Here is a 72,089-nt window from a genome sequence, read left to right on the forward strand (position 1 = left end):
GGAATGTAACACACCTGAATGGCTTGCACGGCCAAAACAAACGGCTCAAACTTGTTGTATTATCATTTGACATTTCTCTCGACCAAGTTATATTTTTTGTGAACCTTAACTCCTATGTTAGATGTTAGATCGTACCAATGACATTTAAAAAAATTGTGCTTTTAATTGGGTAACCAAGGTACTCGACTTCTAAACTTTCCTCTACGTTACTGTAATAACCAGGCTACTAACACAAAATCTAATATTGATGAAAGGTCTAGTATGCTCAAGAGTCATATTAAATTGATATTGCTAATTAACATATGATACTAATGGTTCACATTAACAGCAACTTGATACACTTGATTATTTATTAGAAATTGATTTTAATAAATATTCAATAAACTCTTATAATTAAAATGGAAATTATTTATTTCTAGGAAATAATAATTTTCATTAGCAAGTAACATTATATAAAATTCATATGTTTTGAATTAATAAATTAGGCAAAACATTTTGGAATAGAAAATTCTTTTGTCTTTTAACAAAAAGTTAAAGTTTATATTTTATAAAATATAAAGCTATTTCCTTCTTCATTTTATTATTTATAAAAATATGAGTTAAAAAGGAAGATTAGGGTTTTTTGATTATTCAAATGAGAGAATGGCTCTTTGAATATTTAAATATGAGTATGGCTTTTTGATTATTTAAATAAGAGAATGACTCTTTGATTATTTAAATAAGAGTATGGTTTTTTGAATAGTTTATTCAGAAGGTAGGGTATTGTTACTACCATAAATAAAAGGTTTGAGGCTTGCATTTTTGCTAGTCATTCTTTTGAAGAATGTCGGAAACTATGACCCTCTCTCTCACTCTCTCTAGTCTTTCTTGTAACATGAAGAGAATACTTGCATTTTTCAAGCCCTCTTTAAGTTCATATTGGTTATGAACTTAAAGCTTAAGGGTTTAAGAGTTTATTAACTAGCATCTACATCAAGTTGATTCATTGTTGGTGTCTCAAAAGTTCCACATTCTTCATCTACTTCCAAGCCTCCCAAGAGGACCCAAAGAACTACAAATGTTGTCATTTCTTCACATCTTCTTTGGTTGGTGTTTAAATCTTTCTAAAACTTGCAACAAGATCCTTAGCGGGTATAAAATGTTATGTTATGTTAAAAAATTTAAGTCTTCCATCGCTATATTTTCTAGTTTATGAAACTATTTTTGAACTAAAACCCAACAATTGGTATCAGAGACAACTTCCAATTTTGGTTAGATTTTTTGATTTTTTGAAATCTTCGTTTTTATAGAATATGGTTAACTTTTTTTGGTATATAAATAAGTTCATACCTATTTTCAATGACAACCTTATATTTTTTATTTTATGTGACAAAAGTTCCATCCATCTTTTGTCATTTAAAAGTTGTCTTAGAAAAACAAAGGTTGTTTTATGTGTATGTTGATATATATTATGTGCATAAACTAGCAAGGACCATTATGATTGTTGTGTTTTTGTGTTTGTTGTTTTCATTATAAAAATGGTTTTAATAATTTATTTATTCACATGCTATGTAATAATTAAATAGATTAGTTTTTCTTGCTTATTTTTGTAAAGTAATAGATCAGTTTTTAGAAATAATTTATTTGTACAAAAATGTAACAAGATATGTAACAAGAAATGAAGTTGGAGCCTTTTTTTGAAGACCAAAGAGAATTTTCATGATTAAGAAACATGTTGAAAGTTAGAAACAGTTTCTAAGAAGTTTCACTATTGTTGTTTCTTAAGGGCTATCGGACTTTTAGCGACAGTCGACTACTTTTAGCTTTCAAGAAGTTCTTCAAATATTTTGCAAGCAAATGTTTTTACTCAAATGGAAGCTTATAAAAAGACATTAGAAGAAGATTTTTGGTCCTTTAAAATGTCCCTTTAGCAATGGACTTGACATTTTTGTGTTAGCTCACAAAATGTCATTAGTTGGCTATGTTAATCAATCACGATAGATTGAGCAAAAGTAGAAGAATGATTATCTTGTGAAATTCTAACAATAACACAAGAATTAGATCATAGGACAAAAATGCGATTGTCGAATTTAGAACGGAAATCAAATCAATGAACAAACATGAAATCGATTTTGACTCAAACTCAAACCAGATGACGTGAATCTATATGTAGTAGGAAAAGAGACTATTAAAAAGTCATGAATGAAATCTTCTAATCAACTTCGACTAAAGAGATCATTGAACGTTGTAGATTCATAATTTTAGGTTGGAATGAACAGTAAAATCGTGATTTGGATTTGACTCAAACAAAGTTGAATTTTGATCTCGACATTTGGATCAAAAGATTTCAATAAAGTTTGGGCTAATTCAATTTCAATTGGATTGAATCAAAGAAAGGATGAATTGGATCAACAACAAATGTATTTGAAAAAAATTAGATCCAAACGACTCGAAATTATGAAAACTTGGTAACAAAAATATGATTCCGGGAGATTTTGATGGATTTTGAATTACATAGATAATTGGATCAACAAATACTGAAATAAAAGCAAATAGATCCAATGGAATGAAACCGAGAGAATGTGAGAGTTTATCGAGAGACTCAAGATAGATCGTTCAAATTGTGTTGATTGTTGCCAAATCAAGAATCGTTTCTTCAAAAATCACTTCAATATTCGACGAACCGCTTTGATACCAATTGTAGTGTTATGAGCATTTGATTTGACATGAGGAATTGTAAAGAACACAATGAACATGGTGATTTGGGTGTCTAAGAGATGTATTTGATTATGAAAGGTGTTAGAAAAATATATAAGCTAGATCTACACAAATAAATAGCTCACACTAACACTCTCAATGTTACATCTCTCGAGCACACTCTACTAGTGGTATGAAACCCACTACTTATAGAGGTGCTATCAAGTCTCTCCCTCTCTCTCTCTCTCTCTCTCTCTCTCTCTCTCTCTTTCTTTCACTCTCTTAAATATCACAAGGCTCCAATCCACATATGCATGTGGGTCTTCTCAATTCAAGTCATCACAAAGTCAATCCATGAATAACTTTCCACCCTAACACAAAACGTAACCAATATCTTAGTACTATTTTGATGTTGTAAAATACATGTACGCGGTTGATTTTACTTGTTACAAAAATCATAACTCTCCCAATCGATGTCGGATTTTTATGAAGTTTATATCCTTGTAATCACATTACAACATACATTCCTAATATGTTACCCTTTATACTAGTTAACTCAACTTTTTTTGAACTTAATTATGTGATTTACGTATATTTTGGGCTATCTTCTCTCATATAACAGGGTTCTAAGCTTTGTGTTTAGATAATTTTCCTATTCTGAGTCTTTTACAATTGCTGACTGGTGACAATTATTTTTACTGTCACATTCACCCCCTGTTCAAAGAATTTCTTCCCAAAATGTAGAATATTGATTTTTTCTTATTAGGGGAGATTGATTTCTTAATCCCTAGTTTGATTCCTCCTTTTTGTTGGGATACCTTATTTCCCTTTATCACAACTCCTTGGGTTTACGTTGTTTCTACTTCTAATTCTTTAACTTCATCATTTTGGTGCTTATTTATTTCCATTTTAAACCAAGGGGAAACCTAGGATTAGGTTTTATTCCTTCATTGTTTTGTCATTGATTTTTGGATGGGTATCTATGTTCTAATTGTTGGAAATAGTGTCTAAGTCGATAAGTTTATTTGGTATGTACTTGACCCGACCCGGCATGGTCCATTTGGGTTGCATGGCATTGCAATACACGGATAGACTAAATGAGAGAATAAGGCACTTATGATTATTAATATATTATAAGTTCTAATATATTAATAATAGTATTATTTAATTAGTATTGATCAAGTATTAATCTAGTATTAATTTGGTGATCAAAGTGAGACTAATTAAATATATAGGGTTCATTATGACAATCATCAATTCTTTTATGGTGGATTAATGATCCATGGTTTATGGGTTATGGATGTAACCATTTGGAGCTCAATGGATAGTCCATGGGACCCTTTGGCTATCAAAATCAGGACCTAGTGTTACTAGAGAGGGCATAACCGATTTTTGAGTGTAAGAAGTATTCTCTCAAGTTATTCGAAGTATTGTGGTGTTGTGTGAAGCATTTGAGGCACAACACTTAGGGTGCTAGGCTCACAAAGTCTTGAAGGAATCCAAGCAACAACAAGGTATGTATTTCTACTAGTTTTATGTTTTATGTAATCCCCATGCCATGCTAGTTAGGAAATAACCTTGGAAAAGAAATTTGCATGTATATAGAGAAAACATAGATTCAAGGTTATTAAGGTTGCATGTACACTTAGGAAGTGTTAGAATGCTCAAAACCCATCAGTGGTATCAGAACCTAGGATTGTTTTCTGTATACTTGATGCAAACTGCTTGAAAATCGAAAAAACTGCTCACTGACGACTGGACTCGCTGAGTTCATGGGGAGGACTCGCCGAGTCCATGAACAAATTCATCCTACTCATCGAGTAGGATCATGCACTCGATGATTAGGAGCGTGTTGGGCAGCCTTTTCATGTTTTGTTGCTAGAAATGGATTAAAATCATTATCCCAATCTATTTTGGACTTGTAAAATCTGTTTTTCAAAATGATAATGATTATGTTAACCCATTTTTTCATGACTTTTATCAATTTTCAAGTATTGTATATGTTAATATGATTCTTGAAATTGCTTGACATGAATTTGTGTTCTTATGAGTTTTTAGAAGATCATGGGAATTATGTGTAACCTCCATGTATGTTTAATTCATGATCTTAATGGCAATGATGGTATCCATAACTTGTCCTCAAGAGGTTTCATAAAATGAAGAGTCTTCATTTGTATGAACCATTAAAACTTATAATTTACAAATTAAAGAGACTTGGAATAGTTTCAACTCTTGCCCTCAAGTTTTGGAATTTGAAAAGTCTTACACTCTAATACTTTAATTCCAAATTAAACCTTAGATTTTTAAAAAGTTTAAAAATCAACACTTATACTATTATTATAATTTTATTATATAGACATGTATAAGAATATGTCATTCTTACCGTTAGTAGGCCTCATTCACAAAGCCGGTCTATAAGGGGGGTATAAGGTTGTTGCCTATAAAATGGTGACTTAATGGGTGTCCACTCTCACCCACCGCTTCCTTGATCGGTGGAGGGTCGTTAGCCAAACGGGTAGGATACGACTAAATTCTCATTAAAAGTATAATGAATTATAAAGTAACTATACATTATAAATTCCCAATCTTAGTTACTTTAGGAAAATGTGAATTTGGTGCTAGCCCATAAAATTACACTTTGTACCTTACCAAGTCGTTAGTGGAGCGTGTGTGGTTAACCGGCACACTAACATGGACTAGTAAGAGTGGCAAAGGGTAACTTTACTTTATTATAGACCGGTGGAGCGTGTGTGGTTAACCGGCACATCAATTAGGTAATATTGTTAAGGGTACCAAGTCAATTTGTATGGTTATTCACACCTTGTTTGTGATCCTCGGCATCCCAATCACAAACTTGAGAGGGCACATTCGAGATTCAAACATGCCATTGAAAAGTTCAATGTATCTCAAAAGATCTAGGAGTTTCTAAACCAATAAAACCTAATAATAAAATATTTCGTTCTTATGGTGGAAATTGGTAAATCGTCATTTACCTACCTTCAAATATTTTATAGTGTGGATCACGACATCGCTCTTCCACCTATAAATAGTTTGTTGGATCCTAGCCTTAATATTTCATTTGGGTGACATATTAAAGACTCTTAATCTAATGAAACTTATCTTCCTTTTATTCCCGAGGTCTTCCAATAAGGCTGCTGGCTCAAACCCTACAGGCTCTTTTTCCCTAATGAACTTGTGTGGTAAGGTCATCTTTGATGGATCCAACTTTAATGAGTGGATCAGAAACATCAGGATGATTACCCGCTATGAGGACAAAGAATATGTCCTTGACAGGGAGCTTAAGGTTGTTAATGAAGCCACTGCTACTCCAGAAGAGCTTGCGGAGTTCATTGCACATGAGAAGGATGCCACCAAGGTCACCTGCATCATGATGGCCACAATGACTCCGGAACTCCAAAAATCTTTTAAAGATTTCTACCCCTATGAGACGCACCTAGAGCGCTCGTCAAGAGAGGTTTGAAATCATTTCCTTCATGATAACCGCAAGGATGAAGGATGGTGAACCCATGACCGGTCACTTGCAGAAGATGCAAAGGTTCATTGACCGGTTGCTAAAGCTCAATGTTGACTTCCCTGAGGAATTGGCGATTGACATCATTCTCCATTCCTTATCACCAAGTTATGATCAGTTTCATATGACTTATCATATGAAAAAGGATGAAGTCACACTTAGCAAACTTCAAGGACTCTTAAGGACAATTGAAAATGTCCTTAAGGGTAAAGCGATTGCTACTTCTACTCCTTTAACAGCCCCTGTTCTGGCTATTGGGCTGGGAAAGGGTAAGAAGAGGAAAAGCCCTTCGAAGGGTTCCAAAGGTAAGACTCTTGATGGTTCCTCTTCAAGTGGGACAAAGAAAGGTCCCATTACTCCTTCTTCAAACCCAAAGGAAGCACAGTGCTTCTATTGCCAGGATAAGGGACACTTCAAGCGAAGCTGCGCCAAATATCTGCAAGATGTAAAGGATGGGAAGGTTAAACCCACCCATGCAGGTATTTACACAATATTGTCTAACAACTCATCTAATGTTAATTCTTGGATGCTTGATACAAGGTGTGGTATTCACATTTGTATTAATTTTCAGGCACTAAGAAGAAGTGAGCAAGTTGAGCACGGGAAGATTAACTTAGTCATGGGCAACAAGAAAGCATCACCTGTTACCAAGATAGGAGTTTATTCTTTATTGCTTAATAATGGGTTAATGTTAGATTTCAATAAGTGTTGTTACTCGCCCGAAATGGCGAGAAATATTATTTCTTTTCATGGCTTGTACAAACAAGGTTTTACATTTTCATTTGATAATAAAAATGATGTTATTAATGTTTATTACAATAATGTATTTTACTTTAAAGCAATACCTTGTGATGGTGTATATGAAGTTGTGAATGTTGTAGACAATTTAGGAAATAATGTGTTGTATATTGATTCTTCTGATAGCTTGGACAAACCATCCTTGTGGCATTGTTGTCTTGGACATGTTAACAAGAAATGCATAGGCCAACTCTAAAAGGCTGGAGTCTTGGAATCATTTGACCTCAAGTCAGATGATAGTTGCGAGTCTTGTTTACTTGGAAAAATGACAAACTCACCCTTCACATGTACTTGTGATAAGGGTGAAGGTTTGTTGGACCTTATACACACGGATGTGTGTGGGCCCTTCAGAGTTGCTACAAGGGATGCTAATCGTTATTATGTGACTTTTACTAATGATTACAGTAGATATGGATATGTTTACTTAATCAAGCATAAGTAAGAAACCTTTGAAAACTTCAAAGAATTTAAACAGGAAGTTGATAATCAATTAGGCAGGAACATCAAGATGCTCTGATCCGATCGGGGAGGAGAGTATCTTAGCATTGATTTCCTTGACTATATTAAGGAATGTGGGATTTTCTCACAATTGACACCTCCCAGGACACAACAGTTGAATGGTGTAGCTGAGAGGCATAATCGAACCCTGTTAGATATGGTTCGTTCCATGATGAGTCGAGCTTCGTTACCAATATCTTTCTGAGGGTATGCCTTAGAGATTGCCACCCATATCCTTAATCTGGTCCCTACTAAAAAGGTTGCCAAAACACCTCACGAGATGTGGACTGGGAAAGTGCCCAATTTGGACCACATCAAGATTTCAGGTTGTGAAGCTTTTGTGAGGCGTGAGACTCATGACAAGCTTGAACCCCAAAGCGAGAGGTGTATTTTCATCGGCTACCCACAAAGATCCTTTGGTTACCTAGTCACACCCCAAAACCAAGAACGGCGGAAACGTTCTGGGGCGGACGACGTCATGTACAGTATCACAACAATGAAAAGTAGTAAACAAGCAACAACATCATCCATTGCATTAATAATATAATTATTATACAAGTGTTCTGTCAAATTTTGATAAACACTAAAGCATAAATCAAAATGAAATATGAGTCTTGAACAAGCTCCATCTTCCTTTCTCCTTGCATCGGTACCTGTCTATGATGACCTGAGGATACAAGTAATTTTGAAAGCGAGTATCAACTTTGAAGCTGGTGAGCTCATAAGTATTTAGTGTCTTAATTTGTATGTAAGAATTTGTAAGTAGATGAATTGTAAGTGTTGAAAATGTATATGAACTGTAAGTATGAAAATGTTTGTAAAACAACTGTATACGTTTGAAAAAAACCCTAGAAATCCCTATGATTCCTACTATTATAACAGGGAGTCTTCTACCAAGACTTAACTGATCTCTATGTAGTCTTCTACCAAGACTTAACTGTTCTATATGTTTGTCTCTTGTAAAAGTGTGTAATTTTTCCCAAGTGTAACTATCATTATCAAAATATAGTTTTTACATTTATAGTTTTAGTGAAAAGATCACTAAATATATGTACAGGGAAAATTAATGTAGTACTAAAACGTAGCGCTATAAGAACTACTGCTGTACTAACTACCTTAAACCGGATTTATATTAAGGCATCATGTGATAAATTGCACCATAGTATCGAGTGGTAACAACGACATAATGAATGGTCGTAATAACGGAATGACGTTTGGCACCCGCAGACCTGCAGGTCCGGCTGTAGCTAGCAGCAAGGGGTAGGATAGTCAATCCAGTATAGATCTATACGCAAACTCACACTCTCCCTCCAAGAGACTCTGGCTACAACTCGGGCCATGACATTTAAGGCATGCTCTGATACAGTGGATCACAATTTTGTTAACTTATTCATGTATATGTACTTATGTAAGCGTAATCATGTAAAAGTATATGAACGTATGCCTTTGCTACCCAAAGGCACTGAACTGAGTGAAAGAAACTATTATGTCCGTATATGTATACATGATATATAACTAATGTTTAAGCGACCTTCGGACGGTACCCGATATCCCACCGGACCACATCCAAATCGAGGAAAAGGAAATAGGGTGGATAGCCTTCCTAATTCTTTTAAACATTACTTATATAACTATAGATATATAGGCATGCTTATAACAGAATCTCTATCTAGTAAGTATTGACTCATGAATGAACTGACTCATCGTATGATATCGTGTTCTAGTAATAGTTCTAGTATCTTCCTAAACTACCCATATGATAGCTTACTAGTAATATAACTAGTACGTATGACCATGGATCTATACCCTTGCTACCCAAGGGCATGAGATGAACTAGAAGGACTTTTATGACTATATATGTACACATGATATATAACTAATATTTAAACGACATTCGGACGGATACCCGATATCCCACCAAACCACATCCAAATCGAGGAAAAGGAAATAGGGTGGATAGCCTTCCTAAGTCCTTTCAACATTCTTATATAACTATACATATATAGGCATGCAATTTATAATATAAAAGCATAAATAAGTTTTGTAAAACCTTTGAACAGAAATATTTTCTAAGAAAAGATCGACTTGACGTCAATCTATAAAACGGTTTTGAAGCCATGGGTTTGATAAAACAGTTTCAGTATAAATAAACATTTGTTTGAAACACAGTTGTAAATAAGTTTGAAATGAAACATACAGAGTAAAATGTACAGTTAATAAGGAGTTTTAAACATATAAAGCGTTTATGAAAATCATTTGAAGGAAATTGTTTGGTAAAACGGCTAATGAGTAGTAAATCATTTGAATGTTGCTTATTAATCACATGTGATTGATATAATAAGTAGCATGATTCTACTTGTATCCCCCCCCATAAAACATTTAAAAATAGTTTAAAACATTAATTAAGGGGTATGAACTCACCTGCAGTAAGCGACTGGAATTGAACGGACTGTTATCGTAAGGAAGGATCGGGCAAGTGCTCGGTGTCAAGTGAAGACTTTAGACACACACAATGATCCTAATTACATATGAAGACATATGTATATAAATAATTAGTCATTAAAACACTAATTATACAACTATAAACATTTAAACGCGAGGAAAACACTTTTGGTCAAGTGCTAGGAGGCTAATGGGTTGCAACAAAGGAGTGCAATGCCTCTAATGGAAGTTTATGGTCAAATGACCATATGTCTTGGAGTTTACGGCCCAGGGGAGTAAACTCCTGGCCGTAAACTCTCAACAAAGCCCCTAAATGAAGTCTAACAATTATACAACTCATGTGGTGAATTGTTTCAAGGCTAAATCAAGTGTTTGGGTGTCATATTAACTCCTTTAAGGAGTTTACGGCCCAGGGACCATATACCCTTGGATTTTACGGCCGTAAACTCCCTTGGGAGGGTGATTATGGTGTTTTCAAGTCTCTTAATTAACTAGAAACTAAACTAGGCTCTTGTACTTGGTTTTAGAAGAGTTTATGGCACCATTTGGCACCATTTTATGGAGTTCACGGCCCTAGAACCTTTTGGGCCGTAAACTCCCTTACTCTTGGTGTTCTAAGTGTGTTAGCTAGTCCAAAACTCATTTAGGTACATGCCCAAATTGGTCTCTTGGCTTAAGGAAGGAGTTAGGGTGTCATTTGACCCCTTTCTAGGTGTTTACGGCCCAAGAACTTGTCTTGACCGTAAACTCCTCAATACTAGTGATTCCTTATGTTTTCTAGGCTATAAACACTTTAGAGTACTTGTCCTAATTTAAGCCTAAGCCTGAGGTAGTGTTTGTGGCATCAAAACATCCCTATTTAGAGTTTTCGGCCCATGAATCAAATGGCCATGTGTTTGCGGCCGTGAACACCCCTAGGTGTTGGAATTTTGATTGTTTTGGGTATTAGACACATCAAGGTAATGTGCTAGGCTAGTCTCTTGGCTAAATGAAGGCATTTAGGGCATTTTGGGCACTTAAGATGGAGTTTACGGCCCAAGAACTTCCTTGGCTGTGAACTCACTTTCCTCATTGTTTTGAAATGATTTTGGTGTCCTAAACATGAAATGAAGGCTTCTAGTTCGAGTTCTAAAGCTTTGAGGGTCATTGGGCGGTAAACTCCCAAATCTTGGGTTATTAATCTGATTTCGATGTTTTCTAGTCGTATACACACTAGCATACAAGTCTAAGGTAGTTACAAGTCACGGGGAAAGGACTAGGTAGCATTTAAGCCACTTTTTGGAGTTTACTCCCCAAGAACGTTCTTGGGTGGTAAACTCCCAAATCTTGCAGATTTGATATGTAATTGGCGTTTTTAAATACAATCTAAGCTATATAATATAACTAGATCGAAGTACTCACAATTTGGGATAAAAACCCGAAGATCCGTGAGAGAGAATTTGGCTTTTCTCTAATTGGAATTCAACAAACGAACCAATTTGGTTCAGAATTCTATTTATAGTCATGAGATATTTTTGGCAGAAAATATTTTTATTCCTGGAACGAACTCTAATGTCCTAGAGTATTGGAATAACAGTGTTGCACCAAACTCTAGTGCATCCACTCTCCTAATATCTCCTTAAGTGTAATATCCTGAAAACTGCCAAACTTATACTCGAATTCTGAGTTTTCACTATAACTGTTCTACTTCTATTGGCTTCAAATGGTTTGTTCAGAATGGAAATTTCGGGTTGTCACATACCTCTTCTACAAACCCAGTGATAATGTGGTCTTTGTAGCAAGAAGAGGAGTCTTATCGTGAGAGAGAATTCATAAGCCAAGGGGACAGTAGGAGGAAAATTGACCTTGAAGAGCTTCAAGAGTCAAGTGGTGAAGGAACCTCAAATGCTTTCAGCCAACCTGAGGAGGAAACTCATGTTGAGCCGATAGATAAGTCTGTACCTCCAAGATGTTCCACTAGGGTGAGGAACACACCTGATTTTTATTATGGCTATCACATCACCACTGAAGGTGATACATTTATCAGTGATAGTACACTGATAGATTTTGATGAACCTAATAATTTTAAGGAAGCCATGACTGGCCCTGAGTCTACGAAATGGAAGGAGGCTATGGACAGCGAGATTCAGTCCGTGTATGACAATCAAGTTTGGAACTTGGTTGACAACGTACCAGGTCGTAAGATAGTTGGGTGCAAATGGATCTTCAAGAAGAGGACCAACATGGATGGGAAAGTACACACTTATAAAGCGCGATTGGTTGCGAAGGGCTTTACTCAAACTCCGGGAGTTGACTATGATGAGACCTTCTCACCAGTAGCTAAGATTAAGTCTATTAGAGTGTTGTTAGCCATAGCTGCATTTCATGATTATGAAATATGGCAAATGGATGTCAAAACCGCTTTCCTTAATGGGAAGTTGGCTGAGGATGTTTACATGGCTCAGCTAGAGGGTTTTGTCGATCCAAAATACCCTAATAGAGTGTGTAAGCTTGAAAAATCCATTTATGGATTAAAAAAAGCATCTCGCAGGTGGAATCTTTGCTTTGATGAGAAAGTCAAAGAGTTTGGCTTTTCTAGGAGTGTTGTATGTGGATGACATACTTCTCATAGGAAACGACATCCAACTTTTTAGGAGGTTAAGGTCTGGCTTGGGAAGTGTTTTGCTATGAAGGACCTTGGGGAAGCTGCCTATATCCTAGGGATAAGGATATTGAGAGATAGGAGTAAGAGACTAATTAGTCAAAGTACTTATGTGGATAAGATACTGAAGAGGTTCAGTATGCAAGATTCCAAGAAAGGAGAATTACCAATCCAGAGTAATGCCAAGCTAAGTAAGACTCAGAGTCTGAGCACAGAGGCTGAGATAGCTGAGATGAGTCAGATACCATATGCTTCCGTTGTGGGCTCGCTCATGTATGTTATGACTTGTACTCGCCTTGATGTGGCCTTTGCTTTGGGTATGGTCAGTAGATATCAAGGGAACCCTGACAAGGCACACTGGACAGCGGTAAAGAACATTCTCAAGTATTTGAGGAGGACTAAGGACTGGGTCCTTAGCCTCGGAGGCAGTGATGACTTGAGAGTGGAAGGATATAGTGATGCTAGCTTTCAAACTGATAGGGATAATTTCCGCTCTCAGTCAGGCTGGGTGTTTATCCTAAATGGAGGAGCAATTACTTGGAAAAGTTCCAAGCAGGAGACAGTAGTTGATTCAATTGGGAATCAGAGTACATAGCAGCAAGCGAGGCAGCAAAAGAGGCGATATGGCTAAAGAACTTCATCGGAGACCTTGGAGTTGTACCAGCTATAAAGGAGCCAATGGAAATTTCCTGTGACAGTGAAAGTGTTGTTGCTTTGGCTAAGGAACCAAGAGATCACGGGAGATCTAGGCACATTGACAGAAAATACCATTTCATCATACATAGAATAGAAGAAGGACTCCTCGTGGCAAAGAGAGTATCATCAGATGAGAACCCGGCAGATCCCCTCACGAAGGGACTGAGCAGGGTTAAGCATTTACAACATGCGAGGCGCACTAGGCAGAAGGATGATATTAGTTTCAATAATTAGATTCCTGAAACTTGTAAAATGTAATTGACATTTGATGATAAATAAAAGTTGTTGTTTATTTATGAGTAAGTTGTTACTATCTTGTGTTGATTGTTTACTATGTTTCAATTTTGCATGTTTTTACTTCCAGAATAATCATGTTATTATTCAAACCATCCACAGTCAGTCAAACTTTGGAAGTAAGTATTGATTCAAGACTGTCATGAATTAGGCTTGTATGATTTGTCTAAAGTCCTTTAGACAATGCAATGGTTGCTACAACATTCATGAGTACTCATAAGGGCTGAGTACTGGATTCAACCCACGCTCACTTGCATCACTTCATGGAATTTATCTCCAGTGATAGTGAGACGGTAATATCATATAAATCTTCAAACCTAGAGATATGAGTTGCTGACTATGAGTTGGTTATTCATTGATTGTACGAAAACGCATTGGTAACTCGATGTTATAAAACGTGCCTTTGTGAATAATTCAACAAGTAGTTAGTACAAGCATATCAGTCGAAGTTTATTTGTTCCTTCTGGAAATAGAAGCGATATCTGGGCCCCTCGATGATTTGGTTTTGACCTATGTACCGGGCCCGGTCAGAACCTAATTGATGTGTTCAATTTAGTTCTAAGTCGAAACAAATCGAAGATCGAGAAACAAATGTTGGACAATAAGTAAGACCATGTTCCATGTGTTTGTCCGGCTGATATCATGAAAACAGAGGATTATATGATCACTTATCTTAAATGGCATATCATCATCATCTCAGTTCCGAGAGACTTTGAAAGAGCTACGATTGCTAGTCGGATTTTGAAGTCATATTTGGAAATATAGTTACTAGACTTATCCAAGTAGGAGACTGTTGGATATAGTTTCTAAGTCCATAACTTTATTTGGTATGTACTAGACCCGACCCGGCATGGTCCATTTAGGTTGCATGGCGTTGCAATACTTGGATAGACTAAATGAGAGAATAAGGCACTTATGATTATTAATATATTATAAGTTCTAATATATTAATAATAGTATTATTTAATTAGTATTGATCAAGTATTAATCTAGTATTAATTTGGTGATCAAAGTGAGACTAATTAAATATATAGGGTTGATTATGACAATCATCAATTCTTTTATGGTGGATTAATGATCCATGGTTTATGGGTTATGGATGTAACCATTTGGAGCTCCATGGATAGTCCATGGGAGTTACAAACCCATGGGTCATGAGAAATGAAGAGTCATGACAATTATGGGTCTTCTTAATGAAACCCTAATTGTGACACCACTATAAAAGGGACCCTTTGGCTAGCAAAATCAGGACCTAGTGTTACTAGAGAGGGCATAACCGATTTTTGATTGTAAGAAGTATTCTCTAAAGTATTCCAAGTTTTGTGGTGTTGTGTGAAGCATTTGAGGCACAACATTTGGGGTGCTAGGCTCACAATGTCTTGAAGGAATCCAAGCAACAACAAGGTATGTATTTTTACTAGTTTTTATGTTTCATATATTCCCCATGCCATGCTTGTTAGGAAATAACCTTGAAAAAGAAATTTACATCTATATAGAGAAAACATAGATTCAAGGTTATTAGGGTTGCATGTACACTTAGGTAGTGTTAGAATGCTCAAAACCCATCACTAATCTCCATGTGTAATTATTTATTATTACTATTCTTAAAAATATCTTACATGTAATTATAAATAGTTGTGTTTATATTATAATCCTTTCACTTAATATCTTAAGCAATTCATAGGTGTTTTCATAGAGTAGTCCCAGAATTATTACATTTCCTCTAGATACTTTGCTTCATGCTTCTTTTTACTGGTTTTGGTAGTTTCTTCAAGACTTGGTGGTGTGTCCTTTTCTACCGCAGTTGTCACAAACTAGCTCCCTACAATCACCCTGATGGTGATAACTACAATTGTCACACTTTGGAAGACTACCCAAGTACTTTCTTGGTAGAATCGGCGATCCTTGTTGAGACTTCTTGGTTTCTCCTTTCCTCCCTGAGGATCAACTGGATTCTCCTTTGAGACCTTCTTCCCACTTCTTTTTGAAATCCTTGACTCCTTTCTTACTCTTCCTTGAGTTGAATGGTTTCTTCCTGATTATAGGTTCGGTTAGACTAAAGTTTAATTGTCTAGCATCTTTATAGGTATTTGGTTGGGTTGTATATATCATTCTTTGAATCATTGGAGCTAACCCATTGTTGTATGCTTCAATCTTCTTGCTTTCTTAGCCGATAAATTCAGGACATACTGTGTCTACATCCTCAAAGTGTATGGTATAGGTTGCCAGTATTATGTTTCTTGTAGTAGGTGTTGGAATTCTTGTTTCGCTAGGGTCATATCTTCCCTAAAACAAAATTCTCTTAACATCAACTTCTTTAGTTCTTCCATGGAGATTTATAGGTTGTCTCTACACCTAAGGTTTTAACTTGAGCATTCCACTAGAGAAAAGCCTTACTTATAAATGTGTGAGTTGTAAACTTTACCTTATAATTGTTGACACACTTGCTTTCCATCTCTTTTATCCAGCAGACTAAACTATTTTCCCCTTCGTCTCTGTAGAAAGGTCTTGGTTTGATGTTGATAAACTCCTCATATGAGTTTGTTATCTACCTACCTTGATTATCTCCTTGGTTGATAATTTCTTCCTTCTTAGCAACTCAAAAATTTTGTAGAATGTTTAAAAGTTGTCGCTCAATCATTGATTTGATGGTGGTTAGGTCTACTAACACTAGCGTTGACGTGTTGCCGTCCTGTTAATTATGATTTCTTATGCATATATTTGACTTGTATAACTGAGAATTTTTAAATCTTTATGTGCTTTCAACACATATTATAGTTTCTAAATAGTTAATTCCTTAGTAACCTATCTTCTTATCGGCCTATGCTTTTCCTATACATATTGTTTGTCTTTAATTAAAGTCCCTTGTCATTTAAGAGAATTTCTATGATGGTAAGTTATTCCCTTCGTGCTTTGTGACTTTGGATACAAAATGCTTCTACTTTTAAATGGCTTCTTAGTTCTTAAGGTGTACAAGTGGTAGGTGAAATGAATTTGGGCTAAAAAGTCTCAAGTTTTGAAAATTGGGTTATGTGCACTGTGCATGGCATATGCACCGTGCACACTTTCATCCATTTAATGTTAAATGATGGACTTTGGCTTTATTCGACACATACTCTCCTTTCCATATGGTCCCCACTTCACAATTGGTCCCACATGTGACGAGCACGTCATGCGTTTTCATTTTTACGCTTCCATTCTCTTCTTTATAAGCTTCCTTACATCTAACGTACTTATTATACTGAACCTTAACATCCATCTTGAGCATATTGATCCTTAGGTTCTCATTTTTTCAGGTTTTGAACCTTTAGGATTTTTTCTTGAAATATTTGAAATTGATTGGTCATATATCTAGTTTAGCTACCGATTACTAAACGTTAAACCTTAATTCTAGTTTAGTAAGTCAATCTAACCTCAATTTAGGGTTTTTGGTTTTGGGGAAAAACCTAGGGTTTTGTTAAAACTGTTGATTTGTAGTGGTTATGATGAATTTAGTGGTGTATTCTTCTTGTAAGCTTTTGGAACCTACTATTCGTCGTGTTCTTGTAGCACGTCGTGCATCTTCATTGCATGAGGTACATCTTCAAAGTGCATGTGGCGTAGTCTTGAGCGCGTGTGAACTTCTTTTACTGCCATTTTTTAACCCTTTTACCTTTCTAATCTTAATTCTAATTGTTTTGTTCTATTTTTCTCAGGTATGTCTTGAACGGTCGCCAACAGACTAGTCAGTTAACGCTTAACTATCTATCACATCCTTTTTTACAGTTTCCAACTGATCTTCCTTCTGGTTACTGGAACATCTTTGTCTCCCCATTGATTTCTCTATTGTCCAAGCAATTCAACATTCCTTAGGCTCTTGTATGGAGGATTGATGACGATCTTAGGATGAAAGCGTGTTTAGATTCATATCTTACTCGAGTCCTTCATGATGATAACAATATTAGGCATTTTACCTGCCAGGGGTGGCGTCAGATCTTTAGGATCCACGAGGTCATTTATTAGGAACTCTGTTAGGAATTCTTTTCTACTGTTTTTTCTTACATGCAGTCGACGATCTTGAGGGATCCATCTATTATTTTCCTTTTGTCAGGAAGGGGTATCCCGGTCTAACAGCATAGCAATGTTAGGATGGCGATTGGGGATTTACATTGATGAGGAGGTGACTAATATTCATTTCTTTTCCTATCTAGATAGATGTATTCGTTGCTACCAGAGGAGTATGACCATCAGCATGTCTAGGCTCTCGTTAGGGGCATCAATGTCTTTAGAGTTTCCAAGGAGAGTTCCTTTAGATCTCCCATCTTCAGGTTGATTCATCACCTGACTACTTTCACTATGTATGACCTCGAGAAGTGGAACAAGGTTCCTTTGGGTGACCTTTTATACATGTGGTGCCTAATCCACACTAAGATTCACCTCAACCTCCCTTATTCTCCTGCTTTGTATATATCAACTCTGGTTGTAGGCTCTCTAGCGAAGAGTTGGGTATGTGGGGTCAGTGGGTTAATTACTTCCCTCGTTCCTATGGTAATTGACACTAATGGGATTGTTCAATTTCCCATCAGAGAGTTAGGTGCGACTGCTCTGAGGATGATACGGTCAGTGGTGATTGGTTTGAGCCAAAAGAACATCCTATGTGCTCATGTAAACCCTAAAGCTTGGATATAGGTTTCTCTAACTATACATGCATTCAACCAGGACTTTCAAACCCTAGATCTAATTAGAAGAATTCAAAATTAGAGATACAAATCAGATCTAGATCATTACCACTTGTTGCTTGCTTGAATCTTCTTGTCTTTGAAGCTTACAGTCACAAGTGTGACTCCTCTAATAGCTTACAAACACCAATCGCAAAAGAATGATCTTGGATAGAGGTTGAAGGCTTCTTGAAATTGGCTCTATCACTCTTAGGGTTAGGGTAGCCAATTTTTGTAGCCTAGGGGTCCTATTTATATTGAAGCTGCTAGGGTTTTAGTCAAAAACCCTAATGGACAACTTAGGCCTGAAGCTATCCAAAGAAGCTTCTGAAATAAGGCCTTAGGGCCTAAATTATGGACGAACACATCCTAATTTCGTCCATGCCTAGTCAAAGAGGCTCCTCAGCCCAATACTCAACTATCACACTTTTGACAGTTTGAGTCCCTGATATTAAATTAATGTCTTTTAGCCACAAAATTAATTTCTTAATTAATTCTTGTCTAATATTAATTTAATCATATGATTTCTCCATTAGTATATTATTCATATAACATATTAATAAATCATAATAACCTCTTTCTTAATAAATCATCCTATCATGTTGCTTCGGTGAAGGCAACCCAAAAGGACCATGCACAACCGGATCAAGTACTTACCAAATATAGTTACAGGCTTAGAAACTAATCCACACAAGTGGTACTTAGAGCTGATTAGATATTAGGGATCCCTGATGTTGATATCATTTTGCCTCTAAGATGGGTAGAGCCATATCTTGTTCATGAGCCTGAATTTGAGAGGCAAAAAAGAGCTAGGCACGCATCAAAGGCTGCTCAACAGGAGCCTGATCCCAAAGTCGACCTACACTACTTGTCTATACGTACAGATGTATTAAGCAGGGAACACCAAATCATTTTGTGAGGCCAGTAGTGGCTCATGGCATCTCTTAGTAGGGTTATGGCGTTTCACGGGATGGATTATCCACCCTTTCCACGATTAGACCATGATGCTGACCCTTCAGACATATAGCAGAGGGATGCAAGGGATGATGACATCAATGAGGATATAGATGAGGAGGATGAGTTCGAAAGTGATGATGCTGGTAGCGACGATGGGAGTGGCGTTGAGGTTTTATTTGGTGTTTTTGTTGTATTTTGATACTTATTACATGGATTTGTATTGATACACTTTTATATACATTATATTCTTATTTTGTGTTGGTATATATATATATATATATGTATGTGTATATATATATATATATATATATGTGTGTGTGTGTGTGTGTGTATGTGTGTGTGTGTTATTCTTTTTTACCAATCACCAAATCTAAACTTAGTTAGTAAATTGGCCCAACCAAAATTAAACATAGGTGAACGGTTTATGTTTAGTTGTGGCTTGACATATGTACGCTGATTTAGTTAAGATAATTGATTCTTATATCTAATGTTTTTGACTAATATACTTAAATTTTATGGATTTGTGATTATTGTGTTTGTTATGTACTTCTACACTATCAGATAAGGACTGACCATATGGGAAGTGCATAATGGAAGGGCCATTTTAGTATATAGTTGTTCTAAAATTCAACAACCCACGCGGCATTGTAAACTAGTCACCTCTCCCATAAGTGGTCTATTAGTAGTGTAATTAACAATAATACTTTTATTGGTTTGGGGACAAACCCTATCAGAGTATATTCCTTACTCCCTAGGTTGTAGTCTAATTTACTAAGGAAATACTAGTTCGCTATAACCTTTGGCTCTAATACCATTCTCTGTCACACCTTCGGGCGCTGGCGGAAACACCGAGCCAAGGAAGGGTACATTGATCATCCAAATCAAAGAGCATAAAACGAACAACATAATTCTTTTATTAAAAACCCATGATTACATTTACTTTTACATGATTAAACTAACCAGTTCCATGCTTCTTTTCCTTCCTTTCAACGATCTTCTCTTCTTTCAGTTTCCTAGGCATACATAGGTTTTGAACAACGGTCAACATAATGTTCGTGGGCTCACATGTTTTATAGCTTTAAAACTACTCTTTGAAATAGGATCTATATTTATGAATATATAGACTTTTCGAGACTTTTCTAACACTATAAGTTTCTATGGAGTTTTTCCTTATACTATCATTAAATCGTAACTTATTATACTTTTATTTAATATTTTTGTAGCTTCTTACATCTTTCAGAAAGAGATTTGATTTATACACTCGATTAGTTTCGAGTAGTTATTAGATAAGATACTTAGGAAAGTATCTATCTTTATATTTGAGCATATACTTTATATCTTGTTTTTCCTAGGATAAATTAATTCTTCCGCATTGAACCTTTAACTTTTCCTTTTATAGATTTTTATATCTTGATTGTATCCTTTTCATACTTTGACTACTGTCAAGGCTGTAACAACGTAAATTTTCAAAACAAAATTTTCATTTAAAACATATAATTCTCATGACACATTTATAAAAACCTCATTTATTTAATTTACAAACGCAACTCCATGTTTGTTTGATTACAAATCCAGGATCCTCAAAACCATAACTCTTTCACTGGTGTGTACAATCAAGGCGGTGCCTTCCCGCAATCCTGAGAAAAACCTGAAACACATAACACATAACACAGTAAGCACGAAGCTTAGTGAGTTCACCAAAATACCATTCTAACACATAATAGCCACTCGAGGATGTAACTCTGTCGACCCTCTGGTCAATGTATCTCAGTGGGGCCCTCCAGCCCCAACTCTCTGTGGGCCCTCTGGCCCTAACTCTAGGGACCCGAAAGTCCCAACTCTATAACTCTGAATCATGCATATCACATATCACAATAAATCACAACACATAAATAACATGCAAATACACTGGCATATAACTCTATAGTACACTATCAGATAACTCTGTTACCACACTAGGTAAAGTGTAGTGAGAAGACTCACCTCGAATGATGAATGGCTCCTATAAATGTCGCCGTTGCGCACCAACCTCTACCTCTGAGCCATATCTGCAATGATCTCAAATTAGGATCTAAGTCCCAACCCTCATTCTCTAGGTCTAAAGGTAGTCCACTAACTAGTCCATAAATAACCCCAAAACCCATTGGGCCCATCAAGGCCCAATAATAAATGGACTCTACCGAGGCCCAACTCTCAAGTCCAAGAGGCAAGCCCAACTCAAGGGCCCAAGGCACATATACATATTCCTCTGGTCCAAATCTCAAGCAAAACAAGCCCAAACTCCAGGCCCGACACTTAAGGCCCAATATAAGACTTACCCCAAATAGTCCACAGTGGGGTTACGCGGGGCGTACCTCCTTTGGTACGCTCAGCGTACTCTATCGCACACGAATCCTGATCGGGGACACCAACCTAGTACGCGGGGCGTACTAGATTTACGCTCAGCGTACGCCCAGATTTACTTTTTCAACTCTTTTGGTCTTAATAAGTTAATACCATAGCTATACTCTTAGATCTGGATTCCATAAGGGCTCATACTCAATAAAGCTCATGACTTTAAGCCTTTGCATGGCTGATCAAGTCCCAAACACAAAAATCTCACTCATTACTACTCAAAAATTCTCATATCTCATGCATGGTTTGTTTCCAACATCCAAACACTCATTTTTATGAATCCCTTCCACTAAAAACACTTAAAGGGACATATATTAGGTTGTGGAGCTTAACCACTCATAAAGCTTTATGCTTTGGGACCAAAAACCCTAAAATGGACCCAAAACAAAAGCTAGCACAATAATAAGCAAGTTCAAAACTTGATACCTCTGGAGGATGCACCAACAAGAGAAGAACATAGATCCAAAAGCTAGGTGCTCAAGTCATTCTCTTTCAAAGCTCCTTCTTCTTCAAAAGCCAAGCACAATAAGTCATCACCCCACTAGATCCATATGAGAAAACCACCAAGATTCAAACTTTATGCTTTCTAGAGCTAGATCAACATGATTAGGGCTTGGATCCACAAGCTCCAAGCCAGGCAATGCTTCCTCAAGAAACTCCTTCTTCCACAATATGCACCAAAAACTCACTAAATCGCCAAAATGATCAAGAATCACTCAAATGGAGGCTTAATGTCGATTTCTAGGGTTTAGAGGGATGCAGGCTGAAGTTATTGGGGTTAGGTTATGAGTTAAGGACCTTAAATAGGGTCCAAGACCCTAAAATAGCGTTCCGGTCTGTTTGGCGTACGCCCAATGTTCATATGGTCGCCCAGCGTACTCTGAAGAACATTCGCGACCCTCCCTGGTCAGTACGCCCAACGTACTCTTCAATTACGCCCAACGTACTCTAAATTACGCCCAGCGTACTCGTCTAAGCCTGAAACCATAAAACTTTTGAAGGCGATAACTTCTTCGTTATAAGTCCATTTCCAACAATCCTTATATCCACGGAAAGCTAACGAGAAGCCCTACACTTCTATCAACTTTATTCCTCCGGAATCCCACTCAAACTCATATCCAAAATTCATGAAAAGCCCCAACCAGCGCCTTAACAATACATTCGGGCTCTAAAGCACAAACCGACTCTTTAATCAGACAACCTACCTCACCCACATCCCAAAAGGGAATAACATTTCTCTTTCAACGCCTCAAAACCTTCTCATACTCGGATTAAGGCCCACAGGCCCTAAATCACGAAATAATCCAGAACAGGGTGTTACAAAGGCACCCCACTTGAAATAGATTTTGCCCTCGAAATCGCTCCTTATCAACACATAGGTCGAACCCAATGATTCAGGAAGCACCATCGAAAGAACCCCATATCATACAACAATCTCTTCCAAAAACACCTAAAACCAATAGGAACTCTTGACCCCAAAGAAGGACAGACCCTTCTGCCGCTGCGGTACCTGATCTGCCTCTCCAGAACTTGAAACTCTACTGGTCTGTTTCCCTGCTAGACCACCCTCGCAATATCATCATGTTAATCGCTCATCGAATAACATACTCTAAGAATACTCTATCAATTCTCATTCTCTAATCGATCCCGGTCACAATTCAAAAAGGATGGAAAGGTCATATCCCACTAAGGAATCACTGCCTGAATAACTATCATAACTCTTCTGAAGGAAGGGTCCTCAAAACTCTATCCTCATACACAAGAAAGCGGTCAAGCCAGCTCGGAACGATCCTCTGGCACCCTAAATCATAAGCCCCAGTTCCTCTCAAATGTTCCATCCGACACTGAACACCATGTCAACTCCCGTCCCGACAGTTGGACCTTCAAGGGCTACCCACTGCACACCGAATAAAACGACTTACCGACTTCCTTCTCACAATAACTATCTCGGTCCATCATGACACACAAGTCACAAAGTCCGCTTTACCCCAAGCGAATACTACAATCCTAACTGAAATCATCTCACCCTCGACTCCTGTCGTCTACTACTCATTAGCTTCATACATCTCGCGTTGAACGACCAAAAGATCAAACAACTTATCAAACAATGACAGAAAATAAGAACAATAAAGATTCACAAAGAAAACTTTTCACTAAGAATGATAATCTCACAAAGAGATTAACGTGTGCACAAAGCGCCTATTAGGGTTTGTAAAAAACGCGTGACGCAATACAAACTGATATAAAAGATTATATACTACTATTCTAGACTATCCCTATAATTCAGGGATATGCCAGCTAACTAATTTACGCTAACAATGGAAACAAGATAAATACAAAATCCGTTGCAACATGCTGAATAAAGATATATATATATATATATATATATATATATATATATATATATATATATATATATATATATATACTGATCAACTGAGATGCTGAAGTTGATGCTGACGCTGAGTCATGCGCTGACGCTGATTAACTAATTTCAAACATCATCATATTTCAAGGTTTGACCTTACAATCTCCCCCAATATGATGATGTTCAAAACCAACTAGATTAGAACACCTCTGGACAAGAATTCTTCATACTCAGCTTCAGCTTCTACCTTTACTGGCCAGTAGGGACTGTCCAACAGCTCCTGTCTTCTATTCAGCAATTCCATAGCAATTAGAATATGAAATTCTCCTGAAAGATCTTGATGGCTCATGCACATTTGTCTTAAGCCAACGAGATGAGTTGTTGGAGCCCTTGGAATCACAGCAGTTCGTTGAAAACACATTTTTCTGTTTTTGTCGAGATAGAACATCCCGTGTTCAGGAACAGAGATAAACTGATGTTGAACAGGCTCAACACCAATGGGAAGAGAGTTGTTTAATTCAGCAACACCAAAATTCAGAACCAACACATCTTTACCATCAGCCTGAAACATGGTTCTTCTGTTTCTTGGAATTGAAGAACTTGATCCTTGCTGCTGAGGACGTTCTTTGGGAACAAGGTCTAAACGCTGAACTTTCTTAATCAACAAGTGGAGAGCACAAGTCAATTCTGATGAAAGAGCTGAAGTTTGCTTGGATGCCACCTCGAGCAATTCCATCCACTCAGAGAGACCATATTTAATCAGCCCGTCTCTCTTGACAACTTCAGTGTATGGATGTTGAGGACCTTGACGAGTAATCAGTAAAGTAAGAATTTTCTCGTTACGAGGCTTTGATGCTTTGACTTTAATGATCTTATCACTGCTCACTCTTCGTTTATGAACATCTTGAAATCTATTTCGATCAATCCTATCGAGAACACTATCAGTCTTAGGCTTACTGCTGTTGGGAGAAGGCTGAGAAGATTTAGAATTGGACTAATATTCTAAGAATTTTTGCATCTGAGCTTCAAATGATCCTTTGGCCTGAAGTTTATGCTGAATGAGAGATTCATCAGCTTGAACAATATTCTTCAGAAGCTGAGCTTTATTGGCTTCATCAAGAATTTGCTTAACTTGATCAGGAGACATGTTCCATTCAGCCGCCAAATTGGATATGCTGACAATAGACTTGGGTTTCTTGCTAGGAGTAGGATTGTCAGCGTGTGAATAAGAACATACAGTATCAGCTGCTTTACGCTTTCGAGATAGAGGAAGAAGATCCTCACTAACAACATCGGAGTCTTCACCTTGAACTGGTACTGTGGGATCAATGAAAGTCATGTCCAACATCTGACACTCATCATCCTGTTCTTCTTCATCATCAGGCTCACTATTTTCAGTAGAATTTTCAGTATCAGCTTCTATTTGTTTCTCAAACTCGTGCACATGCTGTGGTGGCTCGGTCTGTTCGGATACATTCTTAACAGAATCAGTTTCTCCCCCTTTTTGAGCATCATCATCATTTGGGCCAGGAGTAGGAGTTGACAGAATAACTTCTTTCAGTTGTTGAACATCAACTTCAATACGAAGGAGACGCTGACTCATGTCTCGAGTCAGTGTAAGAAGGTCATTAAAGGATGAGGATGGGATTTGGATGAACTGAGTACTTGGAAGCTTTTGTGATTGATGTTGCTCCCCCTGAGAAGGGTGCTCCCCCGTAGATGGTTGCTCCCCCTGAGCAGATGGCTCCCCATGAGCAGATGGTTCCCCATGAACCGTGTGAATCTTTTCAGTGACAGAGATGGTATGATGAGAAAGCTGAGGATAGATTTGACCATCTCGTGCACTAGGATCATCTTGAATGTCAGCATTAGTGTCGTTTATATCATCAGCTCCTTCGTCAGTGTCAACGTTCAATGATGGAACTGTATAAGGATGTGTGATCCACTCTCGCATCCGATCAGAGATGCCGATGTCATTGGCTAGAGGATCATCCTGGTACATTCGAACTGACATCCGTGGGTATGGGATGGGGTTTCCAGAGTGTGAGTAGTAGGCCTCGACGAAAAATTTATCCAAAACAAGGGCAATCCAGCGAGGAAATGGAACATGAACAGAAAAATAGCCGTTGAACTGAAGATGAAACGACAAATCAGTGTCTGCGGAAGCGCTGAGATCAGTGTCACAAAAGTTTCATGCTGAAGGATGGTTTTCCGTCAATTCAAGGCACAACTTGCTTGATTAAGGATAGCAAGGTGGTTGGTGCGTGTGATAGATACTAGTTTAATTATCTAACCATCGGCACGGAGTGTTGTGTCTTTATCAGTGAGTGATTCGTCTTATTGAATCATTAGAAACTGAGTGAGAAGAAGGTAAACAGAGGATTGTTGCGTGTGATAGAACTTGGTGTTTTGGTCTAACCATCGGCAAAGACTGTTAGACTCTCATCAGTGTGTGTTTTGTCACATTGAATCACAGAATTAGTGTAAGATTGGTGAGAAAAGATAGTTGCGTGTGATAGACCTTGGTGCTTTAGTCTAGCCATCGGCAAAGAGTTTTAAGTTGTTATCAGTGTATGGTTTAATACAGTGAATCATTCAACTTATGTTTAGAAGATTTGTAGAAGAGATAGAGACAAGAGGTCAAACCAAGTACTGCGGTCAGCACGACAACTCATTTGTCAGATGCTGATGAAACTTCACCATATGGGCAAGAGAGCAGCTCATGAAAGATAGAAGAGGAATGAGCTACCTTTTCATCAGTTAATGATTCTTCATCAAACTTTACATGAATGGATTCCTCAATGCACTGCCTGTTCACATGAAAAACATGAAAAGCCTTTGAAATACATGAGTATCCAACAAAAATACCTTTGTCAGCCTTAGGCTCAAATTTAGATCTAGGATCGCGCTGATTGAGAATATAACAAACACATCCAAACACGTGAAAGAAGGATACGTCTGGATTTCGATCTTTCAGCATCTCATATCGAGTCTTCTTGAGGACTTTGTGAATTAGAGAGCGATTTTGAGTATAACATGCAGTATTCACAGCTTCAGCCCAAAAAGACATAGGAAGACCAACATGTATCATCAAGGTTCTTCCTGCTTCAATCAGTGTTCGATTTCTTCGTTCAACAACTCCGTTTTGTTGAGGAGTGTGAGGAGCTGAGAAGTTCTGCCCAATGCCTTTAAAATCACAAAAGTCATCAAGGATTGAATTCCGGAACTCAGTGCCATGATCACTCCTTAGCTGCTTAACTTTTAGACCAGTCAGTGTCTCATTTTGACGAATCAGTGAGATAATTTCCTATGCAGCATGACCTTTCTTCTTCAAGAAAACCACCCATGTAAATCGAGTAAACTCATCCACAACCACCAGAGTATACTTATTTCCACCTAGGGAACGAACAGGAATAGGACCAAACAAGTCCATGTGAAGTAAATGAAGAGGAACGGATATGCTCGAACATGACTTGGGCTTGAACGAAGGCTTTTTTTGCTTTCCTTGTTTACACGCTGAACAGACCTTATCTTTGACAAAACTGAATGTTGGAAGACCTCTGACCAGATCTTGATTTGATATCTTAGACAGATTTTTAAAATTCAAATGTGAGAACCATTTGTGCCAAATCCAGCTGAGATTGGTTTGAGATTTTGTAAAGAAGCATTGCATCAGTGCCTTGTCACTTGAGAACATGTCGAGAACATATATATCCTCCTTTCTGATTGCTGAGAGTACGATGTTCTTGTCAGTGTTGATGACTCTACCTTCCTTCTTTGTAAAATGAACTTCATAATCAGCATCACACAATTGACTGATTGAGATAAGGTTATGTTTGAGCCCCTTTACATATGAAACATTCTGAAACACCACATTGTTGCATTTGATGTGCCGATATCCTTTAGTGAACCCCCTTCCATTGTCTTCGTATGTAACTGTAGGAGCACTTTTCTTGACATAGTCTTCCAGGAGAGACTTGGATCCTGTCATATGTCTTGAGCAACCACTATCTAAGTACCAAAGATGCTCTTGACCCTGATACATTGAAGGAGAATCAGTGTTGTGCTTCCTGGAATTTTCAACCGCATCAGACATATCAGCATCAAATGAACTTGTGTTGTCTTTACATTCATCAGCATCTTCTGTTTTAGCCATCAGACATTTAACTTCATCATCTGATGACTCCTCATCAGTCTTCCATTTTTCTTCTTTAGCAACAAGAACTTTATGTTCCAAGTTCTCTGCTTTTAGCTTTTCAACCAATTTGTTGCAGTTCTGCTTCCAGTATTCATCCGAGCTTTGGGTTCTTTGCTTGCATTCTTTTGCAAAATGGTCAGTGCTACCACAGTTAAAGCACTGAGCTTTCCCTTTCTTTTCAGTAGCAGGTTTCTTGTCAGCATCTGACCTTTTGAAGGATTTGCCTTTCATCTTCTTCTGAAACTTTGAGAAATTACGGCCTGATTTCTCAAAGGTCTTCACAATAAACGCCGCACTAGCAACAACCTTTTCCAGACTGTCAGTATCACTTTTAGTAGAATCAGTGTCTGAGAAGGATTCAGTGTCTGACTCAGATTCTTGCCTTTTGGTTAAAAACAGTGCCACTGATGACTCACGCTGAGTATCTTTCATCAGCTCCTTTCTCTGGAGCTTTGATTCCTCATAGTATCGAAGATTTCCATAAAGACTTTGTAAATCCATTGTGCTGATTTTCTCACTATTTTTCAGCACATCAACATGATTTTCCCAACCTGCACCGAAAGAATCCAAAAACTTCTGCACTAGAACAGTTCAATGCTTTAACTGATCTAGTCTCCACAGATCATTAACAAGAGTATTAAATATGTTAAAGGTTTGAGTCAAGGTTTCACCTTTCTTAGCAAAAAAATGTTCATACCTTCTGTTTAGATCATTTATTTGGGTAGCCTTGACTTCCTCAGTTCCTTCAAATGACACAGTCAGTGTGTCCATCATCTCTTTTGTTGATATGCAGTTTTGAACCAACCCAAAGATATTGTATGGTAAAGCATAGCTGATTGCTACCCGAGCACAAACATCTAGCCCATTCTTTCTTTTGTCATCAAATGTCCAGTTCTCTTTAGGTGTTTTCTTCAAGACACCATTAGGAACGTTGTTTTTTAGGGGCTGATACATCGGAACATATGAACCTTTATTGACTATGTCCAACATTTCTTCATCTACAGATTCCAAAGCATATAGCAAAATTGTTTTCATCAAACGGAGTTATTTTAGTAGAAGAATGATTTGATGAGTTTAAAGAGGAAGATGATGAAGCCATTTGTTTGATAAGAGAACACTGCTCTGACACCAATTGAACGACCCAAAGATCAAACAATTTATCAAACAATGACAGAAAATAAGAACAATAAAGATTCACAAAGAAAACTTTTCACTAAGAATGATAATCTCACAAAGAGATTAACGCGTGCACAAAGCGGCTATTAGGGTTTGTAAAAAACACGTGACGCAATACAAACTGATATAAAATATTATATACTACTATTCTAGACAATCCATATAAATCAGGGATATGCCAGCTAACTAATTTACGCTAACAATGGAAACAAGATAAATACAAAATCTGTTGCAACATGCTGAATAAAGATATATATACTGATCAACTGAGATGTTGAAGTTGATGCTGACGCTGAGTCATGCGCTGACGCTGATTGACTAATTTCAAACATCATCATATTTCAAGGTTTGACCTTACACGCGTTTCATCCCATACAAACGAACTGACCCACACAGGTCTAAAATATCAGATGACACACAACACCCCTCAGAAGGAACCCACCTCTAAGCTCGGAATCTTATCTTGCCTTCACATTACACCATTAGAGCCAAATCAAACTCGAGAGCTTGGGTCGACGCGAAATTGGAATCACTCGTCCCAATGAAGCTCTCAACTCATAACCCATTACTCGCATCTTTCGTGTACATCACTACATCGAATTCCTTCCGAAAGCGATCACCACACCTTAACTCATAATAAAACAACTCCCGACCATTAGGGAGACCCCAGTCTCACCCATGTCCTGCCTACCAGATTCCCACAGACTCATTGATAAGGCTACCCAAGCCTAGGAACTCCTCTGCGCCATGCTCTGGCTAGTGAAAACTACGGCTCCCCACAGTTCCACAACGCTCTCTCACTGACCAGTGAAAGCTACGGCTCCCCGCAGTTTCACAATGCTCCCCCACTACTTAGCAAATACTACGGCTCCCCGCAGTATCGCCACATCATCTCGCTGGCTGGTAGATACTACGGCTCCTCGCAGTATCACCACACTCTCTCGCTAACCAGCGAATACTATGGCTCCCTGCAATATCACAACACTCTCTTGCTGACTAGTCAGTACTTCGGCTCCCCAAAATACCCTGATACCCTCTTCCACTCAAGCACTCGGAACCTTGAAATATTCCCATCTCACACATTGAAACGCGGAGGAAATATCACTGACTGAAAACACGTTGACTAAATTCCAAAGTTGCATCCTCTACTGATCACCACCCAAGCGAAACTACTCATTCCGACTCTGAAATTGGTTGACAAATCCATTGCTACCCCTCCTGAGGTATAGATCACAATCTATACCTATACCTGCAAATATCAGCTATTGCATTCTAAACTTAGCTACCCAACCGCCTCGAACTCAACATTTGCAAACCCGAAAAATTTCTTAGCCATAATAAATTCTCCGATCAACGACCAACCGTCGTGGATTCACTCACCCTTTCGTAAGCACCTACACATACATCATCTTGCATCAAACCTCACCTACTTCATCAAATACCCAGGTTACATGTGTCCACACCACAAGTCTCCATAACAAATCCTATAACCACACTTTAACGAATCGCTGACCCTTCCCAAAAGAATACCCAGTTCTCCCCCACTCAGGGTTCAAACCATCACCAATTGGCATACCAACAATCTACTCCCTAGACTGTTTCACCAAGTATATCACACTTGAATCTTGGAGTGTATCACATAATCACTTTAATGATCTTCCCGATGGAAACCAAGCAACTCCACATATCCCGACTTTGACCAAAAATCTCAGAATCCTCCCGACGTGACTGCCTCTATTCATCTTGAAGCCTCAAACCGACACACCGTTGGATACCCCATTGTTCTGAATTAGATCTGACTCTCGGTCCAGAAATGATGCATAATCTCACACTTCGACTCTGATTCCTCAACCCACTTCCCAAACCGGAAATACTCATAAAAGCAACAGACCTCACTCTTATTGTCGCTACACAACGCAGACCATGAGGGCCGCTGCCCCGATATACTCCTCTTAGCCACCAGGAACTCCCATCAAACATACTGCCCAATTACTCTGGTGAAAAGGTCGTAGCCCTTGCTACCCCACCGGGTCTACCTCCAACTCTGAAACTGGAAGCTCAATATCCCTGCTGCTTCTCACAGAAAATAGTACAACTCTGGTCACAGAAAATGGCATATCTACTATCGGCCGACTACTCAACTCAGAACGTAATCCTCCAAAAAGTACCACCTCTACTTATCCTTGAGTCTTGTGACTCCAACTGACATCTTACCAAAATGTATCGGGAACCAACTCAATTTCTCTTCAAGGTGTGCTCAATTGAAACTTGCTCAACATGGCCCTCTTTCCCCAGACTCTATCATGTCTGATCCCAGTCTGATCAATCTCAACAGGATAACTGGTAAAACCAGAAGCACCATCCGCCACGAATCATGGTACTCGAACCATGCTATCTTCTCTCAATCTGCTACGAATCATGGCACTTGAACCATGATATCACCTCTCGATCTGACACCAATCATGGTACTCAAACCATGATATCACCTCTCGATCTGCTACCAATCATGGTACTCAAACCATGATATCACCTCTCGATCTGCTACCAATCATGGTACTCGAACCATGACATCACCTCTCAATCTGCTACCAATCATGGTACTCGAACCATGACATCAACTCTCGATCTCCTACCAATCATGTTACTCGAACCATGACATCACCTCTCGATCTGCTACTTAGAACCTCTGGAATTTTCCCTGTATCGAGTATGGGTCCTCTACTTTCAGTAGTACGGACCCATACTACCTGCCACATCTACCCATACTTTCCACACGGACCATCCCATATTTCCTAAGTAGCTGCTCAACTTCCTCAATCACCAATCCCGTCATACCTGGTCGCTCTCCTGCAAAATGCTCTACTCTGTCGGCGTACTCTTCTAACTAAGGTCACATCCTAGGATCATCATAGGTTCTCACACTTCTCTGCCATCAGCTGCTGAGAAACTCCTTATGATGCCAGTCATCTACGTCCTGAATATCATCACATTCGCTTGGTAGCTGACTCCCATCATCAGGAATTCCACAAAGCACGAAGCAAGCAGCATTCGGGCATCGAATAAACATATAAAACTTGCTCTAGGTGATAACTCCACTTGATCTACTCATACCCAAATGATATCACCAAACTCTACAACTCTACCCCTCGTGGGTATCTAGCTACTCTCCCGGTAGACTCCACAAATGCTCATCTAGGTATCTCTCCTAGATTACTCTTCTACTCAAATTCCCCTATACAACGATTCCCGCTGGATACTCTCCCTCAGCACATGCTCGAAAGTGCATCACAGATAACAACAACTCCTAGGCTAAGGCAACACAAATCAGGCCACTCTAGTCCTAAAATATGAAATACCTAGCCTATCTCTGGCATGCATAATATCTCATAACATATTTCATAACACAAAAGTATGGGTATTTTGGGAAATCACCATTCGGGCTCTGGCTAATTGTACACACTGCTCCTTCTCATTTTCTTGCAGAAACTCTTGCTCGTTTTAGAAAAAAAATCCTTTCTTTTGAACATTCTTTGTCAAATCCTCAGTTTGAGTCCAGATTTACCCGAAGGTGCATCCGAATCCCTCAAACCAAGGCTCTGATACCAACTTTTAACAACGGAAATTTTCAAAACAAAATTTTCATTTAAATCATATAATTCTCATGACACATTTATAAAAACCTCATTTATTTAATTTACAAACGCAACTCCATGTTTGTTTGATTACAAATCCAGGATCCTCGAAAACATAACTCTTTCACTGGTGTGTACAATCAAACCGGTGCCTTCCCGTGGTCCTGAGAAAAACCTGAAGCACATAACACATAACACAATAAGAACGAAGCTTAGTGAGTTCCCCAAAATACCACTCTAACACATAATAGCCACTCGAGGCTATAACTCTGTCGACCCTCTGGTCAATGTGTCTCAGTGGGGTCCTCCAGCCCTAACTCTCTGTGGGCCCTCTGGCCCTAACTCTAGGGACCCGAAAGTCCCAACTCTGTAACTCTGAATCATGCATATCACATATGACAATAAATCACAACACATAAATAACTTGCAAATACACTGGCATATAACTCTAAAGTACACTCTCACATAACTCTGTTACCACACTAGGTAAAGTATAGTGAGAAGACTCACCTCGAATGATGAATGGCTCCTACAAATATCGTTGTTGCGCACCAGCCTCTACCTCTGAGCCATATATACAATGATCTCGAATTAGGATCTAAGTCCCAACCCTCATTCTCTAGGTCTAAAGGTAGTCCACTAACTAGTCCATAAATAACCCCAAAACGCATTGGGCCCATCAAGGTCCAATAATAAATGGACTCTACCGAGGCCCAACTCTCAAGTCCAAGAGGCAAGCCCAACTCAAGGGCCCAAGGGACATATACATATTCCTCTTGTCCAAATCTCAAGCAAAACAAGCCCAAACTCCAGGCCCAACACTTAAGGCCCAATATAAGACTTAACCCAAAAAGTCCACAGTGGGGTTACGCGGGGCGTACCTCCTTTGGTATGCTCAGCGTACTCCATCGCACACGAATCCTGATCGGGGACACCAACCTAGTACGCGGGGTGTACTAGATTTACGCTCAGTGTACGCCCAGATTTACTTTTTCAACTCTTTTGGTCTTAATCAGTTAAGACCATAGCTATACTCTTAGATCTTGATTCCATAAGGGCTCATACTCGATAAAGCTCATGACTTTAAGCCTTTGCATGGCTGATCAAGTCCCAAACACAAAACTCTCACTCATTACTACTCGAAAATTCTCATATCTCATGCATGGTTTGATTCTAACATCCAAAGACTCATTTTTATGAATCCTTTCCACTAAAAACACTTAAAGGGACATATATTAGGCTGTGGAGCTTAACCACTCATAAAGATTTAAGCTTTGGGACCAAAAACCCTAAAATGGACCCAAAACAAAAGCTAGCACAATAATAAGCAAGTTCAAAAGTTGATACCTCTGGAGGATGCACCAACAAGAGAAGAACATAGATCCAAAAGCTAGGTGCTCAAGCCATTCTCTTTCAAAGCTCCTTCTTCTTCAAAAGCCAAGCACAATAAGTCATCACCCCACTAGATCCATATGATAAAACTGGCAATATTCAAACTTTATGCTTTCTGGAGCTAGATCAACATGATTAGGGCTTGGATCCACAAGCTCCAAGCCAAGCAATGCTTCCTCAAGAAACTCCTTCTTCCACAATATGCACCAAAAACTCACTAAATCACCAAAATGCTCAAGAATCACTCAAATGGAGGCTTAGGGTCGATTTCTAGGGTTTAGAGGGATGGAGGCTGAAGGTATTGGGGTTAGGTTATGAGTTAAGGACCTTAAATAGGGTCCAAGACCCTAAAATAGTGTTCAAGTCTGTTTGGCATATGCCCAGTAGTCATATGGTACGCCCAACGTACTCTGAAGAACATTCGCGACCCTCCCTGGTCAGTATACCCAACGTACTCTTAAATTACGCCCAGCGTACTCTAAACTACGCCCAGCGTACTCGGCTAAGCCTTAAACCATAAAACTTCTGAAGGCCATAACTTCTTCGTTATATGTCCGTTTCCAACGATCCTTATATCCATGGAAAGCTAACGAGAAGCCCTACACTTCTATAAACTTTATTACTCCTGAATCCCACTCGAACTCAGATCCAAAATTCATGAAAAGCCCCAACCAGCGCCTTAACAATACATTCGGGCTCTAAAGCACAAACCGACTCTTTTATCACAAAACCTACCTCACCCACATCCCAAAAGGGAATAACCTTTCTCTTTCAACGCCTCAAAACCTTCTCATACTCGGATTAAGGCCCACAGGCCCTAAATCACGAAATAATCCAGAACAGGGTGCTACAAAGGCGCTCCCATTTACATAGTTTAATAAATTAAGGTTGGCAAGAAATATTACAATGAGTTCCTATAATCGAGCCATATGACTTGAAATTTCCCCACCACAACACCTCATCAGATGTCACAAGATTATAAAGTTATGCAAGTCGGGGTAGTAGCTACTAACCGCATGTGGGAGTGTCAATCCCATAAAGATCTATAAATAGCGTTACCGCTCATTTAAGATTAACGGTTATAGGTCCGATGCTGGTTGAATATTATTCTTTTCTTTAGTTTTTCCTTTAATTAGTTTTCGTTATATATATATATATATATATATATATATATATATATATATATATATATATATATATATATATATATATATATATATATATATATATATATATATATATATATATATATATATATATTGTAACAACCCGAAACTTTGCTTCCTCGCCGTAACCGTTCCGTCAAAACTCGTCTTAAGCGAATTGTTCCAACTTCGTCCTGAACTAGGTCAATTAAGTCAAAACCTTTATTTTGACTTGGTAAGTATCCAAACATGTTAGAAACATGCGAAAACGTCCCGAACTAGTAATTTGAAAAATTATATTTTCGACCATATCGGGTAACGACAACTTAATCGGGTGCGACCCAAAGCATCAGTTAACGTCGGTATCGGGTAAAATTCCACCGTGTATCCAATTCAAACCATATTTAAAGTGGATTAAGACTCATTTGGAGCCTTTTCACTCTCTCTCTAACCTCTCTCCTCAAATCCATATTGTTAAGCCAAAATCAACCATTTCAAGCCTTAAAACACCAAGGTAAGCATCCTAGCTCCTAGTATAACATCCTTAGGCTTCAATTTCGTGTTTAAATCATGGGATAAGACCATAAACATGTGTTTACGGCCTTGCATCAGCCTTAGGCCGTGAACACATGTAAATGGGGTTTTTGAGCCTTAAAACCCTTCCAAAACACAACTAGACTTTAGATATGGCTATATGACTTCATGAAATCGACTTAGAACACCTTAGACAATGATTTCTAGGGATTTGCATGAGTTTCCGGCCAAGGCATGTGCTTGGGCCGTAAACTCATATAAATGGGTGGTAAACTCCACTTTTGGGTGTTAAAATGCAACTTACACACCCCTTAGGCTTCGGAATAAATTATGGAACCAACCAAAAATCATTTAGGGGTCTTAAACATATCAAATACCCTCTAATTGAGAGTTTACGGCCAGAGCATATACTACAGGGCTGTAAACTCCTAGATGTATGCCATTTGAAGCCTTAAACTCACCCTAAGCCTTGTAAAAATTAGTTGAATCACTTGTGATTAATCCTTGGCCTTCAAAATAATTAAGTTGGATGTGGGTGACAGTTCACGGCCCTAAACTCTTAGTTTACTGCCCTAAACTCTTCTATTAATTCATATTATGATTTTGTCCCTTTCAATTGCTCAAAAACCAAACCTAGGAACACCCATTATTTGATTTAAGGCCATTTAGCTCATAGAAACACCCACCATGAGTTTACGGCCGTAAACTCATGGGGATGTGGTGTTTAGGCCATGAACACTCCCTAGGGTTTACCCTTGAAGAGTAGACTCTATAACCTAGCCATTCATGTCCTGAAACGCCACCCGGGTAACTTCAAACGCTCATTTTGGAGTGTTTTCGCGTCTTAGAATGTTCAAGTATATCTAATTAGTTATTTAAATCTAATTAGATATATTTTGTGTATTATTTAATATTACATAGGAACCTTGCTCATATTCAAGCCTCGGTTCGACATTTAGCATCCCATTCAACACTTTCCGCGTCCGGTGAGTTCATACCCCTACCCTTTTTCATGTGTTTTTCAAATGGTTTTCAACGTTTTCAAAGGGGGGGGGGGGAATACAAGCAAAAGTACAAGAAATCTTGTACTTAAACGTATTTTCATTTCAAATGTTTTATTTCATGTATGATTTTAATAATGAAAATTGTGATAACTAATGGTTCGAATTGCAGGTTAAACAGTTAGACTAAACATAGATTTCTTTTAAAAGTGTTATAACTATATTCTCTTTGAATAAGAAATCATACTAATCATAACTAAGATTAATACTAAACGATTACGAATATAACTATTAGGTTAGTACGAATACGAATGCGAATACGAATATAACTAATAGGATAGAACGAATATGAATATAACTAATAGGATAGAACGAATACGAACACGAATCTAACCAATAGCATAATACGAATACGAATGCGAATACGAATATAACTAATAGGCTAGAACGAATACGAACACAAATCTAACCAATAGTATAATAGGACTACGAATGCGAATTAACGCCTTTGATGACACCAAGACTTCGAATATACAGCTAGTGTACCCCTTGAGTGTCACCAGAGTTTCGAATTAAATACGAAAATACGCCTCTGGACCTCTACTGAGTCTCGAATATATCCGCCTCAGAATGTCAACAGAGCTTCGATTATACCACTAATGTACTCTTTTGGAACTCAACAGAACTTCAAAAATATTGTAATGTACGCTTCTACGTGATTCCAAATATTCGAAAATACAACTAAGTTAGTAGATAATAGTCATTCGAATGTAGAATATCTAAGCGTTTAGAATACTTAACTAATACTATACACATGGTAACTACTAGTACTTCGAAATCAATCCTAAGAACCAATTAGTAACGAACTTAGATACAAATAGGCAACTCAGCACATAAGAAAATATGGGATTTTCCTGGGATAACATAACAACCAGTAACGAACTTAGATACAAATAGGCAACTCAACACATAGGAAAATATGGGATTTTCCTGGGTAGCACATCAACTCATAAACGGATAAAGTAACAAACGAATAACTAAAACTATAAGGAAAATATGGGATTTTCCTGGAATGACATAACCAACCGTTTTTGAAATTGTAACAAAGGAAACTCGATCTTTTCAAACTAAACCGCTTATGAACTCACCAGCTTTATGCTGATTTTCAAACCGCTTTTATTCTCAGGTCCACTTTAGACAGGTACCCGACGATCTCTTTTGGTGAAGACGGAGTGCGTAGAAGAATCGTCTTTCTTTTGTTTAAACTATACATTATGAAACTTGTACTACTTTACTTTTTAACTGACGTAATGAAATCTATGTAATGTAATGTTTTGTGTTTTACTTCGCTTACTATGTACATTGGTTATGATTCACATGAATTCACCTCCGCCCCGAGACGTTTCCGCCTTCGGTTTCGGTATGACAGATTGGTATCAGAGCCCTTGTTTATAGTGAACTAAGTATACCAAACTTTACATAGTATAAGACTATAAACATTAAGGGGCCTAAGTGCTCTGAACTAAAAGTATATCTCAAATATAAGTATTTTCAAAAAGTATACAAGTATCCTAGCCATCGAGAATCGTATCTATAAATAGAACAGAACATAAATAAATGGGTGTTGTACGCTACAGTTAAACCTGGTCAGTTATGTAGTCGTGTCTAGGATCAATATAGCTTGATCAACAATATTCATTCAAGACACGGCCAACATGTGCTTGGGAGTGACTGTGGAATGCGACATACCTAAAACTTACCCAAATACCACAAACAACGAATCGTCATTGCGGTAAATCATGAAATACTATGGGAGTATTTCTGGATCCAACCTTGTTGTAGAAACTCCTCATTCAAGCGTTGCCCCTCGATCATTCCGTTAGCGATAAATGTCTGCTTTGATAATTCATTCCTGCTTATTCGCTTATTAGAACTATATATATCTGTCATAAAGAGATATTCTTTGTTTCATATCTCTTGATTCAATTTAGAGGATTTATTATCCTCTTTTTCCTAATCTTTTAGATCGAGATGTCTTCAAGGAAAGAACCCAGCTCGAAGAACAACGACCCTTCATCCCTACCCTCATCTTCCTTCGACCCTGTGATGTTCCAGCTGGCTGTTTCTGCTGCAGTGATGGCTGCAATGACGATCTTGAACCCTAACAAGTCCATTGGTCCAGGATATAACCCCTACCCCCAAAACTGTGAAAATGTTCAGGAGCATCAGAATGAGTTTGATGAGAGTAATAAGGTTATCTGGAAAAAGCGAAAGGGTCAGAGTTCCCAAGGACCCTCCAAGAAATTCAAAAATGTGGTAGTCCAAGTTGCTACAAATCCTACCGTTGTTCCTATAGTTCAAGTTACCACTACTCCTGTCATTTTGTCTAAGGCTCAAGCACCTGTCACTGGGTATGCTGGTAATCTCCCTTGGTGCAGCAGGTGTAGTTATCATCATTATATTCCTAGCCCGTGTTGCAAGATAATTTGCAAATGCTGTGGCAAGAAAGGTCATCTTGCTAGAAGCTGCAGAACACTAGTCCAACACGTCGAACAAACTTCTGAATCAAGTATCGAACAGGTCTACTATAGTTGTGGAGAAATTGGGCATTTCAAGCGAAACTGCCCAAAAGCAACAACCGCCAACAATGTCAACAACGCCGGAATGGTCTTAGCTTTGAAGCAGGAGGAGGCAGCCGCTAATCCCACTAACGTTGCGGGTATATTTCTTTCCGACTATCCTTATGCTCGCATCCTCTTCGAATCTAGAGTCAAGAAAGTTCAATTAGTCATTCATTCAATTATCTTGTTAAACATAGTCCTCGTTTGACAACCAAAAACATTTACCGTCAAGATAGTTGTCAGTGAGAATGAGTGTATAAACGACTTATCTCTACGTTGTGTCCTTACCTTGAGTAATCATTCATCTCTCATTAGTTTCAGTAAGAGCTTTGATGTTATCCTTATTATGTATCGATTGAGCCCCGACTGTGTCGATACACCTCGTTATAGAAAGCTATTCATCTCAATCTTCCTTCTGATCAGACCCTCATAATTCATGGTGGCGAGTTTAGCCCAAACCTTCGCTTCGTTCAATGAGTCAAAACTCGAAAGTTCCTACGAAAGAAGTGTCAAGTATTCCTAGTCCATGTGATCAGCGAGAAACAAGGAGTTAAAGACCCCAAGAACATCCCCGAGGACTATAATGTTCCTGATATCTTTCCGAATAGATCACGAGAATTCCTACCGAACGCCAAGTTGAGTTTTGTATCAACTTAATCCCCGGATCTATCCCCATAGCCAATCCTCTGTATCGCTTTGCTCCAGCAGAAATGCAGGAGTTATCCAATCGGCTTAATGAGTTGACCGTCAAAACCGATATTCTGTTTTCTAAATAGACGATTTCTTCGATAACTTCAGGGAGCCAGCTACTCCTCGAAGATATGCCTCAGATCGAGACACCACTAGCTACGAGTTCATGTTTCAAAGACAACATTCAGGCTTAGATATGATCGCTGAGAGTTCGCATTGATACCCTTCGGTCAAACCATTTTGTTTCCGGTCATGTAGTAGACGATGAAGACGTACGCGTAGATCCTCCTAAGATTGAAGCAATAGAAAATTGTTCATCACCAAAGACACCCATAGTAAACTTGATAAGGCATGGAAAACTTAGTCTGTGGTACATTAGACCCTTTGAGATCCCCATTCGGATTGATTCCTTAACCTTCAGCTCCGAAATACCTTCAGTAATTAGTAGCGTTCATCTTGTACCTTGCACCTCTATCCTTAATGAATACCTGCCTGATAAAACCACAGATATCCATTCTAGTGTGACCAAGAATCTTGATATACCCAAACTCTCTGGACGAGCAAACTAAGATCATAGACCAAGTAATCAAGCGTATGAAACCGAGCCACGTCTCGTTAGTGAAGGTTCCAAGCGAGAACCTGAATTCGCATGGGAGCGCGAAGACCCGATACAACAGACACATCCACACCCTTTGTCCATAATTTTGTATCTAAATTCTTGAATTTTGGGACGAAATTCCCTCTAACGGGGGGATAATGTAACAACCCGAAACTTTGCTTCCTCGCCGTAACCGTTCCGTCAAAACTCGTCTTAAGCGAATTGTTCAAACTTCGTCCTGAACTAGGTAAATTAAGTCAAAACCTTTATTTTGACTTGGTAAGTATCCAAACATGTTAGAAACATGAGAAAACGTCCCGAACTAGTAATTTGAAAAATTATAGTTTCGACCATATCGGGTAACGACAACTTAATCGGGTGCGACCCAAAGCATTGGTTAACGTCGGTATCGGGTAAAATTCCACCGTGTATCCAATTCAAACCATATTTAAAGTGGATTAAGACTCATTTGGAGCCTTTTCACTCTCTCTCTCTCTAACCTCTCTCCTCAAATCCATATGGTTATGCCAAAATCAACCATTTCAAGCCTTAAAACACCAAGGTAAGCATCCTAGCTCCTAGTATAACATCCTTAGGCTTCAATTTCATGTTTAAATCATGGGATAAGACTATAAACATGTGTTTACGGCCTTGGATCAGCCTTAGGCCGTGAACACATGTAAATGGGGTTTTTGAGCCTTAAAACCCTTCCAAAACACAACTAGACTTTAGATATGGCTAAATGACTTCATGAAATCGACTTAGAACACCTTAGACAATGATTTTGAGGGATTTGCATGAGTTTACGGCCAAGGCATGTGCTTGGGCTGTAAACTCATATAAATGGGTGGTAAACTCCACTTTTGGGTGTTAAAATGCAACTTACACACCCCTTAGGCTTTGGAATAAATTATGGAACCAACCAAAAATCATTTAGGGGTCTTAAACATATCAAATACCCTCTAATTTAGAGTTTACGGCCAGATCATATACTCCAAGGGCCGTAAAATCCTAGATGTATGCCATTTGAAGCCTTAAACTCACCCTAAGCCATGTAAAAATTAGTTGAATCACTTGTGATTAGTCCTTGGCCTTCAAAATAATTAAGTTGGATGTGGGTGAGAGTTTATGGCCGTAAACTCTAAGTTTACTGCCCTAAACTCTTCTATTAATTCATATAATGATTTTGTCCCTTTCAATTGCTCAAAAACCAAACCTAGCAACACCCATTATTTGATTTATGGCCATTTAGCTCATAGAAACACCCACCATGAGTTTACGGCCGTCAAATCATGGGGATGTGGTGTTTAGGCCGTGAACACTCCCTAGGGTTTACCCTTGAAGAGTAAACTCTATATCCTAGCCATTCATGTCCTGAAACGCCACCCGGGTCACTTCAAACGTTCATTTTTGGAGTGTTTCCGCGTCTTAGAATGTTCAAGTGTATCTAATTAGTTATTTAAATATAATTAGATATATTTTGTGTATTATTTAATATTACATAGGAACCTCGCTCATATTCAAGCCACGGTTCGACGTTTAGCATCCCATTCGACACTTTCCGCGTCCGGTGAGTTCATACCCCTACCTTTTTTCATGTGTTTTTCAAATGGTTTTCAACGTTTTCAGGGGGAATACAAGCAAAAGTACAAGAAATCTTGTACTTAAATGTATTTTCATTTCAAATGTTTTATTTCATGTATGATTTTAATAATGAAAATTGTGATAACTAATGGTTCGAATTGCAGGTTAAACAGTTAGACTAAACATAGATTTCTTTTAAAAGTGTTATAACTATATTCTCTTTGAATAAGAAATCATACTAATCATAACTAAGATTAATACTAAACGAATACGAATATAACTAATAGGATAGAACGAATACGAATATAACTATTAGGTTAGTATGAATACGAATGCAAATACGAATATAATAATAGGATAGAACGAATACGAATATAACTAATAGGATACAATGAATACGAACACGAATCTAACCAATAGCATAATACGAATACGAATGCGAATACGAATATAACTAATAGGCTAGAACAAATACGAACACGAATCTAACCAATAGTATAATAGGACTACGAATGCGAATTAACGCCTTTGATGACACCAAGACTTCGAATATACAGCTAGTGTACCCAGTGAGTGTCACCAGAGTTTCGAATTAAATACGAAAATACGCCTCTGGACCTCTACTGAGTATCGAATATATCCGCCTCAGAATGTCAATAGAGCTTCGATTATACCACTAATGTACTCTTTTGGAACTCAACAGAACTTCAAAAATACTGTAATGTATGCTTTTGCGTGATTCCAAATATTCGAAAATACAACTAAGTTAGTAGATAATAGTCATTCGAATGTAGAATATCTAAGGGTTTAGAATACTTAACTAATACTATACACATGGTAATTACTAGTACTTCGAAATCAATCCTAAGAACCAATTAGTAACGAAGTTAGATACAAATAGGCGACTCATTACATAGGAAAATATGGGATTTTCCTGGGATTACATAACAACCAGTAACGAACTTAGATACAAATAGGCAACTCAACAAATAGGAAAATATGGGATTTTCCTGGGTAGCACATCAACTCATAAACGGATAAAGTAACAAACGAATAACTAAAACTATAAGGAAAATATGGTATTTTCCTGGAATGACATAACCAACCGTTTTTTAAATTGTAACAAAGGAAACTCGATCTTTTCAAAACTAAACCGCTTATGAACTCACCAGCTTTATGCTGATTTTCAAACCGCTTGTATTCTCAGGTCCACTTTAGACAGGTACCCGACGATCTCTTTTGGTGAAGACGGAGTGCGTAGAAGAATCGTCTTTCTTTTGTTTAAACTATACATTATGAAACTTGTACTACTTTACTTTTCAACTGATTAATGAAATCTATGTAATGTAATGTTTTGTGTTTTACTTCGCTTACTATGTACATTGGTTATGATTCACATGAAGTCACCTCCGCCCCGAGACGTTTCCGCCTTCGGTTTCGGGGTGTGACATATATATATATATATATATATATATATATATATATATATATATATATATATATATATATATATATATATATATATGTTTGGACAAAAACCCCCAAAAATATATACTATAGGGACCATTTTTGCAGTTTTCTCTCTCTCTCTCTCTCTGTATATATATATATATATATATATATATATATATATATATATATATATATATATATATAGGTTTAGGTTCTATGGAAAACAAAAAACACTAAAAATCATAAAAAATACTTAATAAATTCAGTGAAATTTTTTTTGGAAAAAAACCAAAAAAAAAAAAACGATTTTTTAATTTTTTTTTGTCAGCGAAATTGTTAAAAAAAACCTGCAATTTTTGATGCGTAAAATAAAAAAAATATATATATATATATATATATATATATATTGTGAACTATAAGTATTTTTTATGCATTTTTATGATTTTTAGGGTTTTTTTGTTTTCCATATATCATTTCCCTATATATATATATATATATATATATATATATATATATATATATATATATATATATAAATGTGATTTGATATTGATAGGATATTGGGGCAGAGTAACAATTATGTACAATGTTTATCCTTAAATGTGGTCAGCTTAACAACTAGATACTAGGTTATCCTAGGGAAATGGCCAACATTACAAATAGGTAAAATCCTCTAGTATATTTTTGGACATTATAATGACTGCATATTATCATTCTTAAAGCTTAGGTAGGGTAAACTTCGGGCACAATTTTATCGTAACTTTTCATGTATAAACTACTGAAATATTACAAATAAATATATTTTTGTAAAACCTTTTAATATAGTTTGATAACATGTAATCCCCCCCCCACCCCCCCCCCCCCCCCACAAAACATTTGAAAATTGGAAAATTGGGGTCGTGAACTCACCTTAGTAGCGTGTTCGCATTGGGAGTTTCAAGCCTTCGTGAAGAGGAAGACGACTTCAGATCGATTCAGAGGGAAGAAAGGGTGTTTGAGCTATGGAGATAGGAGAAGTGAATTCCTCTATTTGTATGTTTGAATTTGGTTTGCGTGCGGAGCAAATATCTATATGTGTCTTGCACAAGCCTCATGGCTCTATCCAAACCTTTCCACATGTCACTTTCCTAGTGGTACACGTCTCACGCATCACAGCGAATCCGGGTGTCAGACGTGCATGTAATGCGTGGCGTGCATGATGCACATATAATTAATATTTTGTAAAAAATCATATCTCTCTTATATGAATCATGTTTCTTATATTCCTTATATATTTGTGTAGTTATCTATGAGTAATACAAATTTCCTTTAAGATGTTTTGGCTAATTCCAACTTCCGTTTTTAGCCAATATTTTATGTTTTTCCAAAAATCATATCTTCTTCGTACTTACACTGTTTTTAGCCTTCTTTGCTTCAAAGCTCTTATCTCAAGGAGTACTATGACTTTCCTTTTAATGACTTTATCCAAAATAAACCAATCTCTTATTACTATTATGACATTGTAAAATTCATGTAAGTGGTTGCTTTTTACAAAAATTATAACTCCTCCAATCGGAGTCTTACAAAATTTATATCCTTGTAGTCAAATCACAATGTACTTCCTAATATGAGATCCTTTATACTAGTTAACTCAACTTTTTGTGTACTTATTTATGTGATTTACATATATTTTAGGTTATTTTCTCTCATATACTAGGGTTCTAAGCTTTGTGTTTGATAATTATCTTATTCTAAGTCTTTTACAATTGTTGACTGGTGACAACTATTGCAGTTGTCACAACTAGATTTTATCATTGGAGCTCTGGTTATGTATAACATGTAAATTAAGGAGAGAAAGTCGAAATCGGAGGTCATTTCGGTGGTGCATGTATTGGTGATGACGAAAAAGACAACATCAATGGTGGACGTCGATAGTTGAGGTGGTGATAATCGTGGTCGTGTAAAGAAAAATGTTTTACTTGTTGTTAAATGTGTACTTAAGGTTAAAGGAATATGACGATGATAGGTTTTTTTCAATGATTAATATATTTTAAAAAATTGCTTTTCAATATAGATAATATGATAGGGGTATTATAGCCTTTTAAATTTAAAAAGTGACCAAAATAACAACAAAGCATGTTTTAAATGATCAAATTTGCACCTATTCAAAGGTTTAGACCATAACTATATAAAATGAGAAACCACATAGACCATTCTTGCAATTTTGTCTTGGAGAATTCACGCCAACTAGTTTTGGAGTTGCACAACTTGTCCAAAATAAATTTTTTGTTAGGCTTTGGCTCCAAATTTCTTTAATTTTTTTAAATGAATATTTTGCCCTTTATATTTTCATTTTCTACTAAGCTATATTACAAAAACTATAAAAGAAAAAGAAAAAATAAAATTGTGTTATCACCCTCACCACTCTCCCCTCTATCTCTCTATACATTACATACACTCATATCGGATGTCTGGTTATGATAAAGGTGGTGAATCGCCAGAACTTATGAATCCCAATGCAACTTCCGTCGGAACATATGAATGCCACATCGCTGCCAATATATATAACCACCACAGTTATAGAGATCCCCTAATATCAAACCATATGAACACTCCGATTAGGGTTTCCAACAACATCCCTCGTCGTCTCCGCCACTAGCAACCTTCGATCTTGGAGAACCTTCTGGAAATAAAAGCAACTCAGACGAATCGATTCCTACTACCAAATAAGATGAATTGAGATACGGAGAGATAGGGTTTTGTCGTTGTCAATCATATGTAAACAATAGTGAGTCTGAAGACGATACCTCCATATGGAAACCCTCTTCACATTGATCTTTGCTACTTCACTGGCATCATTTGACAATCACCACCGGACTGGTCACCTTCACCTCCGTCGGAGATCTAGAACACCATCAAGAGATTTGGAACAACTCTCGAGCAATCAACACCACTGGAGTTATACAAATATACGATTTTGTACATATCTGGGTTGATCTAAGACAACATGGTTCCTTATGTTAGTGGTGGTTTCACCTTAAAAAGGATGATGACAATGCATATACATCACCTGAAAATTGATAATGGTGGTACTAGGGCTTCCAATTAAGATGAGGACGCTAGGGTTACGGAATAACTATGTAATGTCCCAAAAATAAGACATGAAAACTTTTCATTTTTAGATTAATAAAACAACAACCCAAAACATTGTTATAAAACCAAGTGTTCGGTCAAAAAATATGGTTTATACTTTACTTTTTTAGAAAAATGTATTTTTGTGTCTTGGACCGTAAACTGATTGGTGTTTACGGCCGTATACGTGTTTACGGTTGTGTTTACGGCCGTAAACCCATTTACGACCCATGTTCTCCGGCCCATGTTCCCTTTGTGTATATATAGGTGTTAGGGGTGAGGAGTAGGGATTGATGAACAGAATAGAGAGAGACGGGAGCTTAAGTCTGCGTGTGTGTGAATCTCTTGTAAAGGAGTGTCATTCCATTCATCAATACATTGAAGATTCATATTATTATTCTTCTCATTCTCTTTTATTTGATCTGACATCATCCGTTTGATTGGGATTCCGCACCATCAAACGGATCTGATTGATACACAAGCTGAATAGGGACTTACAATAGGTATCAGAGCAAGGTTGTATCAGTCAATTTTGTCAGATCTGGAGCTTATTTAATCTTATTTTCGAAATATTTTTGCGTTTCTGGATAGATCTCTGAAAATTAAGGGGGTTTGTTCTTCGCGTTTTTCATAAAAACGGGTTTTTGATCGAGTTTTTGAGCAAAAAAGTGCAAAAATCGTTTTTTTTTTGTCGTAACCTGCGAGGGGGTGGCGGAGTTTGCGGCCAGTAGCTAGGGTTTCCGGAGTTTACTGCCCGAGTTTGCGGTCCTCGGAGCTTGCGGTCCGAGATTACAGCCCTTCAGTTTACGTTTCGAGCTTGCAGTCCTCGGAGTTTGCGGTCCAGCAGTCTCAGTCTTCGCTTGGGTCTCGGTCTTCGTCCAAACTTTGCAGGAGCAGCTTCCTCGCAGCACAGCAACGTCAAATAAAAAGGAAGCGAAGGTGTAGGTGCCGGGGATCGAACCCGGGTCTCCTCCCTACTAGTCCAAGCGTCTCACCAAGTCTTCTAGGCTGCATCTTGGTTTATCCTTTCCGATTCTAATTCAAATACACTCCCATTCGCACCTTATTTCGCATTTTTACACTTTTAACCCCAAAATTCAATTTCTTTTAATTTTAAATTACTTTTTCATCCAAAATATACTAAAAAAATAATTAATAAATAATAATAATAATAATAATAATAATAATAATAATAATAATAATAATAATAATAATAAATAAATAAAAAAAAGGTAATAGTTTTTAATTTTTGACTTTTGTTTTCAAAAATTTTGACTTTAACTTTCAAGTTTGACCCTTGACTTTAAACTTTGACTTTTTCGTTTAATTTTTAGATTTTCAAATTAGCTTTTTGGTTTGACTTTTAAGTTTGACTTTTTAAATTTGACTATTGAGGTTTATAGTCAAAGCACATTTTTTTAATTTTTGTTTGACGTCTATGTTTTATTTTAGCTTCGAATGGTGCTTTTAATGGCTTTTAAGGTTAACAAGGGAATTGAAGACATGAAAGAGAATCGTCAGGATATGTTAAGACAAAATTTCAACATGTTCAACTACATTCCCGAAGAAACCCTGGAAGTTTAGTTGCAACGATTTACCACACTCGCTACTAACATGAATATAGTTGGGATCTTCTTGAATAAATCTGAGATAAACAAAAAGTTACTGAATTCATTTCCGAAATCGTGGGATATGAACGTAGATGTCATCAAGAAGACAAAAGATCTCACTCGTCTTAGTATTGCTGATGTAATTGAAGAGCTTGATGCTTTGAAATGTGGAGAAACAATGAGTTCTGCAAACATCCCAGTCAATGAAGTTTCATGTACTCCATCTTGTGAAGATACGATTAAAATTCTTCGTGAACATAATGATTTGCTAAAACGGGAAGTCGAGGACCTAAAATACAAAGGATATCAACTCAGGAAAGGACAGAAACCTCTGAAGACTGAATTAGAAGCAAAAACCAAAGACTTTAGGAAGCTTCAGGAAGAGTATAGCAAAAAGTGTGAAAATTATGACTATATTAAGAGACAACTTGTTGCTGTAACGGAAGAACTTGACACTTTGAAAATTAAGTGTGGAAAAACAGATGTTAGTTTCAAAAATTATACTGCGTCAAGTCAGACAGTCGAGTCCTTATTTGAAACTCAATTAAAATTCAAAGATAATCAAAACAAGGGTCTAGGGTATGATAGTGTTCCTCCACCTTTCAATCATAACTACACATCCATCCCTTTGACACATGAAGAAATTGACAATGAGGCACATCTTCAATATGGCAAACCAGCTGGATTTGTGTCAGGAGGTATTCAAGTTGAAAATGCTAATGTTTCTACTTCATGTGCAGGTAAAGTAGCAGGGGATGAGAACAAGGAGAACACCATTGAACAAACCAACATCTCCTTGAGCTCTGAGTTTGTTGCTTCGAACTCAGCTGCTTCTGATCAACCTGATGTTGAGAAATACATGCCACCAATTCCAGTGAAACAGAGTGCTTGTCGCAAGTATGCTTGTGGGAACAATAAGAGACAAGCCAAGGATACGCCACCAGGGGCAGGAAGAAATAACTTCATAGTGAAGAAAAAGACTTGTTTTCACTGTGGAACACCTGGACACATTGCCAAAAATTGTCCTAATTACGCATATGTTCCCGACTATGCACGAGGTTGGTAGAGCTTTCCAAGAGGGAGATCCATCAAAAGAAACCCCTCAAGGTCACGTTCAGCAAATGAAGACTGGAATGCCAACAAGGCCAAGAATCCAACTCCGAAGACCAAGAATCAAAATCCCAAGGTTCAGAAGGGAATGCCAACCAAGAAGTCCAATCCAAGAGATGCTCCAGCCAAACAAAGATCGGCTAGGTCAAAGTCATCTCGACGATCAGCTTTAAGTTCAAAAGCAAGTGCTGAGCCACCCATCGGATCGAACAAGAAATGGGTTAAACATAAATATAGATGGGTATTAAAGGTGAAAACTCCCAAATCTTCTAATGACTCTAATATTTCATCGTCTTTTGTTTATGATAAACAGGATACGTCATGGGAGAGAGTACCCTGCAATGATGACAAAGGTCGACCCTGTTTGAAAATGGACTGGGTTCCAAAGACCAACTGATCTCGCTCTGTGTTGGAGCAGCTTTGGAGGCATATCATTAGACTTCGGTTTGTTGGTAGTGGTTGTTCCAGGCACATAGGGGACATCTATTAACTGTACAACACTCAGAACTTTGTTTTAGAGTATGTGTCCTTTGCGGGAGAAAGGAAAGAAGGAGAGGATCACATGGGGCTAGTGATTAATGACATGAAGAATTTTTGGATCTGTTCTGAGATTATGTGTGCTGTTCTCAGACCTTCTGGATGCGAATTCAATCGATGAATTACGGTTTGAGTTTTCTTCTTTATACTCCTGAGTTTATCTTAATCTGATTCATTTCAAAGAAATTTTTTTATTTTCTTAATAGTATTTCGTTAGTAGTTATTATTGGGAAGTGATATCAAGAAAGTGATAACGGACAGTCTAAAACATGTGTAAAGGACTGAATCTAAATTGTCTAGACTTTGTGTTCAATGTGCTGGTAGGCACGAAGGATTTGAAAGTGTGGATTTAGATAGGATTGTTTGGACTGACCATACGACGCTCGGGTAGATTGAGCAGTGAGATAAACATAGGAACCTACAAGATACACTAAATTAATATGCATCTAGAGCAGTGGTTAGAATTTTCGTTGATGTACGGACTTATGTCCTTAATTCTGGTTCTGATAGGGCGACTGTGGGGTTCTGATAAAGTAGGATTGTAGAAGATTATTTTCTTCTTTCTGTCTGTTAGTCATATGTTGCTTCCTCTGCGTGATCGGAAGATCCGACCTGGAATACAACATATGTAACTCTATTTCTACGCGTCTCTTTATCTATGAAATTCTTTCTATCTGTTAGCCATATGTTGTCCCCTCTGCGTGATCGGAAGATCCGACCTGGGACACAGCATATGCAACATTCTACCTCTCAATCCCTCTATCGTAGTTAGCCATATGTTGTCCCCTCTGCGTGATTGAAATATATCCGACCTGGGACACAACATATGCATCTATCTCTAAATCTGACTTCCTCCTTAATAATTGTTTACTCGCCTAAAGTAAGGAGTTCTTTGGAAGTTCTTGATAACCAGGGTATATCGGGAAGTGGGGAACACGTTCTAGTGCAACTAAGATTGAACCATTTAGAGGTTGTCTGTAGATCTCACTTCTTAATTTAAGTGGACAACAATACTCATGGTCGTCGTCAGCTAAATGGTTTATTTAGCAAAAGTTTGTCAATATTCTTCGTGTTTAAGTGGACCACAATACCGACAATTGACCAGATCTATTCATGAAGGTGAAGGCATTGATAAACAAGTTCAGGCTGTCTTACAAATTTGATCCCAAATATTTTTCTTTTTGTTAAATTTGTTCATAGTTTTCCTCTATGCACAATTTTAGAAGGAGAATTAAAAAAAAAGAGGGAGAGAAATTCAAAAATCAGAATATTAAAAATCCAAAAATATTTTTGTTTTAGTTTTATTTTTCAGAAAATATGAAAATTCCAATTTATTTTTTTGTGTGCTAAGTTTTCCTTTAGTTTTGTTTTGTCTTGAAAAGTGATTTCAGGTATAGATAAGACTCATGGAGACTGAATCGAAGATTTCTGAGCCAAAGCTTCATCCGTGATCATCAGAGAATTTGCATTCGAAGGAGCAAGAAAAGAATATTATTCTTTCAACATTCAATTTGTCAACTCAGAAGCAAGGTGAAGCTGCACTTGAAGATTATGTGACGGATGGCATTGAAGCGTCCTCAATTAGTCTGATGTTATCCTTAAACATGTTGAAGTGATCCAGAAGACTATTCTCTTCCTTGTTCTCTCTAAATATTCTCAAGCTGAAAGCGCTATCTTTCAATAATCAGTACATCAAGCCTCCTCATCCAATGTGCGTTCAATGCCAAATCTTGAAGAATTGCCCAAGTGCTCAAGATGAAGTCATTCATTGAAGATAAATGCTGAAGCCAAGCTCTCGATGAAGATTGACAAGAAAAGCCATCTACTTTTTAGGGGGAGCTTGTTGGGTCAATTAAGAAAAGAAAGCTATAAACCAAGGGGTAGATTGTTGGGTCAAAAATATGGTTTATACTTTACTTTTCTAGAAAAATGTATTTTTGTGTCTTGGACCAGAAACTGCTTGGTGTTTACGGCCGTATACATGTTTACGGTTGTGTTTACGTAAACAGGTTCACGGCCTTAAACCTATTTACGGGCCATGTTCTCCAGCCTATGTTCCCATTGTGTGTGTGTGTATATATATATATATATATATATATATATATAGGTGTTAGGGGTGAGGAGTAGGGATTGATGAACAGAATAGAGAGAGATGGGAGCTTAAGTGTGTTTGTGTGAATCTCATGTAAAGGAGTGTCATTCCATTCATCAATACATTGAAGATTCATATTATTCTTCTACTCTTTCTCTTCTATTTGATCTGACATCATCCGTTTGATTGGGATTCCACACCATCAAACGGATCTGTTTGATACACAGGCTGATTAGCGACTTAGACCAAGATTATCAACTGTATCGATACATCATCAATATCAGAGTAAGTCACAAAGATGCGGGAACGAATGGTAGGTGCTCTGCAATCATCCCAAGCTCTTTTGTTTGGAACTGGAAGTACCTAAAACATAAACTAAAAACTGTAAGCACAAAGCCTAGTGAGTTCCCCAAATACCACATACCATACATACATAAATAAAAATATAATGGGCACTGCTTGGTATACAGATTTGTCAATCATTGTGCCCCGCCCAACACACATATAAACATATAAACACATAACACATGCAATAATCACGAAGATACATAGCATACAAAGTCGTCATCGGGCCCCGCCCGACAACCATATGAGCACATAACACACGAAAGAGTCACACAGACATCTAGCCTCCTAAGATAACAAAACCATGGGCCAGCATTGGTGTCTTCGACCCACTAACACAATGAGGAAACTCACCTCGCACTTCTGAATCTCATAAAAGAATCTCTGGTAGTAGGCCCGCTAAAATCCATGTGCTATCAATCACAAAATAATCATCCAATCAATAATTGGATCCCAACTCACACAAAGAGTCTAAAATAGGGTAAAAGACCATTTTACCCTTCACCTGACTTGGACCAAATCCTAGGCCCAATCTAATTATCCAAAAGCCCAAATTCTGAAATAATCACCTAAGGCCCAATCATGGCCTAAATTCCCAAATAATCCCTTTATGGGCCAAAAGAAGCATCAGCTCAAAAACCAAATGACCCAACAAGGCCCTAAACATCTAAGTCCAAACACAACCCAAACTGAAAACCTTACAGTCTGAAGCCCAACCTGTTGAGTATGCAGGGCGTACTCCGCACGTACCACAACATACTCGCTTTAGGGATTGTACGCTAAGCGTACCTTATTGTACACCCATCATGCTCCTCCATTTGGCCAACTTCCATTTTTCTAGCTCTTAATCGATTAAGAACTCAATCCAAACTCAAATCTGACTTCCTTAAGATGGTTTATCATGTAAAGCTGTCAACTTTACGTGCATGCATGGCATAATGAGGCTCTTAGAGCTCAGAAGAGCTTAATAAATGTCACACCCCGAAAACCGAAGGCAGAAACATTTCCGGGGTTGACTCCATGTTGAGTATCAAATCCAATGCACATAGTAAAATAGTAAACACAAAACATTACATTACATAATATTGTTTACATCTGTTTGAAAGAAAAGTTATACAAGTGTTTTACATATGTAATATAAACAAAAGTAAAGACGAGTCTTCAGGACGCTCCGTCTTCTCCAAATGGTTGCGGTGTACCTGTCTAATGCTGACCTGAGAATACAAGCAGTTTGAAAATCAGCATATAGCTGGTGAGTTCATAAGTGGTTTGGTTTTGAAAAGAACGAGTTCCTTTACTTTCTGGAAAAGTTGTTGATCAAGAAAATCCCATATTTTCTTATGAAAACGGTTTGGTTATCCTTTCTTACAATTTCGAAAACAGTTGATTATGTCGTTCCAGGAAAATCCCATATTTTCCTTATAGTTTTAGTTATTCGTTTATTACTTTTATCCGTTTGTGTACTGTTGTGCTACCCAGGAAAATCCCATATTTTCCCATGTATTGAGTTGTCTATTTGTATCTAGGTTCGTTACTGATTGTAATGTTATCCCAGGAAAATCCCATATTTTCCTATGTGTTTATTCTTAGGTCTGATTTCGTAGTACTACTAATTACCATGCGAGTAGTATTAGTTATGTGTTCTAAACCTTTAGTTATTCTACATTCGGATGACTATAATCTACTAACTTAGTTGTATTTTCAAATATTTGGAATCACACAGAAGCGTACATTACAGTATTTTCGAAGTTCTGCTGATTTCCAAATGGGTATATTAGTTGTGTATTCGAAGCTCTGTCGACATTCTGAGGCGGATATATTTGAAACTCAGTAGAGGTCCAGAGGCGTATTTTCGTATCATATTCGAAACTCTGGTGACACTCAAGGAGTACACTAACTATATATTCGAAGTCTTAGTGTCAACCAAAGGCGTCATTTCGCATTCGTAGTCGTATTCGCATTTGTAGTCGTATTCGTATTCGTATTCGTATTCGTATTCGTATTCGTATTCATATTCGTATTCTTATTCGATTACATTTGTTGATCTTAAATATGATTAGTATGATTTCTTATTCAAGAGAATATAGTTATAACACTCTTAAAAGAAATCTATGTTTAACCTGCAATTCGAAACGTCAGTTATCTCAAATCTTTGGAAATCAAAACATTTAGTAAGTAAAACCATTGAGTTGAAAATCAGTTTAAGTACAAAATACACTTGTACTTTTGCTTGTATTCCCCCCCCCCCCCTGAAAACATTGAAAAATCATTGAAAACACGGAAAAAGGGTAGGGGTATGAACTCACCGGACTCGGAAATGTGACGATTTCGGACACTAAACGTCGGTTCGGGGCCTGATTACACGCGAGGTTCCTATGTAATATGAAATGGCATACAAATATATCTAATTAAATTCAGAAACTCTAATTAGATATGAAGTTACACTCCAACGAACGAAAACACCTCAAATCGGGTGTTTGGAGTGACCCGGGTGACATCTACGGACGTGTAATGGTACTAGGGACTTGGAATTTGAGTTTACTCCCCAAGAGTAAACATTTTAGGAAGTTTACAACCATAAAACACCTACATACATGAGTTCACGGCCGTAAACTCATGTTGGTGTGATTTTGAGTGCTTAATGGCTTGTTTGGACTTGGGAAATGTTGGAATGGACTTCTAAAATGCCTTGAATTAAATTAAAGGGACATATACCAAGTTTAAGGGAGTTCATGGCTGTAAACTTTGAGTTTACGGCTGTAAACTCTCCCATGGTCATGAGAAATTGATTTAAGGCACTTAGGGAAATCACATGTGATTCTAGTTAATTTTCCAAGCATCGTTATGATTTAATAGCATCATTTAACACATATTTGGGAGTTTACGGCCTAAGGGCATGATCTATGGCCGTAAACTCTCATATCCCCTTGATCAAGTGTTTTTAAGGCTCCAAAGTTAATCACATGTGATTCTAAAAATTCTTACAAGCCTTAAAATGATTTTTGGACAAAATTTGACATGTTTTTAGGAGTTTATGGCCATGGAGCACCTTCTATGGCTGTAAACTCTCAAATGAAGAGTTATGATGTGTTTAAGGTCCTTAAACTATTTTTGGTTGGTTCTATGATTTATTCCAAGGCTTTTGTTGGTGTTGGATGGCTTTCTAACACCTTGAAAATGTGTTTACACCCAAGTTTAAGAAGTTTACGGCCCAAGCACAAGCCTTGGCCGTAAACTCACACAAACCCATCAAAATTTATGTTTAAGGTGTTCTAGGTCCATTTCCAATATTCTAAAAATCATATCTAAGTCTTGTTTGTGTCTTGGAAGGGTTAAATGGATTAAAACCCCTTTAAATATGTGTTTAAGGCCTAGGCACCTTCCAGGGCCGTAAACTCATATACAAGGCTTTAAATTATAGTCCAAGGCATTCTAAGCTCATTCCATAAAGTCATCTAGCCATAACTAAGGTCCATTTGTAGTTTGGAAGGGTTTTATTGCTCGAAAAACCCCATTTATATGAGTTTACGGCCTAGGATAGTTCTAGGGCCGTAAACTCATGGTAATGGCCCTAATCCATGGTTTAAACTCGAATTTGAAGGCTAGAGAGGTTGCAAAACAAATTAGGGAAGGTACCTTGATGATTTGAAGCCTTAAACTTGAGATTTTTACCCTTAAATCTAGTTTGAGGAGAGAGGTTGGAGTGAAAGTTGTAAAATGGAGCAAAAGCTTCAAAATGGAGACTTGTATCACTTTAAATAGTGTCCAAGTTCGGGACACGTTAGAATTCTACCTAATACCGGCGTTAGACGGGGCTTTTGGTCGCACCCAGCCAATTTGTCGTAACCCGATATGGCTGATTCTAGAAATGTTCCGATCATTAATATGAGACGTTAGAATGAGTTCTAAGGTTATTAAGACACTTATTAAGTCATAAAATAAAAATCCACATTAACGACTTAATAAAAGGTCGGAAACGGAAACGAAATCGGAAACGGCGATTGGATGATCGGAACGAGTTGCGAGAAGGGTTACATTTAGGGATATGAATTTTGGGTTGTTACAATAAATGACTTAATGCATGCATGAGACCTTAGACAACATAAATTTTGCACGTTTAAGCTTATGGAACCATCCAAACATCCGGATCTACAATATTTAGCTTCTAAAACGGTCTTAACTCATCAAGACCAACCAAAAGAGACTAAAATGGCCATAAACAAGTCTAAAAGTAGATCTATAAGATAACTTGTCAAGATAAGATCTTTATACCTCAAATGACTTGCAAAAGTAGTGATGATTTTGGATCTCTAAGGTTCACACTAAGCAATGAACATTCAACCTTCTTCTATCCCTTCAAAATGAGCAAATATGCACCAACTTTTCATCTCAAGAGCTCAAAGACACAAAATGATGGCTAAGGGTTGAAATTTAGGGTTTATAATGTATGGAGGCTGGTAAAGAGGCCAACCCTAGGGATTTAAGGAGATTATATAGGGAGCAATTGTTGAAACAATAAAACTTAAGAGTAATAGATTCTAAAAAATAAAGTGAATCAAATACCAAGACCAATGATCAACGAAGTTCCAAATGCTTAATATTATCCGATCTTTAGAAGATTTCAATGTGAACTTTTCTTTAAAAGCTAAGTAGGCAATACAATCGATTAACCCTAAAAAGATACATGCATGCACATTAAATAATCTAAACCTAGCAAATTATAAACATGGATGGACAGGCCCAATCTGTTAACATAAGTCTAATTACATAAATAACAATTTGACAAAACACATTAAATAACCCAACGATCTCCCCCTTTGTGTCAATTAAAGAAAGGAGATTCTTCATTGTTGTTTCTTCTCAACCTTGAATAGCCATGTCATCAAATTTAGAAGGGTATTTCTTATCACAAGATACCACTTGATCATGTCAGTAAAGCATTTCAGATCATCAGAGGTGTTAGACTTTGTAGCTTCAACGAGTCCTATAATGTTGTTCAGAACAGTGGTTGAAAATAGATGTTTGTTGGGTAAGAAAAACATGCTCTTTTGAACATTTCCACCTTCCCTTCGTTGATAAACTACGCTCCAATTTTCTTTTTTGATCTTTCCCAACTTTAGCTTTTGGAATTCCTTCTGTTCTGGTTCAGGATTCATAATCGGCTTTTTCTTCAAATAAGAAGCTATTTCTATATCCATCTTTCCTACTTCATGAATATAGCAAACAAGCAATCTTTTCAAGTGAGCAACAATCGTTTCATATGTCTGCTCATCCTTCGACAAAATCAGGAATAAGGAAATCTAGTCATTCGGATTCATACGTGGATGATCATCAAGGGTGAAATCAAATCAAGTACGACTTGATCCCTTGTATCCTTTAAACTTGACATTGATTAAGCCATCAACCGAGAAAGGTGCATAAACCTTTATAGCTACCATATTTTGTAAGCTCTAGATTTGCAGTTGTAGCTTCCCATACTTGAGATAGAAAGAAAAGACCTCATGATTGACGTCATAATCTAAAAGTGGTGCTTCCTCAATTTGCTCAAAGCATCTGAATAAGAATGCTCTCGGAGTGCCTGGAAAATCAAACTGAGAATCAACCGAATTAACCATTTCAAAGGATACCATATGCTCCATCATCCAAGGAGGAAAAAGGGATTTTTGTGTTTTTAGAGTGACTTTCGCAGCAATAGCTTCCATTTCTTGAGATTTTAATTCTTTACAAACGCACAAAATACTATCCCTCTACTTTCTGGCATGCTATTCACCTTCAGACAATTCTTCCTCTTCATTGTCATCATCAATAATCTTTTCTTTACCTTTTGACCAAGAAGCTTCATTACCCTTCTGATCAACCTTCGGCTTCAGTTTTGGACGTTCCTGAGTCTTCTGCTTAGGTTGGGGTTCTTCTTTGTGGGTTTCTAGTTTGTCTGTATTATGTCCCTCTTGTTTTGGAATAACGTTGCTTCCCGAATCACCCTATAACTGATGTAGCAGTGCGAAGACATGCTCGAGTTTCTCAGAGAGGTGTTGTCAAACTAAAATCATAAGTATTAAGTCATGAGTTTAAATAAGGCTTTACAGGTACTGATTTATATCTGAAATACAACTTCGGTACACTGCCTTCTCGGACTCCAAGTGATCCAGATGTGTGGTTGAGTAATTCAATTTGACACATAAAACCTTGGCTTTTCAGTTTTCTGAGCCAGTTTGTCCATGATCGCATTTTCAGCAGCAAGATCTTTCTGAAGCTGGTCTATCTTGGACACAATGGAAGCATTCATCTCAGAGTTGTTAGCATTGAGTTCACTCCGAACCCGAGAAAGAGCTTCTTTTTCGTTTGTAGAGTGGTTCTAAGACATGTAATGACTTTGGTGGCGACTGTTTTATTTTGATACGATGTGATGCGGAAGTCAATCATAAACTCTATTACTTCAGCAAGTAGTTTTTCGACCTTTTCGGTCGTATCCTTAATAGTTTTCTCAGAATTCTCAACCGCTTTTGTAGATTCGGTGAGGATTTTGGCATGCTCCTTGGTTAACGTCTCGGTTAATGCTTTATGAGACTAAAACAAATACTCATAATTTGACGAATTTTTGGAAGACACCAGAAGAGAATCCAATTTATCATTAAGTGCTTTGAAATGCCCTTTCATCATGGGGGATTCATAGTTATCACTGGTTTAATGAAATGTAAAGGGGCTAAAAACAAAATCATGTATATTTTCCTGATCATTCCCATACATGATATCAAGATCATCTTCGCGTAAAGGAGAATCTGTTGAAGTACTTGGACCGATAATAACAACAAAATCATATGCCCCCATATCAGATACGTTAACAGTAGACATTAGAGTACTAAGAAATGTAGTGGTTGTAGCTGTAGAATCAGAATATAATGGAGTGGAGAGTGGAACAGAAATTTGAGGTTGAGAAGCACCCATAGATATCTGTGGTAGAGGAGTAACAGTTATGGGAACATTTGTGGTGATATTAGATGATGTAGCGGATGGAGATGGTGGAGGAGTGTGCATCTGAAAAGAATTAGAAAATGGCATAGGTTAAGTGGGTGGAGAAGATACCTTTGGAATTTGAGTGGAGGCTTGAGATTCCGAGGTCGCAGCAGTGTCATCAGTTCCATGATGGACGATATCATCCCTTCAAAAATCCAAAAAAGTCTGGGATTCTGAATCCTCCACAGCGATCTGAGAAGGAGATTTGGCTTGCGAGCTTGCTTTCTGACTTTCAACTTTGGATCCTTAACCGCTTCTAAAGGACTAGCGTTGACCTTTCACTTTTGTTCCCCTCTTTGGTTTGTTGGCCTCTTCAATTATCATTCATATTTCATCATTCATTGGACGAGGACCTGATGAAGCAACTTCCAATATGCATTGAATATAGCATTTTCCTGAGGCATGTTGAAACATAGAAGTGACCCTCTTAAACTTAATCCAAATCTCAACCTCTCCCTTATCCGCAACCACTCCCCCATCCGTAGTCAAGTACCGCAACCGCAATCATCGTCATCGGCACTTAGTCTTAGTCTTTTATCTATTTTTCTAAATGTACTCTCTTTTATCTAATGTGGCTTGCAAGATAACTTTAAACAGATAGGACATTTATAATCTTTGAGACTCTACAAAAGGAGTTCTCTCCTTCTGAATGAATACACATCTACACATCTACGCATCTTGAATCTCATATCTCTTGAAATTCACAACTCACTCTCTCATCTCCTTCTTACTCTCTAAACTCTACTAAACATAATATGAAATATAACAGATCTAAATCTCTCCTTCGGTGCCAGTCAATCGTGACTTAATCACTAAGTTTGATCTCACTTACTAAACTGGTCTGATTGCATTCCTTGTTAAGAATCAACTTAAGTGTATACTTGATATAATACTTGTTGTCATTTATATTTCCTTATATTTACGCATCTAAGCATCTAACTATCTAACTCTAACTTTTATTATTGTTGAGCTTTATGATCCTTTGAGTTAAACTTTAAATTCCGCAATATAAAATTTTTCTAACGTTGGTTCAAGTGTGTTTCTCAAGTTTTTCTCTCAACAATTGGTATCAGAGCCAAAGTGGTTGCCTTTTGAAGAAAAACTCTAATTTTCAAAAAGCCTTCTATACCATTTAAGCTCATTTCTTAAAACAAAAAAAGTCATTTTCAAAAACAAGGAAATATGGCACAAGCATTATCTCTCAATGTTTCCAACAGTGTTGGTGGCTCTAATAGAGCTCTAATATTGGTGGCAAACGAATATCATCACTGGTCTCAGAGGATGGAGAGATACTTAAGGAGACTTGGAAGAGATGTATGGAGATCTATAGAAGAAGAGCCACATGTCCCTGTTCTTACACCAGTTGAAACTGACGATGCCACAGCCAGACTAGGAGGAGGTCAACCAGCCCTGAACCGTCCCACCAAAGATGATCTCGACAAAATGGAAAATGATGCTATTGCTTTTTACGAGATTTCTTGTGGAGTTTCTCCCGACAACTTCGACATTATCATAAAATGCAAATCAGAAAAAGAGATCTGGGATGTTCTCAAGAACTTATATGAGGGTACAGAACAAGCTCAATATAAGAAGCTCACAACTGCACTCAATGAGTTCAATAATTTCAAAGGTCATGCTGGTGAAAGTTTTGAAGACTCCTTCAAAAGGTTCAATCTGAATGTAACTAACTTATCGAATGCTGGAACGGTTCGAAGCAACCATGAGACAAATCTTCAATTTCTTAATGGTTTGGGAAGACACTGGGCAACTGCTAAGATGATAGTCCAAGTAGATAGACAGATTTATTTTATATCTCTTTACAAGCTCTATGGTGAATTGCAGGCACAAGAATCTACGGTACTCAAGGATTGTGCTGACTTTAGAGGACCACTTTCTTTCGTAGGACAAGCACCACATACTCAATCTTACACTCCCACGTATGAAAATCCTCCACAGTCATATGAAGCTGACTCAGAGTATCATGATGAAGAAGAATTCCAGAACACAATTTCTCTTGTTAGCCAACAATTCAACCGGCTACCACCCTCTTCTTTTCGTAAACATCAGCAGTTCAACAAACCTCCCTTCAACCGCAAATTCAATCCTCAAAAAAATTCATTCCTGTTTTTCCAAAAACACTCACTCACCACCGCAACCTCAGAACAGTCAACCCAAAGAGGCACCGAAGCCCACCAATTCAACTGACTCTGGTACCTCTTCAGAAGATAAAAGTGATGTTGTAATCTGTTATAAGTGCAACAAGGATAACCACTTTTCCAAAGACTGCAAAGCCAATATGGTCTAAGATATTTCATTCTACCTTAGAATGGCTCAAGAATTGGAGGAAAAGGAGAAAGTAAGGGCATATGTAGCCCATGTGAAAAGGGACCATCAAGTTTGGTCATCCGGAGAGGAGGAAGAAGACATTAGCAACGTTAAGGGAAAAGGCAAGATCTTCATGTTGGCAACTGCGGATGAGGTTGGGTCTACAAAGCTGGAAAAGAACTACTGCTACATGGCAAAAGATGGGACTCTAAGCATCATCGAACAAGTAAAACTTATAATTCAAACTCTAAATTATAGCATGCATAACTGTCAACCCTTTATATACAACCTTAATGACACGTGTGTTGTCGTCGATCTCGTGGCAAAAACAGGGAAATCTTTTCTAAAAATAAAAACAAGTCAAAATTCCAAAATCTAAGAGTCCAGAAAAGCTTGTTTTCTCAAAGTACATCTCAAAAAATTCTTCAATCAAGAAACAAAAGCAAAAAGGAATGTACAGTTTCTAAAACCATTTCAAAAACATCTGACACAACCCAAAAAAAAGTAAAGTCGTCTCGAAGAAATGGTTTTCAAATCTATTCCTCAGATGACCGAAAATGGAAGGGGATTTTACCAACTCTAACACTTTTAAAATCACTTCAAAGTTTGAAGAAATCACTTTCCAAGAGATCTACATGTACTCCCACTCCTGCAAAACGTACTTTTTTAAATTCCAACAGCACCACGATCAGATCTCACTTCTCTCGGACTAGTCATAACCCTGCTTCTTCACCCAGACTGCTCACCAAGCAAAGTGTCAGGGTAAATGACAAAATTTCTGCATATCAACATAGTTTTCAAAAAGGCTCATCTCATGTCAAATCTCGATCTTTTCAAAAACCTCATAACTTTTCTAAATCTCACAACACTCCAATAATTCACAAATACCCAGGACTAGGCCTAAAAGTTGACACGAAACCTGTCCTTGCAACCTCGACTCATGCATCAATTAGAAAATCATCAGTTACCCCAGGCTCCAAACTTATTTGGGTGCCCAAACTAACCGTGTAATTCTCAGGCTATGTGCAAGGAGGAACAAGAAGAAGAATGGTTAATCGACAGTGCCTGCTCCTTGCACATGACCGGAAGGTTGGAGTACCTTCAGGATTTCATGCCAATTTATAATGGTGGAAAAGCCACATTCACCAACAAGGCGAATGGGATAATCCGAGTTTATGGTGTTCTTATTATTGGGAATTTCTCTATCCAAAAGGTCGCTTATGCGGAAGGTCTTAAAAACAATCTCATCAGTGTTGGCCAACTATGTAAGGCAGGCCATCGGGTTGAATTTGATAGTGAATTATGCTATGTAATGACAAGTGATAGAAGTATTAGCTTGATCAAATTCCAATCCAAAGGTACCATGTATCCTTTGGATGTCTCTCTGATCATAGGGAAACTGCAGCTAAGCTCCTTATCCAAAGCAGTATCACAAGTTAGCTGGCTATGGCATCGCAAGCTAGCTCATCTCAACTTTCGCTATATCAATAACCTGGTTACTGGTGAACTCTTCCGAGGTCTCCCCATTATGAAATATCACAATGATACCCTCTGCCCAACCTGTAAATATGGAAAACAGTCCAAATCAAGTCATCTGATAGTGATTGATTCTTCAATTTCTGAACCAGTGGAACTTTTACATATTGATTTCTGCGATCCTTCTACTGTAGCCAGTCTTCATCACAAGAAATATATACTGGTTATAGGGGATGGTTTTACTCGTTTCACATGGGTTTTCATTCTAAGACTCAAGTCAGAAACACCACAGGTGTTGATCAGTTTTATCAAGGAGATCGAACTATAGATCAAGTTGCCAGTACGTCGCATCCGCAGTGATAATGGAACCGATTTCACCAATCATCTCTTAAACAGTTTCTTGGTTTCAAAGGGTATCAGTCATAATTTCTCAGCTCCTTACACACCACAACGGAATGGAGTAGTGGAGCGAAGAAATCAAAATCTGGTGGAAGCAGCCAGATCTATGCTCAACATTGCAAATCTTCCTCTTTACTTCTGGGCCGAAGTAGTGGCCACAGCATGCTTTGTGGAAAACCGCAGCATTGTGTGCAAGTGCCTCAACAAAACTCCATATGAGGGCCTTAACAACCGCAAACCAAATGTCCGATTCTTCCACATTTTTAGGTTTAGATGTATTTTGATCAACAACAAAGATCATCTTAACAAGTTTGCACCGAAGTCTGATGAAGGCATTTTTCTTAGCAACTCAGCAAACAAGGTAGCCTACATGGTTCTCATTAGACGCATGAGACTCATAGTCGAAAGCTTGGATGTCAAATTCGATGACTACTATGACTGCACCACTGCTCCATCAATCAAAACCAAAGCAATCCTGGAAAGTGATATTCCTACCTCTTCAGATCCATTAAACTTAGTTGAAGTAAACTATGATGATCTCTTTGACCCCGTAGAGACTGCTAAGTTATCTGAAGTTTTTGTGTCCCCGAAAGCTCAACAGCAACATGTTGAAGTCTCTAGTCCTACTTTATCAAATGAAGTATCACTCAATACTTTCACCTTGCCGGTTGAGGGGGAAAGTTCATCTCCGAATCAAGTGACAACCATCGAGGTTCCAGTACTTCAAGATGTAGCTCCAGTTCCTCTCCGCAGAGGATCTCAGCCCTCAAATGTATCTTTCGACTCAAATGATGAAAATATAGAGATCAGTAACACAAGAACCGAAACCGCAAGATCACACTATTGTTTGTACTAGATGGGTGTACAAGAATAAGATGGATGAATCCGGTGCGGTCATCAGGAACATGGCAAGACTAGTTGCCAAGAGGTATAGTCAACTTGAAGGTGTTGATTACGACGAAACATACGCCCATGTAGCCAGAATAGAGGCCATACGCATCTTCCTAGCGTATGTAGCTCACAAAAACATCAAAGTACATCGAATGGATGTACAGAGTGCCTTCCTAAATGGTGAATTAAAAGAGGAGGTTCATCTTCAACAACCTTCGGGCTTTGAATGTAAAGCAAGCACTAAGGGCATGGTATGAGACTCTATCAGAGTTTCTTGTCACTTCTAGATATAAAAGAAGAGTGATTGATCCCACTTTATTTAGAAATGCGAACGGTAGTCACCTTATGCTTATACAAGTATATGTGGATGATATCAATCTTCGGATCCACAGATCAGGGGATGGTGGATGAATTTGCAAGGCTCATGGCCAACAAATTTCAAATGAGCATGAACAGAGAGATTAAATTCTTTCTAGGCCTTCAAATTAAACAGGTCCCTCAAGGGATATTCATCCATCAGGAGAAATACACCTCTGAACTGCTGAAGAAATACTTAATGGACAACTGTTCCAGAGCCAAGGTTCCTATGGCCTTTGGATATAAGATATCTGCTGTTCCTTCCGGAGAATCAGTAGACCACAAAACTTATAGAGGAATAATTAACTCTGTTGGGTTGCAGATTTGTTTAATATTGCGTCATTGGGCTCGGTTAATTGTTCAATTATTTTGTACTCCGGTTTGGGCCTGTCCAACCGTGAGCCTATTAGGTTTACTATATAACAATATGCTTGCATGCATATTAAGTTAACGATCAAGAATATGATTTACAGAATTCCGATAGCTTTGCAGATTTCTTTATCGTTCTTGTAAACCTTTAATCCTCTACAGTTTTAGTTCTTCATTGAGCTCTTCTGAGGATTGTTTTATAATCATTCGACACGTTTGATTCATTCTTGAGTTGTTTATTGTTTTCGTGTTCTTGCTGTTTAATCTTTATTTTACCTATTTGAGATCTAATCGATCTTCAAGTTAGTTTTTAACTCATCAAACTCATTGATGTACCTCACTGCAAGTAGACCAGATATTGTCTTTGCAACAGGCGTATGTACAAGGTACCATGCTGATCCGAAAGTATCCCATCTGATTGCAGCTAAGCAGATTCTCAGATACTTAAAGGGCAGAAAAGCTCTTTGCCTCTGGTATCCTGCAAGGAACGACTTCAGCTTACAAGCATTCACTGATGCGGATCATGTTGGATGTAGATTGGATCGAAAAAGCACCTCAGGTGGATGTCAATTTCTAGGTGGAAGACTCGTCAGTTGGTCATCAAGGAAACAAAGTTGTGTCTCACTATCTACTGTAGAAGATAAATATGTGGCCACAGCCAGCTGTTGTTCACAAGTCTTGTGGATGAAAACGCAACTTATGGACTACAAATATAGGATGTTGCGGATACCGATTTACTGTGACTCAGAGAGTGCAATAGCGATCTCTTATAATCCTATTCATCACTCTAAGATGAAGCATACTAAAATACGGTATCACTTCATTACAGACCATATTTTTGAAAGGTAACATTGAACTAATTTTTGTTAGCAATCATGAAGAGATTGCTGATGTCATCACAAAGGAACTTGACTCAACAAAACTCAAAATTTTCTTACGAATGTTAGGAATGATGAATCCGGACCCACAATTTTTTTGAATTGATAGGTACTGCAGACCATACTTGGTCAACATTGCAGTCCTAGTTGAATATATCTATCATAGTTCTAGTATACTTTATGTGCCGCAGTACATTTTATGTATTGCAGCATATGTCATGTACCACAATTCAATATGATACCTATATTTCTAAGGTCCTTATGGTTTGTTTTTTCTGATTTTTTTCAAGTGTTCCTGTAACAGCCCGAAATTCAGGTATAACCATTTAGCCCTTCATCCTTTCATATGTGTTATGTTGGCCCTTTTGTGTTAGGGCGAGTACGCTGGGCGTACAAAGAGTACGATGTGCATACTCGTGCGCTTAAATTGAACGCGTTGTCACCCGGGTACGCTGGGCGTACCTAAGGTTACGCTGGGCGTAACCGGTCCAGACCCAAAACCCTAATTTGAGTTGTTGGCTATAAAAGTAATGAGACGGCTTGGTTCCTCAGCCACCATCCTTCAGAAAGAAACCCTAAGAGAGTTGTTCCTTCGTTCCTAACCCTTTTATGAGTGTTCTAAGCTTGGTGGTGTCATTTCAAGGTAGCAAAGGAGAAGAAGAGTCCATTGTGATGGCTAGAAGCTGGTGTTCAAGTGTAGATCCGGGCTTAGTAAAGGTTGGAGCTTCTTTCTACGGTAAAAAGTTTGGATCTTGACTTGTAGATCTTGTGGTATGCTTTATGGACCATTTTCTAGGGTTTTGGTCCCAAAGGTCGGATATGTTATGAGTTGTATGAATCGTATATGATAAGTTAATCATTTATATGTGCTATGTATGCTATGTTGGATATGAGTCGGAAGGCATTATGTTATGGGCCGGAAGGCATATATGTTATGGGCCGGAAGGCATCATGATGTGGACCAGAAGGTTTACCGAGTCGGGACGGAAGTCCCCTGAGACACATGGACCGGAAGGTCAGGGCCTGGAAAGGCGTATGTGCGTAAGTAGTATTTTGGGGAACTCACTAAGCATTTATGATTACAGTTGTTGTGTGGTGTGTTTCAGGTACCAGTGATGTACGTGGGAAGGCGCCGGCATGATCAATACAAACACGGGATTTTTATGTTACGAGATCTTGGGATTGACATATGTTATGAATTGAGTGTTAAACAATGATGTTTTCATGAATAATGAATGGATTATGTTTTTATAAAATGCGAAAAATTGTTTTGAAATTTACGGAGTTACAAGTTGGTATCAGAGCCTTGGTTTGAGGGATTCGGATGCGTCTCCGGGTGTATCTGAACTCAAACTGAGGATTTGAGGAAAATTTTTGATAAGTAAAATTTTCGAAAAGAGCAAAAAGAGTTTTGAGACAGACAGAGCAGAGTCGTGTGTACGATTAGCCAGCGCCCGAACGGTGAATCCCCGAAAGTACTCTTACGTTATATGTTATGAGATGCGTTATGTTACATTATGCATGCTAGAGTAGGCTAGGTATACATATTAGGACTAGAGTGGCCTGATTTGTGATGCCTTAGCCTAGGAGATTTCTGCTGCTGAGATGCTTGAGAGTGAGTAGATAGCAGTCAGGAGCTCATGAGAGTAGAGTAATCGTCATCCAGGATCCAAGGAGGAGGACTTGGAGTGAATGCTGATGCAGTGTGATCGGTAGTATTGGGCCCGTACTACTGAAGACACCGGATCAGTGGACACCCCAAGTAAGAATCTTTTGGACAACGGAGGACGAGTAGGTTGCGTCATCGAGTATGAGTATGCTAGATCGAGTCTCTGATAATTTTGTTGTATTTCGGAGGCATCATGGTTGGGACACGCCACAGGCCTGAGGCGGGCGGTGTGAGTGACGAGGAGCTTCGTCAGATGATCCACGATGAGGTGGCTGCGGCGATTAGGGCCGAGATTCCAGAGATGTTTGGATCTATTAAGAGCATGCTATTGGAGACTTTTGACGAGCGGTACGCTGCGGTGACTGAGGCCGCAGCCGCTGCAGCTATGACAGCTGTGGCTACAGCCAGGCCTCAGGGAGGTGACTCGTTGCTGTTCCGAGAGTTCAGCAAAACGATGCCACCCGAGTTTGATGGGACGCAGGATCCGACCGCTGCAGTGAGATGGATTGCTTGAGGGATGCTTCTATACGTGTTCATGTCCGGAGCATCTGAGGGTACGGTTCGCTTTAAACCACCTTCGCTTGGGAGCGAAGGATTGGTGGAAGTTCGTTACGGCGAACTTCACTCTTGCAGAGATTTCAGCGGTGACCTGGGAGAGGTTCACCACCATGTTCAGAGACGAGTGTGTTCCCCCGGTGGAGAGGAAACGTCTAGTTCAGGAGTTCTTGACCCTCAAGCAGGGTTATGATTCGGTTACTGTGGTCACCCAGAATTTTCATGAGAAGGCGATGTTCTGCCATGAGCAGGTGGCTACTGAGCGGGCTCGGATGAGCCGGTATCTAGGTATTCTGAGGAGGGACATACGGGAGTTCGTGTCGAACTCGACGTACCAGACATTTGCTGAGCTCTAGGCAAATGCCAGGAAGAGGGAGATTGAGTTGGAGACCCAGGCCAGGGAGGAGGCCGAGTCTCAGAGGATGGATCGGCGGCCGGCTCAGTCTCAGCCGGCAACCAAGCGGACCAAGTTCGCTGATTCGAGGACTGGAGACGAGAAGGGCCGCACTTTCGGAAAGTGCGGCAAGGGTCATAAGGGGGCCTGTCGATTGGGTGATTGCTACTAATGTGGAAAGGAGGGGCATATCGCCAGGGATTACCCCAAGGAATTCATGGTCTGCTTCCATTGCAACCAAACCGGCCATCGGAAGGCCGAGTGCCCTCAGCTACACTAGGGATCAGCGTAGGGATCTGCGCCGGCTGCTAGGATTACTGAGGGTCGACCGGCGAAGGCCGTGGCTCCAAGGGCTCGTGGGAGAGCTTTTCAGTTGACTGTGAAGGAGGTCCACGTGGCGCCCGATGTGGTGGCTTATACTTTTCTTGTGAGTTCTGTACTTGCTCTGGTATTATTTGACTTGGGTGCGAGTCGGTCGTTTGTATCCTTGGCCTTTAGTCAGCACATTAGTATCCGTCGAGAGGCGTTGAGTCGACCTCTGCGAGTTTCCATAGCTGATGAGCGAGCAGTGTATGCTACGGAAGTGATTCGAGGATGTATCCTTGAGATCTTCGGGGTGGAGTTCCCGATAGATCTGGTCCCGATTGCGATGGGGGACGTGTATGTGATAGTGGGCATGGATTGGTTGAGCCGATTTGGAGCTGTTATAGATTGCGAGCGTCTTTTGGTGACGATTCGAGACCCTAGTGGCGGAGCGCTTACGGTGTATGGCGAGGGGACCCGGTGCGGTTCAGTGTTTTGTTCGGCTGCCAGGGCGAGGCAGAGTTTGCAGCAGGGCTGCAGTGGGTTCGTGGCCTATGTGTTCGACACGCGTGTGGCCGCGGAAAGGCCAAGTTCGATTGAGGAAGTTCCGATAGTGTGCGAGTTTCCAAATGTTTTTCCCGAGGAAATACCAGGTGTGCCTCCGGAGAGGCAAGTGGAGTTCCGTATCGATTTGGTTTTGGGAGCAACACCTATCGCCAAAGCACCTTATCGCCTTGCGCCGCTAGAGATGCAGGAGTTATCTTTGCAGCTTCAGGAGCTGCAGCGAAAGGGGTTTATTCGCCCGAGTAGCTCACCTTGGGGAGCGCCGATCCTTTTTTTCAAGAAGAAGGACGGTTCACACCGGATGTGTATCGATTACTGGGAGTTGAACAAGTTGACGGTCAAGAACCGGTATCTGTTGCCGAGGATCGATGATCTTTTCGATCAGTTACAGGGGGCATCTTGGTTCTCCAAGATAGACTTGAGGTCGGGTTATCATCAGATGAGGGTTCAAGATGAGGATATCCAGAAGACAACATTCAAAACTCGTTATGGGCATTACGAGTTTGTGGTGATGCCTTTTGGGCTCACCAATGCACCAGCTGCGTTCATGGATCTCATGAACAGGGTGTGCAGGCCAATGTTGGATCGGTCGGTGATCGTATTCATTGATGATATTTTGGTATATTCGAGGCCTAGAGAACAACATGAGGAGCATTTGAGGGAGATCCTTGGAGTTCTGAGATCGGAGAGGCTGTATGCCAAATTCTCCAAGCGCGAGTTCTGGTTACGAGAGGTTCAGTTCTTGGGACATCTCGTCATCCAGAATGGGATATTGGTCGACCCGGCCAAGATTGAGGCAGTCCTGAGGTGGGAGGTGCCGAGATCACCCACTAAGATCTGGAGTTTTCTGGGATTGGCCGGCTATTATCGGAGATTTATTAAGGATTTCTCCAAGATCGCCGTGCCACTCACCAAGTTGACCCGGAAGGGTGTTGCGTTTTCTTAGGGCCCGGAGCAGAAGACCTCGTTTGAAACACTTCGCAGGAAGTTATGCGAAGCCCCAGTGTTAGCCCTTCCGGAAGGGATGGAGAATTTTTTGGTTTATTGTGATGCATCGATATCCGGATTCGGAGCAGTGCTTATGCAGAGGGGACATGTGATAGCATCGAGGCAACTTAAGCCTCATGAGTCGAGATATCCCACTCATGATTTGGAGCTGGGAGAGGTAGTGTTCGCTCTCAAGATCTGGCGACACTATCTGTACGTGGTTCGGTAAACGATATACACGGGCCACAAGAGCTTGAAGTATTTGATGGATCAGCCAACCTAAATATGCGACAGCGGAGATGGTTGGGCGTGGTCAAGGATTATGACTGTGAGATCCTGTACCACCCGGGCAAGGCTAATGTTGTAGGCGATGCACTGAGTCGTAGGGCAGAGAGTGCCCCATTGCGAGATGCATGTTTGAGATTGACGGTGATGACCCAGGTTTTGGATGCTATTCGTGGGTCCCAGGCTGAGGCTGTGCAGCCTGAGAGCCAGAAGAGGGAACGAGTTGTCGGGCAGGTATCGAGATTCGTTACCGATAGTGGAGGCCTTACGACTTTTCAAGGTCGGATATGGGTACCGTCCTTGGCGGGGCGCGTACCATCTTGATGGAAGAGGCTCATTGATCAAAATTCTCGATCCACCCCGGAGCCACTAAGATGTATTTGGACCTAAAAAAGGATTATTGGTGGCCCTGTATGAAGAGGGATGTCGCATGGTTTGTAAAGAGATGCTTGACCTGTCGCAGGGTTAAGGCCGAACACTAGTGTCCACATGGTAAGCTGCAGCCATTAGAGGTTCCCGAGTGGAAATGGGAACAGATTACCATGGATTTATCACCAAATTGCCAAGGACCGCGAGGGGCGTCGATGCAATTTGCGTGATTGTGGATAGGTTGACAAAGAGCGGTCATTTTCTTGCTATCAGTGAGAGCTCTTCTGCTGAGAGGTTGGCAGAGTTGTATGTGAGGGAGGTGGTATCGCGATATGGGGTTCCGATGTCGATCGTTTCAGATTGAGACGTGCGATTTACTTCCAGATTTTGGAAGAAGTTTCACGAGGAGTTGGGTACAAGGCTGCATTTCAGT

At 38.6% G+C, this 72,089-nt stretch overlaps 1 protein-coding gene across 1 annotated transcript; it reads right to left on the bottom strand.

Annotated features, from left to right (window-relative positions):
• Positions 1 to 28,723: 28,723 nt before the first annotated feature.
• Positions 28,724 to 29,226, bottom strand: LOC145064337 (uncharacterized). The gene is made up of 2 exons (XM_079011806.1): positions 28,889 to 29,226; positions 28,724 to 28,799 (listed from the first exon to the last, which is right to left on the bottom strand). The coding sequence occupies exons 1-2, from the start codon at positions 29,224 to 29,226 to the stop codon at positions 28,724 to 28,726; spliced, it is 414 nt and encodes a 137-aa protein (XP_078867932.1).
• Between the last annotated feature and the right edge of the window lie 42,863 nt (positions 29,227 to 72,089).

The sequence above is a fragment of the Lactuca serriola genome, chromosome 7, assembly GCF_051521515.1.
Source record: "Lactuca serriola cultivar US96UC23 chromosome 7, Lser_US96UC23_V15, whole genome shotgun sequence".
Taxonomy (NCBI): domain Eukaryota; kingdom Viridiplantae; phylum Streptophyta; class Magnoliopsida; order Asterales; family Asteraceae; genus Lactuca; species Lactuca serriola.

Excerpts from the sequence above, each read along its gene's own strand:
- LOC145064337 (XM_079011806.1), bottom strand. The coding sequence starts at position 29,226 with ATGAAAACAATTTTGCTATATGCTTTGGAATCTGTAGATGAAGAAATG. Across the intron at positions 28,800-28,888 it reads ATAAATGATCTAAACAGAAG|ATCAGTTAAAGCATTGAACT; the intron begins GTATGAACATTT and ends TGTGGAGACTAG.